Source organism: Biomphalaria glabrata, chromosome 15, assembly GCF_947242115.1.
Source record: "Biomphalaria glabrata chromosome 15, xgBioGlab47.1, whole genome shotgun sequence".
Lineage (NCBI taxonomy): Eukaryota > Metazoa > Mollusca > Gastropoda > Planorbidae > Biomphalaria > Biomphalaria glabrata.
Window position 1 is genome coordinate 20886240 of NC_074725.1, and position 66446 is coordinate 20952685.

General features: G+C 37.6%; 4 protein-coding genes across 5 annotated transcripts; 3 read left to right on the forward strand and 1 right to left on the reverse strand.

Moving 5' to 3' along the window:
• Positions 1 to 4432: 4432 nt before the first annotated feature.
• LOC106071696 (uncharacterized) lies at positions 4433 to 25995 on the forward strand. 2 transcript variants are annotated; one of them, XM_056012235.1, is made up of 8 exons: positions 4433 to 4898; positions 10505 to 10639; positions 13030 to 13255; positions 14890 to 15074; positions 16483 to 16592; positions 17914 to 18234; positions 20059 to 20162; positions 21670 to 25995. In XM_056012235.1, exons 3-8 carry the CDS (start codon positions 13069 to 13071, stop codon positions 22482 to 22484), a joined length of 1722 nt encoding a protein of 573 aa, XP_055868210.1. In that variant the 5' UTR covers positions 4433 to 4898; positions 10505 to 10639; positions 13030 to 13068; the 3' UTR covers positions 22485 to 25995. The 2 variants fall into 2 exon arrangements, with proteins under 2 accessions (XP_055868210.1, XP_013087306.2); XM_013231852.2 differs by lacking the exon at positions 10505 to 10639 and having other exon boundaries at positions 4435 to 4898.
• A 6974-nt stretch (positions 25996 to 32969) lies between these two features.
• Positions 32970 to 34025, forward strand: LOC106071676 (FMRFamide receptor-like). Its single transcript, XM_013231833.2, has one exon. It carries the CDS (start codon positions 32970 to 32972, stop codon positions 34023 to 34025), a length of 1056 nt encoding a protein of 351 aa, XP_013087287.2.
• A 4320-nt stretch (positions 34026 to 38345) lies between these two features.
• On the forward strand, positions 38346 to 48728 carry LOC106071695 (gamete and mating-type specific protein A-like). Its single transcript, XM_013231849.2, has 2 exons — positions 38346 to 38783; positions 47051 to 48728. The coding sequence occupies exon 2, from the start codon at positions 47275 to 47277 to the stop codon at positions 47911 to 47913; it is 639 nt and encodes a 212-aa protein (XP_013087303.2). The 5' UTR covers positions 38346 to 38783; positions 47051 to 47274; the 3' UTR covers positions 47914 to 48728.
• A 1131-nt stretch (positions 48729 to 49859) lies between these two features.
• LOC106071694 (uncharacterized) lies at positions 49860 to 58997 on the reverse strand. Its single transcript, XM_013231848.2, has 2 exons — positions 58637 to 58997; positions 49860 to 54583 (listed from the first exon to the last, which is right to left on the reverse strand). The coding sequence occupies exon 2, from the start codon at positions 54423 to 54425 to the stop codon at positions 52779 to 52781; it is 1647 nt and encodes a 548-aa protein (XP_013087302.2). The 5' UTR covers positions 54426 to 54583; positions 58637 to 58997; the 3' UTR covers positions 49860 to 52778.
• Between the last annotated feature and the right edge of the window lie 7449 nt (positions 58998 to 66446).

A 66446-nucleotide genomic window follows, 5' to 3' on the forward strand; every position in this document is an offset into this window, starting at 1 on the left:
AGATTATAGAAGTATGACACAAATGTACTTCCATAGATTATAGAAGTATGACACAAATGTACATCCATAGATTATAGAAGTATGACACAAATGTACATCCATAGATTATAGAAGTATGACAAAAATGTAAATTCATAGATTATAGAAGTATGACAAAAATGTAAATTCATAGACTATGTGTACAACTAACTAGAGGAAACTAAAGGGAGTTGATACGAAGATCAAATTGTACGCATTGAGATATTTGATTACAATTATAGATGGATTTTATTTTTATTTAGTTAGCGACCGTGACGTTCAATTGACCTCATTCACCAATCGTAAACAAACAAGATTTAGCCACGTGATAATATTGATAAAACATGTTTTTAAAATGTCACGTGACAGCCCTTTGTGTATTATGTAATTTGTTTAGAAGAGATAGAGAACCAGGTGGCTAAATGTTGTTTGTTTACGATTGGTGAACGAGGTCCATTAAGCGTTCTTTTCATCATTAAACTCCATTTGAGTGAGGGCTTGAGAGGTCCAAATCCTCTCTTGCAAAAGCCCTGGACAGAAACCTTGTTGTTTTGCGTAGTGCATACATGTTACCAAACAGGTCGAGAATTTGTGGTTCCCCAGACCTGTCGAGACTCGAGACGGAGATCAGCGGCAGTTAATTTAGCGTCTTTCATTTCATGTAGTGCTTTGTGAAAATTTCCAATAGTAATGAAATTATTGATTTTTTTTTCATTATAACTCCATGGTTACCAAAATTAGACTGCATAGCGTCAATGGTTTTAATCGTCAGCAAAAATACATTTACAATAGCCAATACGTTTTCACATTATTTAAAGCAATATTTCCGTGAAAATAGTTTTTGTCAAATAATTTACTTTGAATAATATGCACTCTTAAGAAAACTATAGAAATTGCAAGGTAGATTTAAATTACATTGCTTGTAATATATCTGATCCTGTTTTGAATGTCTCAGTTTCTCAGATGTGTTTTGTATGTCATATTCTATAATATTTGTGAACCTTGTACATTGTCTAAATTTATTCAAGGAATGATAGTCTTGTTTTTGTGAAGATGGGCGTGTTGTATTGTACCACATGCGGCTCAGCAGAGATGGCTGAGACCTTTATTTCTTTGAAAGGAATTGGACGTTTCTTCAGAAGGGAAGATTATTACGTCCAGATTGAAACCTCCTGCAAGACGTCAGGGATCAAAACTGGGACCATTGTAAAGTAAGTCTGCAGCATATACCACTCGCCAAGGCAACCACTCGACAAACATACTATAACAAACTGGGATAATGTCGACAACACCCGACGACCACTAAAAGTCACATACTGGAATCATTGTAACGAACGTCAGCAGCATAAACCACTTGTTTAGACAACCACCCGACTAACATACAGTGGCACACAGGGATCATGTAGACAGCCACCCGACTAACATACAGTGGCACACAGGGATCATGTAGACAACCACCCGACTAACATACAGTGGCACACAGGGATCATGTAGACAGCCACCCGACTAACATACAGTGGCACACAGGGATCATGTAGACAGCCACCCGACTAACATACAGTGGCACACAGGGATCATGTAGACAGCCACCCGACTAACATACAGTGGCACACAGGGATCATGTAGACAGCCACCCGACTAACATACAGTGGCACACAGGGATCATGTAGACAACCACCCGACTAACATACAGTGGCACACAGGGATCATGTAGACAGCCACCCGACTAACATACAGTGGCACACAGGGATCATGTAGACAACCACCCGACTAACATACAGTGGCACACAGGGATCATGTAGACAGCCACCCGACTAACATACAGTGGCACACAGGGATCATGTAGACAACCACCCGACTAACATACAGTGGCACACAGGGATCATGTAGACAACCACCCGACTAACATACAGTGGCACACAGGGATCATGTAGACAGCCACCCGACTAACATACAGTGGCACACAGGGATCATGTAGACAGCCACCCGACTAACATACAGTGGCACACAGGGATCATGTAGACAGCCACCCGACTAACATACAGTGGCACACAGGGATCATGTAGACAGCCACCCGACTAACATACAGTGGCACACAGGGATCATGTAGACAGCCACCCGACTAACATACAGTGGCACACAGGGATCATGTAGACAACCACCCGACTAACATACAGTGGCACACAGGGATCATGTAGACAGCCACCCGACTAACATACAGTGGCACACAGGGATCATGTAGACAACCACCCGACTAACATACAGTGGCACACAGGGATCATGTAGACAGCCACCCGACTAACATACAGTGGCACACAGGGATCATGTAGACAACCACCCGACTAACATACAGTGGCACACAGGGATCATGTAGACAACCACCCGACTAACATACAGTGGCACACAGGGATCATGTAGACAGCCACCCGACTAACATACAGTGGCACACAGGGATCATGTAGACAGCCACCCGACTAACATACAGTGGCACACAGGGATCATGTAGACAGCCACCCGACTAACATACAGTGGCACACAGGGATCATGTAGACAGCCACCCGACTAACATACAGTGGCACACAGGGATCATGTAGACAGCCACCCGACTAACATACAGTGGCACACAGGGATCATGTAGACAACCACCCGACTAACATACAGTGGCACACAGGGATCATGTCGGCAACCACCCAACGACCCTAAGAGTCGCATAAAGGGATAATTGTCTGCATCATTTACCACTCGTGTAACCACCCGACAAACTTACTGTCATACATTGGGATCATGCCGCCAACAAAGAAATCCATGGCCGAACAGGCAATCCTTAAAGAATTTGTTTTCTATGAGCGTCGCATGAGATTCATGAAGTATATCCTCTAACAAAATGGCGCATTTTCGAGATCTAAAAGGAAAAACAAAATTCAGATCCTACCCTCTACAACGTGGTGGCAGACTTTCGTGGAAGATTTAAAGCCGTGGATGGTATTTGGGATAAGGTAAAGGATAATGGATCAATCTGGATGGAGGCAGCTTGTCGCCCAAGAAGTCCAGCGAAGCGAGAGGATTTAAATAGCTCGTCATCTTTCTTATTTTATAGAAAGGGCAATTTAGTTTCAGGTTTTTCATCTTGAACTATCAGGCACACACACACACACACACGTCTTCCACGGAGACTTGTTATTGAAGACCCCAACACTGACCTGCAACGTCACGACCTGTGGGCCAGTGGAGACCAAAAGCTCGTTGCCACGTCGTACAGACCTGTGTCGTGACAACAAGTTATTGGTTTAAGCTGTGACGTGGCAACAAGCTATTAGTTTCCGCTGCCCACAGGTCGTGACGTTGCAGGTCAGTGTTCAAGGCGGCTATCACGATCGGTCTCGGTCTCTTCCACTATTTCAATAAACACAAATAATGAAATAAAAGTTTCTTTGTCATGGAAGCTCTCGCCACTGAGATTTTTTTTGTTCATCAGCAAATCAGGGATGAGTAATTCCAAAGCTTGGTACCTCTGCACAGGGCCGGATTTACGATAGGCAAAACTGCAGCTGCCCAGGGCTTCACCATGGGTCTTGGTGCACACCTTTGAGTCACAAATAAAAGCATCTGCCGAAGACGGGCGGAAACTATGAAAAGGTTACGTGAACTATTGTATTCTTCTTCTTCATTCTACTTATGTATATGATACCCCACCAAAAATCTGTAAAACTTTTGAAAACTGTACAATATTATTATGAATTAAAAAACAAACAAACAAACAGATGCTTTTTTCCTCAGATATGTGAAAAGCTTTAATTCTGTAATTCAATGTTTCCCAAACTGTGTTACGTGGAACCCTAGTGTTCCGCGAGGCCTGAAGAGGTGTTCCACGAACGACTGAAATAATTGACTAATTAGCCATCACGCGGATTATTCTCTCTAAATATAAACAAAGTGTTCCGCTAGATACTCAGAATTTGCGAAGTATTCAGTTAAGGAAAAAGTCTGGAAAACACCCGCTTTAATTATTATTATTCAATGTAATGGCTTGATGTCTTTGAAAGGGAGTAGGAAAAATCGCGACTAGGCCTCCACTTACTAAACAGTCAGCCTCCGCCTTTTCACATAAGTCCTACACTCCGCCCCTGTTGCGGCAGTGTGAACGGGGTGTCGCGAATACATATGTTGTAAACTCTAAAGGTTTGTGACCTGCCTGTGGTAGCGGACAGACGATAAAGGACAAACATTTGCAGGTGTCCCTCGCTGGGACTGACACACACACACACACACCCCGCAGTCACTAACATAGTAGCCTGAACCGTTCACACACTGCACACATACCCACACACACACGCATTTCTTTAAGGGATCGGTTGACGAGAGTTGAGGAAAGAAGAATAGGGGGGGGGGGTGATAGTCCCGTGCGTGTGTGCGTGTGTGCGCGTTAGGCGATAAGACCTGCTGGATATTTATGTTCCTCCCGACTCAGTCCCTGATAACACGTTATGTATTAAGAGTTAAGTCACGGAGTCCCTTAAACACTGTACAATCATTGTGCATGCCCCCCCACTCCCCTCCCTCCCAAACCTTATCTTAAAGCCCTCGACCTGGCTTACGTACCAGATCTATAATTACCTCTGTTCAAACTGCTGGCTTCTAGGATCCAGTGTTTTTAACCAGAAACTTTTATTTCCCTACTTGTTACTGTGTGTTCACACAAGGTGGTGATTATTTTATACCTGGCCTGTGCTGTGTGTGTTTGTGTTCTTTAAAGCTACATCTATCACGTTGGATAAAGAAGGATGTCCCAAGACAGTAGATCTACAGGAATGTAATTCAGTGTAAGTGAAGGGAGCTCGCTGTAAGACATAGAAAGGTTGGGAAAAAAACGCCAAGAAAAAGTAAGTCAACCTATGCATCTACATTTACTTTATCATATAAGTATGTGGTAGGAAGCGGGGTGGCTGAGCGGTAAAGCGCTTGGATCCCGAACTTGGGTTTCGGGTTCGAATCCTGGTAAAGAGTTGGATTTATAATTTCGGGATCTTTGGGCGATTCTGAGTCCACCCAGCTCAAACGGGTACCTGACATTAGTTGGGGAAAAGGAAAAGCGGTTGGTTGTTGTGCTGGCTACATGACACCCTTGTTAACCACAGAAACAAATGATCTTTACATCATCTGACCTATGGATCACAAGGTCTGAAAGGGAACTTTACTTTTTTTTTAAAAGTTTGTTCTACCACCTTAGATACTATGAGCCACTGTTAAGTTATAAAACAGATTTTGTTATAATGGTGAAGTTAAGTGTTACTATAGAATTACTTCTAAATGAGTTCAAGTAGAATACAAGTGGACCCAAAAGTAAGTAATGTCCATTTTGAGGCCTAGACGACATTGGGGCTGACGAAACTAATACTTAAGTCTGACGAAATAAAGTCAACCGTGGACTTTTCCTAGGCCCACGAACAAATATCCAAAAATATCCAATGAAACTTTTCAAGGGAAATATATGCAAGTTAAAAAAACAGAGAATTGCAAAAAAAAAAATTAAATCAAATATGTAAATTTCTTTTGTTTAAAATATAACTTTCTTCATAAACAAAATCAAAATAAATGAATAAAATAAATCGACACTGGAGAAATGTAAACCTATGACTCTTGAATTAAAAAATTAATACATAAAAATTAACTTCAAAAAAAATTACTTAAGAACACATAGTGAAGCGAGAAGTTTCCCTTTCAAACCTTGCAATCTATGGGACAGATGATGTTAATGTTATCTGTATCTATGGCCAACGGCCAACGAGCAGGGTGTCATGTGGCCAGCACAACGACCTAACCCCTTTAGTTTCTCAACTAAGTACGGTACACATTAGAGTTTGGTGGACTCAGGGGTGCCTAAAAATTCCGAAATTAAAATTCACAGTTTTTACTTAAATTCGAGCCCAGGAACACAGGCTTGGAAGCCGAGCGCTTAGGTAAGATGTAATCTTTTTTCAAGAAACGTTGGCAGTTCATAACAATATTTAACAATATTTACAACAAAACAGCACACGTGTTATGTACACGAGACTCCATTACTATTTGTTGTATGTATTTCCCTATAGCTAGTTTATAAGTGAGATGATTTCTGTTTTCCATAAGTGCCAAATATGTAATGATTTTATATTAATGATTGTTATTCAATACATTTGCTTATCTACACATAAGACAAAGTTCCACATGGAAGTCGAAGGATATGGATGTATGTAGAATGGCACAAACAGAATTATTTGCCGGGGAAATATAAAACGACTCAACTACACTGAAGAAACTTGCTCTACTTCTTTTTTCTTTCTTTTAATGAACTCCTTCAAAACATTAATTCAACTAATTCATAACACAGGATTAATTGAAATGTATTCTTAGAGAGCTGATGAACCTCACAACGTAATAACACTGCCAATATATTGATACAACAGAACATCTTCAGAATTTCTTTCACTTCACTTTCACTAATAATTCACTTTTAATATATAAAGTACTTTGGAGGCGCGTTAGCTTAGTGGTAAAGCGCTTGACTTCCGAACCAGGGGTCCCGGGTTCGAATCCTGGTTAAGATGGGATTTTTAATTTCGAGATCTTTGGGCGCCTCTGAGTCCACCCAGCTCTAATGGATACCTGACATTAGTTGGGGAAAAGTAAATACGGTTGGTCGTTGTGCTGGCCACATGACACCCTCGTAAACCGTAGGCCTCAGAAATAGATGACCTTTACATCATCTACCCTATAGACCCCTAGGTCTGAAAGGGGAACTTTACTTTTTTACTTTTTTATAAAGTACCTGACGACTTACAGCAACTTATGGACCCGCTACAAGCTCAAGGACACACAACTACAGAACCCTTTACTGCTCAAGACCCCGACCGACTCACTTTACCCCCCCCCCCCAACCCTTTTTAATAGTCTTTTCTAGAATCATAGAAACAAATATTTCTCCTATTTATACCTTCCAGAAATGTACCTTTTTCCTGACCTCTTTCTCTGATAGATTAATCATAATTAACACTGCGACTTCTTTGACCTGACCCCCATTTCTTGAAAATATAGAATGAGGTCACAATATCAATTCGACACAACAAGTTCATCCCGAGCTAACATTTGGATATCTCAAGACTTGTAATAATTTTGTATAGATGAGTTACAATAAACTAATGAAAAAGAAAGCTGATTACATAGAGCAGGTCACCTTGAGATCAACTTTCGAGAATAATTAGAATAATAATTGTATACCTTTAGCCCCGTTAACAAACATAATGAAGGCTCAAGTCGATTTGATAACAGAGCAGACATAAAACACGAGAGGGATTGACAAACTAATCTACAGAAGTTTTGAACAGATAGGTCATAATGTTCTTCTTGAAAGTAGAGAAGCAGACCACGACTAAGATGGCTTGATAATGTAGAGGCCGATATACGACAGCTCGGGCATAGAGACGGAAAGCTGAGAAGAGATTTCAAGGGAAGGATGTGTGAAAACATGTCAGGGAAACACAAGATCTGCTACTCCACTGTGACAGAAAGATGAATAGATGGTACATACTGGTGGAATAGTATCTACTGCGCAGTTGTAACATCAAATTTAATAGTTTTTTTTTTAAAAGAATGTTTGATATCAATCAATACAATTTCAATATATTTCTCAAAAACAAAATGGGCGACTAAAATATTCAGAACATTTTGCTGCAATGCTAAAAAAAAAAGTGCTTCGTTTATTCTTTGTCTTCTTTAATTAACCAAAGTTTTTGTTTGTTTTTAGAAATCTTATATTAATTCACTCCGTCTGTCTGTCCGTCTGTTGTGTGACTTCTTTCACACTTTTTGTTGTTAACCCACTTAAAATTCTTGGACTAAGCTGAAAGTTTGCACAAATATTTATTGTCCGTCACAACACGTGAATCATAATTAATTAGTGGTTATTAATTAATTTTGTTTTATATTGAAAAAGAAAGCTAACACCCGTTAGTAAATTCAATAAATTTAGAAACCCTTGAGGATAGAAGACTTAAAAGTAAAGTAGCAATTATACATTGGTGATTTCCTTCTCTACATTCAGGAAGATATAGAGATGTCATCACCTCCAGAGAACGCCCATGGAATGCAGGATTTCCCACTTTGCCAGTTACACATTCAGTACATTTCCTCTATACTCCTATGGATAACACATTCAGTACATTTCCTCTATACTCCTATGGATAACACATTCAGTACATTTCCTCTATACTCCTATGGCTAACACATTCAGTACATTTCCTCTATACTCCTATGGATAACACATTCAGTACATTTCCTCTATACTCCTATGGATAACACATTCAGTACATTTCCTCTATACTCCTATGGCTAACACATTCAGTACATTTCCTCTATACTCCTATGAAGTCGTCCCTTCTTTGTCTCCTTGTTCAACGTCATGTAATGTTTCAGGAGTTGACAACAAAAACACCGCGGCCTGATATTTATGTGTCTCGCAAGGAAATAGCGTTTCTTTGTTATCAAACTCAACGCTAGAGTACCTATTGGTTTGAACAGTGCCTGTGACTAGATCTAGTGGTGAAAGATGTTTGTGTAGCACAGGTAGAAGTAAGGTAGAGGTGACTAACAAATGTTTCCATACCAGCTCGGATCAGCCCAATAAAACCTCAATGCTCCCTTTAGTTTGATCTGGTTTCGCGAATGTTTGAGACGTATCCGACCATTCAGACTAATGTATTCTGTTCATACTCTCGGTGACAATCTCTGTATTCACTATCGAGAACATGACACCGTTCCGACTTGAGACGTCACTACTTTGACCTACTCTCTAAACCGCAAGGCAGCAGAGAACAAAGAGGTTTTAAAGGCTCTTTTCACTCAATGAAACAGTCACTAGGCGCGGACGTTAGATTGAAACAGCTGACGTGACAGGAACAAACAAAAACAACAGAAAAACTTTCAAGATTTTGTCTGAAGGCAAAATGTTTTTTTCTCTTTGAATGTAACTTCCATCACACCACTTGTCTTTTGGATTAGTCTGAACTAGTCGCCTGTGAATAGCCAAATCAGTTGACTATTTATACAGAATAGAAAATACAAAACGACATTTTCAGAACATTACTTTTACTCAGTGCTCTATGGTCCAATCTCTTTTGTGGACCTGTGTGGTGGGAGAGGAAGGTATCTTGGAGAACGTCTTAGTGCGCTCATCACGGGATTCAAACTCGAGTCCCCTTGATTTGTAGCTATGCGGTTTAAGCCTCTCTGCCAGACTTCCCACATTCAAGGCTGAAAATTAATGGGTTGACCCTGTAGGCCTGATACCAGAATGATACAATGTAGATCATCTGTGAAGAAGCATCTTGTGAATATGTTCACCTGAGCATCGTATAAGTGTTTAAATCAACAATTTCAATGTTTAATGTTGTCATTTTACAAGCTTAAACTTTCTAGCACAGGGTCTTTGTCTAAGCTAAAACCATCAAGAATGCAATACTAGCTCAGCAGTCAGAGGTGTCTACGTAGATCGTCCTCTTCCACTTCTTCTTCTGGGTCTTCTTTGTAATCGTTGGAAGAGTTCAGTCAGAAACTCTTGAAGCTCTAGCCACATGGAAGCACCCAACCTTCGGCCTGTCTAAACAACTTTTTTTTGTGTGTTTTATTTTCTTTGGTGGGGGGTAGGGGATCCAACCAGATGAAAATCTGTTACATCCCGTTTGCAGGTATATGCAGGATACTAATTACGTTGTCTAATAATGAACTTCTTTAACTTCTTTCTGTAATTAAACAATGGTCTGACTGACACATCATTTAAAGTTGTTGTTTTTAGAAGGATAGATCTCATTGCCAAAGAAAGTAATTTGGGTAGTAATCTCCAAACCAAAAGGGTAGATAGAATAAGAATGGATATACGATACGTTTAGAGACGCTAGATGTAGTGGCAATATGGACGCTTAGCGTAGAGGACGCCGCGACAATTTCCATTGTAAATAAATGTTTAAAGGTTCATTTAAGTGTTTTTAAGTTATCTAAAGGTCGTCTGAATACGCCGAGGAGATGTAAAAACTCGCATGAGATTGGATAACTTGGAGTACAAACTCCCTATTATCGATGGCTGGTATCCCAATACAGGTAAAAACCAAAAGGCAGGCAAACCAAAGGCAGACTTCCGAATGCGATGGATTGATGATGTGGAGGCAGATCTGCAACAGCTTGGGGTTAGGGCGTGGAGACGAAAGGCCCAGAAAAAATCTGAATGGAGGGATGTGTTGAAGCAAGCTAGAGCCCTCCTTGGGCTGTAGCGCCACTGGGTTGGATGGATGGATGGTATCCCAAAACGCTCGTGTTAGATGCGAGGCCAATTAAAGACAAACCTAGTCATTAATGGCTGTTTAGAAAACTAGAACAAATTGTGTTTCCCTGTAACTAACATCTTTCCTTTGCAAGAAAATAATGATGATTCATGATTCAATGATTCATTAATTATTAACAGATTCGTCGAATTTTGGACTATTTCAAGTACTACTTACCTCAGCGAACGGAAATGCTATAGAGACATTATTATATAAAGACTAAGCCGTGAACTTGTTACTCACTAACTAGCTGTTTATAACCCTGCTTTGCTCAGGTATTTCCGTTACGTCTTTACTTAATTTTGTTATATAATAAATCTCTGCTGTTCTCACATGTCAAGATGACCTATTGACCTAAATCCCAGGAAACCCTCTAGATGTCTATGACATCTCCTTAGATCTCCGCTTTTATGTATGGGACGTTCTTGCCAAGTTTCATTACAATTAGTTAAACCGTTTTCATTTCTATAAAGAACATACATACAAACATACTACTTACATTCTACTTCATATAGTAGATACATGCTTCATCATCTAATCATGAACTTCTTTGAACTTCTTTCTGTAATCCAACGTGGCTATGACTGACACAACAAATTTAAAGTGTTTTTGTTTTTAGAAAGATAGATCTCATTGCCCTATGGTCATAAAGTCTGCGTTTCGATGTTCATAATTCTGACCCAATCCTTCCTGCGCTCCTTTGGGCGCATTGTGTGGCAAACGGTCTTCATAGAAACCAGGTCCAGCAATGTCTGCAGCCTCTTTCTAACTGGTGTCTATAGCCCTGTTCAAAGTGATGCTGTGGCCCCATGGTATACAAAGACTTTCCTGTTTGCAATTCATTTTCTTCCTCTCGGTCTCCATGTTATGCTTACTTAGTCTACATAGACATGAACTGATGTAGACTTTCACAACGGACAAGTGGTCAGGCTGCTAGTAGTGTAGCTATGTATAACTGTGTCGCTAAGGAAGTATCTGAGGCATACTTTGAGAGCCACAAATCTAGCGTAAAATTGTCCGTGTTGCTTCAGTTCATTGAAAAAAATAACAAGTCTTTATTGCAAACAAAGTGCTATGTCTTCTGCTGGAGCAGTTTAATAGAGAAAGACGAAAAAACAGGGGAGAGAGAGAGACAGAAAGAGAGAGAAAGAGAGAGAGAAAAGAAACAGAGAGAGAGAGAGAAAGATAGACAGAGAGAAAAAAAGAGAGACAGAAACAAAAGAGAGAGAGACAAGAGACAGAAAGAGAGAGACAGAAGAGACAGAGAGAGAGACAAGACACAGACAGAGATGTAGAGAGAGACTGAGAAAGAGACAGAGAGAAAGACAGGGAGAAAGACAGAGAAAGAGAAGATACAAATAGAGAAAGAGCTAGAGAAGAGAGAGAGATAGAGAGAAAAGAGTGAAGAGAGAAGACAGAGAGACATAGAGGAGAGAAAGAGAGAGTGAAGAGAAAGAGAGATATAGAAAGAGAGGATAGAAGAGACAGAGAGAGAGAGAGAAGAGAGAGAGAGACAGAAAGAAACATGAGAGAGGCAGAAAGAGAAGAGAGAGAGAAGAAAAAGGGGGAGTATTACAGCAACAACAACAGCAAGTGGTAATAAAGTATGAATGCATGTCACGTCTGCTTGGAATGTCATACCACTCGACATCCCCTTCCCCCCCCCCCCTCCCACCTCTTTTTGTGAACAAAACATTTCCAGAAAAAAAAAAATTCACCTGTATGTTATTACCTAGATCTAAGTAGGACTTACTGACTACACGAACTGGGGCGATACCAGGAACTAGGCAACTTTTAGTTTGTTTCATTTCTAAGTAAACAACAAAAAACAGAAGAGGCTTTAATACTGGCTTGAAATAGAGGCGTCAGAGGAAGAGTTGTTAACAGGCAGTGTCGTAGCAACCATGTCGCGAAGGGGTTCATTGCGCTTTGGCCTGTGGCATAGAGGGGCCCACTCCATTGTCTATTGAGTTAAACTCGTTTTGCTACACAAAATATGCATATAAACACTACCAGTTTTATTTCTCAAAATAGTCCTAAACTACAATAACTTACTGATACATACTCTATGGAGCATAGACAGTGTCATACTCTCGTAAAACCAATAAGATGAATGGCGATATGCAGGGGCATGTAAAAGAGGTTACGTGCACAGTTTTTGGTCTCATTGGTTATCTTATAGATACCATCAACCTGTTATCCATAATGATGACGTGTAATTTGCTGTCGTAGACGCCCTTTAATACAGTGTGAGAGTCCCTTGGCTGAATTACCCTTGTATAGCAAATCTTTCATGCTCCTTTGTAGACATGTGGGGGAGGGAGTGGTATCTGGAACACGGTTTCATTGATACTCGTCATCGACAATGAATTATTGTGCAAAGTTTCTATCTGTCTGCCTGTCTGTCCGTTCGTTTGTCTCCCTATATCTAAACACTCATAAATTTCCTAAAACCAAATAATAAATACACTGAAAAAAAAAACTCAAAATAGTCATTCCTTGTGCAGCATAAGAATTCTCCAGAAGAAACAATTGTTTAAGATTTACACGTGCAAGCTTTGACTAGATTTTCCATTGACATATGACTATTTTTAGCGTTACATTTTCGCATAGAAATGTTTTTTTAACTGATTGAAGTTGCTTACAAACAATTTTTGTTTTACAGATTCTGAAAGTTACATTCAAGATAGCATTATGCTTTAGTATGTCACCTAAGTCAACTGTAGCTCAGACTAGAGGTCTGGAGTTCGCTTCCTGCCATGGATCCAACGTGCGATTGCATAGGAATAGGAATCTTGCTCTTGCCCACTACGAAAAGGCCCATGGTCAATTTATACTGAGCCATGAGTTGAGCCCTGGTCAATCCTTTGTCCTGAATATCTCTGGCACAGGTAGGTTCAGATCTGTAGCTTATCACTAGAGCATTGAATAACTGCCGAAGAAATGATAACAATCTCATTGTGTTTGTCCTTTTTCCATTGCTTGTAGCTAATATAGCCTGAACTTCCTGTGTTTTTAGTTTGGGTAATACCATTAGGCTTTCTTTTATATATTTCTATTGTATTTTTTAATACTAACAATTTCGCCCCAATTTCTGTCTCTAATAGTAAGATTTAGACAAAGACTGCAGTGGTAGAGCTCTTGGCTTCCGAAACGAGGGTCCCGGGTTTGAATCCTGGCGAAGACTGTTTTTCTTTTCTAATTTGGGGAGACTCTGAGTCCACCCAGCTCTAATGGGCACCTTGCATTAGTTTGGAAAAAGTGAAGACTGTTGGTCGATGTGCTGGCCACATGGCAATCTCGCTGACCGTGGACCTTTACGCAGTTCGCAAGATCTGAAAGGAGAACTTTACTTTAAGCTGCCCTTTAGGAAATGACAAGACTAGTTAGTTGACTGATTCCTTGTGTTTTTTTCTTTCGTGTGAATCTGATTCTAGTCGTCTTTCTTGGTGTCCTGGAATTTGTCCAGAGCGCCATACTATCATTTTGTTGAGGCTAGTTACGTAAAGCAGAGTTGTTGTATAATTAACCTGCATATGCCTGAGTTAATCATCAGTTAATCATCGGTTAATCATCGGTTAATCATCAGTTAATCATCATGCTGAAGTGCATGAATGTGTTCATTTCATTATAGCTGTTAATTTGACATGTCCCTTTTTATTTATTTGTACCAAGCTTATATCAGCTCACTTCGTCTGTCTGTCTGTCTGTTTGTCTGGTACAAATGTTGTACACGGTATTTTTCAAATTTAAAGTTTGCATAATTATTCATTGACCCTAACAAATAATAATAATTAAAAAAAAGTAATTATTAAGTGGTAATTAATTAATTTAATTTCATTTAGAAAGGAGAAAAACTATTCGTAAATATTGAGAGATATGGCTGTAAATATACTATTCTTTCCCTTATAGAATCTTTCTACTTTAAAAAAAATTATATTTCAAATTTGGCATGTGCGCAATTGGCGCCAGTAGAATACAGTCAGTGTCTATTACACTGCTATTTAAATAATATAAGCCTGACTTTTCTTGCGACTTTTGTTATGTTTTATTATAGAAAGAATGGTTACTGAGGTTAGGGCTCAGAATAAATCGTCTCTCCCCTCCCCGCATATTGGAAAAAGTTAGAATTTAGATCCGCACGCTTTGGACCACTTTGTGTACTAAGAAAATTAATGAGATGACGCTCTTCATGTAAGGTTGTATTCAGGAGAAGTTGTCATCAAAATTGATATATCTCTATCTATCTATCTATCTATCTATCTATCTATCTATCTATCTATCTATCTATCTATCTATCTATCTATCTATCTATCTATCTATCTATCTATCTATCTATCTATATCTCAACCTTTAAAGTCATTGTGATATAACATTTATCAGTTCGTTACCTCTTTAAAATATACATATATATATTAAAGATTATATTAATTAATCTTATACCACACCATTACTATGTATGCTTTTATTCATTCTGATTTCAATTCTATTTTACTTTGTCTCTATTGAAACAAACGCTGTCCAGGGTTGTTAAAAATTGGTGGTTTTAACACGAAAGCCCAAGCGGAAGACTGGGTTCGCTCCAAGAGGCAGTTGGCCGAGGGCAGCATACGAATACGTCTTGGGAAAGTGTTGACCTACAGAGTGAGTGTCCCCTTCGAGAGGGAGGAGATTCTCTTGTCCACTGTCACAACCAAAGAGGAAAGACAGGTGAGTGGAGAGAAGTCATACCAGCTCGGTGACATCGAATAAGTCGTGTTGTTGTTATTAGCTCTCCGTAATTATTTTTCCACGTTTTGAAAGCATTCTTTATTTTACTCATTACTATTTCACTACCCTCGTTATGATTGGGCTTCTATAGCTTTGTTGTTTGTGATCAGAAAATGTTGTATTTGGTATAGAATTAAAGGGAAATGCATTTTCTTTTTATATAATTCAAAGTCAAGTTTAAAAAATTAAACATGTTTTTAATTTAATGAGGTCAAAATCAACGATGGTATCGTCGATTAGGAGAGAAAGAGTTAACGCTTTTCTGTTTTTTTCTAGAGTTGGGCTCTCCGTTCATAACATTTAGTGTGGGGTAAAAAAAATATAACGACATTTATTGTGTTTAAAAATGACGACATTTATTGTGGTGGTAAAAAAAAAGACGCACAGTAAGTGGGCAAAACAAAACGACATTAAGTGTGGTGGGAAAAAAAGGACGACATTTGATGTGTTGAAATAAAAAAAAATTACATTTAGTGTTTTTAAAAATGACGACATTTAGTGTGTTGAAATAAAAAAAGGATGACATTTAGTACGCTCCAAAACAAAAAAAACAATGACATTTAGTGTGTTGAAATCATATTGACATTTAATGTAAAAAATGACGAATTTGAGTACTTTGTAAAAACACATTTTAGTATGTAAAAAATAACGATATTTAGTGTGTAAAAAATGACGACATTTAGTGTGTAAAAAATGACGACATTTAGTGTGTAAAAAATGACGACAACATTTAGTGTGTAAAAAATGACGACTTTTAGTGTGTAAAAAATGACATTTAGTGTGTAAAAAATGACGACATTTAGTGTGTAAAAATGACGACAACATTTAGTGTGTAAAAATGACGACATTTAGTGTGTAAAAATGACGACATTTAGTGTGTAAAAAATGACGACATTTATTACGTAAAAAATGACGACATTTACTGTGTTGACAAAATTAATACGTATAGAGAGACTCAAAACGTAATGTCATGCCTGATAGCAAAACGTGACTTATGTCAGATTTCTAGTTCATTCCTGACTTGGCGACTGGCAAAACTTTTCAGTCTTTTAATGTGACATAGGAAACTTAGTCCAGGTCATGTGTTTTCTCTCTCTACCTGGAAAAAAAGCAAAAAAAATGTCTTATCTTGTAGGCTAGATAAGTTTAATTTGTACTTGTTTAACTTCCTAGTAGAATATATAGGCATGGTCTAGATTCTAGATGGTCTAGCCTTGACCTCATACAAACTGTGACACGCTTGTGTATAGAAGCAGGCAAAGCATGTTTTGAAAAAAAAAGCTGAAATACATGTATAACTAGTTTAATCTTTCCAACACCATTTCTTGTTTATCTTTCTCCATATCAGGATAAACTCATCGGTAAAATTCTGGCGTTCGATATCGAGTATGGAGATCTGGTAGTCATAATTAGTGAACACAACACCGGAACGGTGGAACTCGACTCAACCTGCCACAGGTAAACCATTCAAGCGCAGTCCTTAAATTGGTCCTTATAAAGCTTTAGACCATTCTAAGAGAAACGAGGATTATTTAGTCCTAGCTCAATACGGACTGTGGTCAGACCATTCCTCATAGGAGGCCACAACACTGACCTGCAACGTCGCATCTGTGGGCAGTGAACACCAATAGATCTGTGATGTAGCAACGAGCTATTGGTCTTAACTGCCCACAGGTTGTGACGCTAACATGTCAGTGTTTCGACCTTCTAGGATGATTGGTCTCGATTGCAATTTGTTTTGATTGCGGGCCGTGCTGAAACTTGGGACCTTATTTTCAAGTTTGAGGTGCATATTACAAGACCGAGTGTGTGGTCTTTAAAGTATTTCCTTAATAAATAGCATCGTACCATTGTAGTTTTAGAAAGGTATTTTTTTTTTTACATTCATGAAGTTATAGATTTGCGAGATCAACATTTTTTTTAAAGCAGGAACAAATTGTCTTACTTAAAATAAAGTTAAAATTAAAAAAAAAGTAGCCCATATATTAAATTCTGAGTTTGAGTAGCACCAACCTAACTACTTTCTGAGATTGAGTGCGCACCAAACTAATTACTTTCTGAGATTGAGTGTGCACTAAACTAACTACTTTCTGAGATTGAGTGAGCACCAAACTAACTACTTTCTGAGATTGAATTCGCACCAAACTAACTACTTTCTGAGATTCAGTGCGCACCAAACTAACTACTTTCTGAGATTCAGTGCGCACCAAACTAACTACTTTCTGATATTGAGTGCGCACCAAACTAATTACTTTCTGAGATTGAGTGTGCACCAAACTAACTACTTTCGAACTTTTAAGTGTTATTATCTGCTATGTAATTAAAAAAAATAAAAATAGAAAGACTTTCCTAATTAGGGGATGTCGTGGCTGATTGTCGTGGCTGATTGTCGTGGCTGATTGGTAAAGCGTTTGGCTTTCTAGCTGAAGGGAGAAACAGAAATGTTAAATTTTAGGATTTTTAAAATGCTCCAGAGATAAGTTAACTCTAATGGTTATCTGACATTATCTGTGGAAAGTAAAGGTTGTTGGCCATTGTGCTGGGCACAACACACCATCGTTAGTTAACGTGGACAACAGAATCAGATAACATTTACATCATTGGCCCAATAGATCGAAAGGTCTGAAAGGGCTACTTTACTATTTATTTATTTTTATTTCTAAATCAAATTGTCATTTAAAAAAAAAAATCTTTTTGTAACGCTTAAAAAAAATAAATTTTGTGGACGATCATTTTGGTCTCAATTTTTTTTAAACTCACGTCTGCTCTTGCTTTTCAGCCCACACATCTACGTGAACAACAGCCCCAGACTTTCACATGCTAACCTGAACACTTACAACCCTACCTCTCTCTGCACGCTCGACAGCTGCGTGATCAAGGCGGGGGATGTTTACAAGCTCGAGGTGAACGGGCTAGTGGACAGCGAGGCTTACGTCCGGGTCTGTGTCTCCAAAAGATATAGTGAGTATATCAACGGGCCAGAGACTCTGGAAGGCGCCAAGAACTTGCCTGAGTTCCGCGGCAAGAGGTTTATGATTAAACCGTCGGCGCAAGAAGTTTTTATCCTTCGTGTGGAAGAAGACAACATTGCCATCCAAAGGTGAGATCTTTTTACACGACAACTAGACTTACAAATTGTTTGGTTAACACAAAATATTGACGTTTTTCATCCAAAAGTTTAAACACAGAAACCTATTCTTTGTTTAGTTTTCAATTTTTTTCTAAATTCTGTTTATGCCACTCGGTACAAAAACATAGAAAAAGAACAGAAAACGATATGGTGAAATGTTAGATAATAATAATAATAATAATCGCCGTTGGGCCTTGGAATGAGAGAACCCATCCGAAATTTAACCCCACCCATTGAACAAATCTCTAAAATAGAAACCCCTCAGAATCCTCCTTGGCTAATGAATAAACCCAAATTAAATTTGTTCCTCCTTAATTTCAAAAAAGAAAATACAGACCCAAGCATACTACAAGTCCACTTTAGGGAACTGCAGGAGAGCTACGAAGATTGTGGCACCATCTACACAGACGGATCCAAAATGGATGGAAAGGTCGCGTGTGCATGCTCCTTTCGAAACAAAACAATCTCCCGTAGACTCCCCGATGGCTGCTCCATCTTTACGGCCGAATTGCACGCAATATCGCTTGCACGTATGGCCGTCAAAGCATCAGAAAGGAGAAAATTTATAATCTGCTCCGACTCCAAATCTGCATTGTAAGCAAGCTTTGGGGCGGATGAAGACTGACATTCCATTGGTACATAAGAGCCTGAAGCTGTTGGACCAAATAACAGCCGACCATAGGGATGTCACCTTCATCTGGGTCCCCTCCCATGTGGGCATTGAGGGAAACGAAGCCGCAGACAGAGAAGCAAAGATAGCCCTAAATCATGCGGTGTCAGGAACCCAAATTCCCTGCTCGGACCTGAGACAAAGTATTGCTTCTGCCACCTATCGAGAGTGGCAGGACCGATGGGAGGCTGAGACTCACAATAAACTCAGGCAGATTGTGGCGGATGTCAGGTGGCGACCCACATCTAAGGGTCTGACAAGGCGTGGTGGCACGACCATGTCCAGACTTAGGATTGGCTACACATACATCACGCACTCTTTTGTGCTGAAGAGTTAGGAGCCCCCACTTTGTGAGTACTGTGACTCTCGCCTCACTATGGAACATATCCTCATTGATTGCCCCAGATACCAGGATGTCAGGGAGAAATGTTTTAGAACAGACACCTTGAAAACACTATTCGACAATGTCGACCCTGGGAAGGTACTGGGCTTTGTCCGGGAGGTGGGGTTGTCTACGAAGATTTGATTTTTGAACTGTGAACATATAATATTTACATAAGATTTTTACCAAATTATTAAATTTTTACTACCTTTACCTTTTTAACTGTGAATAGACCTTGTTTTTAATGATTTAACTGTATCGAATTTAGCCCTTGTAATGTAAAGGGAGATGATCCTTGAAGGATCACGGGCACGACATGGCCTAAATTGTGCCGATGTGCCTAAACTCAAAACTCAAACTCAATAATAATAATCTTTATTATCCATATGGAAATTTGTCTTACAATTTCTGCATTTCACAAAAAAAAACAAAAAAAAAACATGTTTTAGATATTTATTTTCAAAATATCTTAATATTTGTTTTCTGTTCTCAAATTGAAAAAGAAAAAATTCTAATGTGCTGCTAATTTTATCTTAATCGTTTGTTCACACTAGATATAATCAACTAATGAAAAAGAAATTGCCAATGGTTATTTCTAAAACAGTCTCAGACTTTCGCTTGCAGTTGACAGAATATGTCCAATGAGACCAAATGATTTGTAAGCAGTCCACTAAATTTTAAAGTGTAAATGTATTTGTCTTTTATAGAAAAGATTTAAAAAAAATTGTGTTTCCCTTTACAGAAACAACAAACAAATATGCTCTCTGAAGGCTCCATTGTCGAGAGGTCATTTCGGTCTGTGGTTTGAAATGCACGAAGTTGCCCTAAAGGTATCCAGTGTCCGAGGTAGGTCAGACACATTGTCTTTTATAATTTCACAAACTTTTACCAGTGGCGACTCACCCCCTCTCTAATGAAAAGAAATGTTCGTGCCTGACCCCCTCGGGGGTCTAGGGGAACTCTGTAGCTCCCACCACCGTGAGTTTTAAGGATGTACTTAAAACAAACTTACAGACATACAAACTTACAAACAAACTTACAGACATACAAACTTACAAACAAACTTACAGACATACAGACTTACAACCAAACTTTACAAACATACAATTACAACAAAGTTTTTCAGCTTTGTTTTTTTATATTTTATATTCAATATTTTAAGGGAGTCCAAATGTAGCCTACGTTATGAATGTTCAGTACTGTTTATTCTGTTAGTCGCCTTTAAAAAAAAAATCGGATAAAGTGTTTCGCAGTTAGTTCTTTGTTAAATACACAACATTCTGGATAGGATATGAGAGAGGCAGAAGGTTCCCACTTCATCCGACAAGGGAGAGCCCTAAGCTGTAGTGTCCCAACAGTCCAATAAACAAAGGGATAAGGGAAGGTGACTCGCACGGTAAAAGTGGTAAGGAAATTGCAGGCTCTCCCCGGAGTATCTTAGGACAAACGCCTTCGGAAAACCATTCAGTTTGATTACTTTCAAGTCGGTATAGGTGGCATTTCAATGACCAAGCCCTAGAGCAGTGCTTCTCAAATAGTGGGGCTATGAAAAGAAATGTCCTCTCAATGACTTAAATTCTGCCAAGTCACTGGTTTTCCTGGCTGACTCAGGCAACCCATTCCGTGCTCTAATTGGACTAGGGAAGAATATTGTACAAATTTGTCCTAGCATATGGAACGAGGAATGTATCCAGAAAATAACAATTTTAACAAGTTTAAGAAATGCTTAAAAATTATCTGCACAACACTATTTTCAACAACAACAAAAAAAGAAAGAGCTTTAATTAACACTCATTGCGTAAATTTGAATTGTAAACTGAGTTTAAAATATGAATGCAAAACCAAATTGAATTCATGTGATATAATTACATATTTTTATGTTTTGTTTCTTTCACATTACATTCCAGATCCCCCACTGGCTAATGGGGGGCACAAAGACATTTTTTTCCAATGGTGGGGGGGGGGGGCGCCAATGTTGAGAGTTCGAGAAACACTGGCCTAGCGGTTCTAAAAAAAAAAGTATCAGTAATGTCTTATAAAGAAACTTTTGAAATATTGCTTTGAATGGAGTAACAATTTAAATACCATTAGCTCAGGAATCCCATGTTTCTTAAAACTAAATCTCAATGACAATGTTTACTTTATCCCGAGGTGTAACTCTATTTAAAAGTTTGCCAATTCTCTCCAGTATACTGTGACTAATTATTTTTGCGTGGGTCGTGTTTCTTTGCGTTATGCTATTAGTCATGGTTCACTATGTTCTAAATTCTTAAATATATATAAACTTAAGATGTCTGGAAGATGCCTATGTCATTTTTTAATTTTAAATTTTCTTTTTTCTTTTTTTTTAAAGTGAAATGTAATTTGAAAAATCAAAATGACGCCAACAACGGACCGCCACCGCCTGCTTACCCCGCTCCACTTCCACCTCACTACAGAAGAATCCTCGACGGCAACAACAACAGCGGCGGCGTCGATTGGAATGATCCACTGGGCTCACTAGCCACCAGGCATCACTACTTGTCCCTGCACGATGAAGTGCGTATCTCAGCACCCTTGTTTGGGGCGGACAATTTTCAGCATCCCCCAAATCTTGTTACAGAAGAAACTGACTCCCAGTTGTCTCGCGAGACCAACAACGCTTACTACTCGTCCATCGAGACCAAAAACAATCTTTCCATGGCCTCTCCTTTTCAGACCTCGAGCCCGATAACTTTCAACTCTGCAAAATCCCATCCAATGTACAACATTTCAGCCTCAAACAGCGACATTCATAGTTTGGGCCATGAACAACTTGCTCATCAACATTTCTCAAGGAGGTCAGATGAAAGCGGAAGCAGCTTTTGGATTAGCTATAACCCTGGGAGTTGTTCCCACTTGCCATTGTCCTTATTCTCCACAATCCGTAACACGGAACAAATGAGCCCAGCCCCTTCCATGCTGTCAGAGGACACGTTTGGACTGGGGGAAAATCTTTTACGAAATTCTTCATTTCAGAGGAACGCGTTCAGTGATAGCGACGCCATGGGCGTTACAGGGTACCGCCCCACGCCCTGGAGAAGGATGAGCACAACTTCAGATGACAATTCAGATTCGGTCAGCCAGTATTCAGAGCTCACTATTGATGTCAATACGTCCGTAAAGCGTCTGGTGGTAAAATCAATGTAAACATCTGGCTGGATCATTAATTTATATACTGTTGTTCCCGACACGGTTGTAGTGTCTATAATTTTTTAATTTAACTTTTTATTTATTATTATTTTTAATATTCGTAAGTTGGGTTAAGGTGGTAGAGCATTTGACTGCTTAAAGTCCTACGTGTGTGTCCTGGTGAAGAACCATAATACTTAACTTGTCAAAAGAATTGGTGGGCAAGCAAGCTACAGTAATTTATTCTTGAGCCTGCCCATTCAATCCTTTTGTGTGGCTTTCAAAATAATAACCCGAGAAATGGTGGAACTTGACAACCCGTTTTAATGTGTACCTTGATCTTTATGACAATTAGTAACATTGTTATTTTCTCACGATAAATTTAATATATTTTTTTAAACTGTATTTGGTCATCTACGCAAAGATTTAAGACACAATTAGTTTAATTAAACGCTCATTTAATTGCAGGTTTTTTGTAAAGTAATTGTTTTGGTAATTGTATTTTTATTTATAGAATTCTATAGGTAAACCTATTAGTGTTTGTAAAGTTATAATCACATGTTGGCCTTCTGCAGTCCTTGAGTGACTCTGGTTCATCTTTAACACTTTTTCATGTGGCTGTGGAGCCCTATTTTGGAGAGACATTCCCGTCCACAAATATCGTAGGTTAAGATAGCTTTCTTGGTAGCGTTTCTTTCATTCTAATGCGGTCTAGAGTCCAGAGCTATGTTTTCCCAATGGTCAGTATCAATGTTCACTGTTTTGGGGTTCCGTTTCATTACATCCACTTAACGGAGATGGGAGCGGACAGTTTTTCTTGAGCCAGGCGAGTGGCCCCTAGAGAATGACTTTCGGGATGTGAAGTTATAATCAAATAAACATGTCTTTAAGTGTGTGAACTTTCATAATGTAACATCAACAAAGGTTTGTAAATTATTGAATTAATGACTTCAAATGAAGGATACTTAAACATTCAGTCTCACTTTTTAAGTTAGTTAGTGTTACCTGCTGATGGAGTCTCACTTTTTGAGTTAGTGTTGTTTCATGACGATGTCACAATGCCTTTTGACATTCAACATAATGACATGAGATAATGGCGTAATATTTAATATTTAATTTTAAAAAAATTGGAACATTCATTTGGGGGCACCCTTGAATGGGGTCCTAGGGGGTTTTTCAAATTCTCTCCCCCCCCCCCCCCCACCATAGCTACGCCACTGGAAACAGGCGAGATATAATAACACGTATGTATAGTCTGACTACTTTCTCTCAAATTATAATAAGCTCATGTAAAAAAATCTATCGAAAGAGCTTATTGCGATTACATAAGAGCAACACAGTAAATAAGAGCAACAGGGTAAATAATAGCAGAAGAGTAAATAATAGCAGAAGAGTAAATAAGAGCAGCAGAGCTATAGACTGTCTGATATGTCCTTTGACCTATTTTTAATATTAGAACGGCTACATTTGTGGAAGGTTCCAAACAAGTTTTGTGTTTTCTAAACGGAGTCAGTTTCTGGTACTATCCACACCTGTGTTGCACTTCCTTTGCTAGCGACCTTATTGCTTGGCTCCTTCTTGCTCTGATGTAAATATTTTGATATTTTTGTTTATTTTATATAATCAAGACCAATGAATTAAACAATCATAATGTCCTTAATGAAGATCATGTTGAACTGTAATATAATTAACAATCAAGTCTGATTGGATGGAAGAAATTGTGAGCAGTAACAAATAAACACTTTTTTATTTTATTTTTTTAAGTTTTAATTAATAACAAATAATGACACAGATCAGGAAGTTGTTATTATTTATTTCTGTTACATTTTAAAGAAAAATTTACAAAATCGTTGACAAAATTTCATACATACCCATACCAAAAAAAAAATCTTGATTTTTCATTTTATTTCAATGTGGGATTTCCCTTTTTTATTGGAGATTACAGATCATAATTGCATACAAGAATAGAATATACAAAATACAAAAGCACAGGTAATATTGATTTAGGGTTAGCTGATGAAGTTTAGAGTCTGTTGGCGATATATTCCTTTCGCGGACCCCTGACGACATGAATAAGAAATATGCTCGAATGTGATAGAACTGTATGTCTTCTTCATTTGAAGTTAAAAGTGCATTATTTTGTATAATTGTATCTGTACTAAATTGAAAGCTCTGACCATTTAAATATAATCCTTCCATGTTGAATACATACAATATAAACACGCTCATTTTGTATTGCGCGAATGTAACCTCAATATTAATAAGACTATTGTACTGTCAGTCGTTATTGCAAAGACTTTGACATAACGCAGCTAGATAGTTACTAAAGTACAACACTGGAATACTATTACAATGTAACAGTAACTTTTGTAAAACTACAATAACGATGCTCTTATGTTCAAATAATAACAAACTTATATGCCTATATTTTATTCAAAAATGTATCAGATATGTTATGTATTTTTACATTCTACATTTTACATTTGATTCTAATACTTATAATATAATACGTATAATGCAATATTTTAAAAAGTTAAAAAACTTTGTTTAGATATTTTACTGTGTTGTTAACAATATAAGATAAAAGCTGTTTGTTATGTTACTATGTTGTTATGTTATTATGTTGTTATGTTACTATGTTGTTATGTTACTATGTTGTTATCTTACTATAATGTTATGTTACTATGTTGTTATGTTACTATGTTGTTATGTTACTATAATGTTATCTTACTATGTTGTTATGTTACTATAATGTTATCTTACTATGTCGAGGATTATTTTGAAGAGACATTGGTCTCATTCCCGTCCGAATACAGCCCCTTAAAGTTGGCATTTGGTTGGGTGGTAGAGGAACCAGCCATTTTTCGTTTGGCTCCAGTGCTGAATTCATGGCTCTTGTTTTTGAATGTATATACTACAGAGCCTTCTTTGTTACCAACTCTTTACCTATATTAACTTACTATTTATGAATGAGATTGTAACGACAATTCAGACATGCAAAAAATAGGCCATGTAGATCCCGGAAAGGTCAGTTTTCCCAAAAAGGTCAGTGATATGACCAGTTTCAGAGTGACATGTATTATCGCAAGTGTAGTTCACTAAACTTACAGAAGTGCTCTTGTTAGTCTACTACCTACTTGCTATATGTAAACAGTTAGTCGATGTATGGGCAATGGCTTGCTGTGGGTTAAAACAAATTATGTTCTTCTATCTTCTAAACTGCCATTTTGTTATATGCTAACTTTTAAATGGCATGCATAATAATCTACAGCGAAATCAGACGGTGTTCAGCCAAATTGTGTTCTATCTTATATACTGCCATTTTGTTATATGCCAATTTTTAATTGATATGAACTACACACTCATAGTAATATCAGACGGTGTTCAGCCGAATTGTGTTCTTGTTTGTTTCCTGCCATATACAAACATTTTAATAAATTCTATTTTAATGTTTTCATTATTTCTGAATGATTTTTTTAACACTGTGATTAGATTTAGAATTGCAGTATAAATAAATATCTACATAGTATAGACTGTTTTTGTTTAGTTTTTTTAAACACATTTTATATATATTTTATACATTATAGATTATACAGTGCTGTCAGCACTGTGATAAGCTTTCTTTCTTGTAGTTATTGATGCCTGTCTGACTTCGACGGATTACTCTGGAGATGTCTGAGTGTCTTGCGCGGGCGTATTCAATGCGACTAACTAACAAGAACATAGACTCACTCAAAGTAACAAGTTAAGATGCTAAAACGTTAGACAATTCAGATGATGGTTTAATGCTTAAAATGCCACAGTCGAGTGTCTGTCTATAAATACGTGTTATCCCCAAGAAATCCTATCACCAACTGATTTTATGTCTATAGGTAGCCTCTAACCCACTAATTCATAATGTAACTAGTCGCGTTCAAAGTCCGTCAATTATGGTGCGTCTCTATACAAACTACTAATACTTTAACTGTCACACATCATACACACTCTGAATGTGGGAAAACGTTATTAAACAAGTAGGATATGAAATATTAAAAAAAAAAATATAAAAAAAAAAGCCTACACAAAGTCACATTGCATCAATCATTTGGAATAATTCATGAACATTTTTTTTAATAATTCTAGACTAACAATGATAAATGGGTGTGTGATTTGAATTAATTTTTGCCAGCGCAACTTTCACGCTTATAGTTTGCTTAGTGCGCTATGGGCCAATAACATTTGTGAACCAGTTGGGAGGTGTCTGTGTCTATGGAAGGATTCCGTGCTTCCTTTTCAAAAGCAATTTTTACACAAATTCTAACTGGAGCCTCAACGATGGAAGTCCGACGTTCTAGTCACTGACCTATTCCATTGCAGTAAACATTTTAAAGATATTATAGAGTTTTGTCTAGTAAAAAGTTTTTGGCAAACAAACTTATTCTCTGTATAAGGATTGGTAATTTTTTTATTAAAAGTAACATAAATTAATTACGACTAATTGATGAAGTACATGCTTCATCACTTAATTGATTCATTCGCTGTCATTGATCTTAGAAGGGGGAATGGGAAAAAAAAGGTGTAAAAATTTTGACCAGACAGAGCGAGAGTTTGTTACTATATTGAAATACACAATGAAGATTTTCAGTAGTATCACTATTGGGGAGTGGTTCAAACAACAGTTGGAGTAAGACAAGGCTGCCTACTTTCACCAACACTCTTCAATATCTTCCTTGAAAGGAAAATGGAAGATGCAGATGGAAGATGCAGATGACATTGATGGCCTAGCAGGGACAGAAGAAGAACTTGCTGACCTGGTGATGTGCATTGACAAGACTTCCGCAGCATGTGGCATGCAAATAAATACTGAAAAAAAATTATGACTAATAGCCAACAGGACTTTAAAATGGACATCATTATTGGAGGTGAAAAGCTGACAAGTGTTAGCTGCTTCAAATACCTCGGAGCTATTGTCTCAGATGAGGGAACGAAACCTGAATTACTGGCTCGAATACCACAGTCCACAGCAGCCCTTTCAAAAACTTATAATAATAGGGAAAGATAAAGGCTTAGCCCTCGGCACCAAAATCAGACTGATGGGCTCCCTGGTCATGGTCACATTTTTATATGCTTGTGAGTCTTGGGCGCTAACTGCAGAGCTAGAGAGGAGGATCCTAGCAATCGAATTGAGATGCTACAGAAGGATCCTAGGTATCCCATTGAAAGACCGCATCACAAACCAAGAGATCAGAGACGGTTACTGCAGCGATCGGACCCCATGATGACCTGCTAACTATCGTAAAAAAACGCAAGTTAAAAATCTATGGCCATATTACAAAATCTTCGGGGCTCTCAAAGACCTTCCTTCAGGTAACAGTACCAGGAAAAAGAAGAAGAGGCAGACAGAGAAAGCGATGGGAGGACAATATAAAAGAATGAAAGGGCCTGCCATTGAAAGAGGTTCTAACTAAGGCAAACAAACAGAGAGGAATGGAGAAAACAATCAATGAATCTTGCGTGGTGCCCCAACGGTCCAACAGACTAAGGGATAGGTAAAGGTAGGTAAAGGTAAATCACTATATACCCGATATTTAGATATCGTGATGTATACTTCTGTAATCGCTAGCAAGTGAAAAATTTATTTGCTTAAATCTGGCTTCTGCTTAAGAATATTTCCCGTTGGTCATTGTTCATAATTATAAAAATGTAAAAAAAAAGTAAACAACAGCATAAAAATGAACCGTAACACAAGTTTAGACCTAATTCAAGTTTGAGCCGTAGCAGGGTCGGTCTTAACAATTGCTGGGACCTATGCGAAAAGGATTGCGCGGGGCATAGTCTGGGTAGCGATAAGCATAATGTCAAAATTAATTAAGATTTTGTGTTAGAAAATGCATTTGTCTTTGCAATAATTTTTTTTGAAAAATGAAAGCTGACGATGGCGTTTTTTTTTTTATCATATGTAGGATTGGCACCCCAAAATGTCAATTTTGTCTATTTTTCAAGAGATTTTTATGTTTTCAGGAGATTTTAATAATCCAGGAGATTTCTAGGACTTTTTCGCATATTTATATTTGCAGGAGATTACAGAAGGCCCTGGAAAATCAGGGAGTCGCGGAAACCCTTTTATTTATATATGTTAAAATGGTTTCATTAAGTAGTTTACATTTAGAATTAGCGCGGGGCCTGTGAAAGTGCGGGTAAGTCCGGCCCAGAGCCGTAGCATAAATACAGACTTAACATAGACGTAAAAAAGGCAAGAAGAAATCTATTACTACTCATATATTAGTAAAAATATATTTGTTTCGCTAGAACTACTACTTTAAAAAAAAAAAAGTAAAGTTCCCCTTTAAGGCCTTGTGATCTATAGGGCAGATTACGTAAAGGTCATCTGTTTCTGTGGCCTACGGATAACGACGGTGTCATGTGGACAGCACAACGACCAACCGCCTTTACTTTTCCCCAACTAATGTCAGGTACCAATTAGAGCTGGGTGGACTCAGAGGCGCCTAAGGGTTCCGAAATAAAAATCCCAGTCTTCACCAGGATTTGAACCTGGTTTAGAAGCCAAGCGCTCTACCGCTCAGCCACCGCGCCGCACTACGAATGACAGACGCAAACTAGAAATATCTTCACATTTGGACTCATTTTGATGACACTTTGTATGAATGTTGTTAGATTATTGCGGACGTTGTATCTATGTTAAGTTGTACTCGCACATGCTGAGCGTATTTGCGTCCGACTGCCATCAAATAAAAAAAACAAAAAAAAAAAACAACTTCTATGAAAGTTTTTGAAAACCACAAATAGATATTTACAAAAAATATAAGATAGGGGACATTACCCGTAGCTCTAAAGGATAAACATTTGTAAGGCAATTTGTTTCCCTTGAAAATCAACCGAATATTCCGTTTTTCTTATTACCTATGTGAATTTATTTAACGTGTTTCTTTTTTTTTTTGTAAGCTTAGTCTGATTATAAAACAATGTGTGCATATTTAAAAGACACGATTATTTAAATTAGTATACTTATCAACCAGTAAGTACAAAAATTACTGCGATAATACTACACTTATAATGGAAACGAACCATTTATATCGTATACCATTTGATAGAGCCCATAACGGAAACCCAATACTAGCAGCAATCGAATAATTTGATCGAGGGCGTTTTTTACAAAGCTTATATTAACCATGTCGGTCTGTTTAAAATCTTGAACACATAATTTCTTTCTAACCCATTCTCGGATCAAACTGAAACTTTAAACAATTATTTATTTTACCAAAAAAGGCAGCGCCTCACGATGCCATCAATAAAAAAAAAAAAGCAAATAAAATAAAACAGCCAAAGACATTTTTTTTCGTAGAATGTGTATTTATTGTTCGAGTGTTACTAATGCGTAAAAAAAGAAATTATAAGAAGATACTAAAAATGAATATTACGTTGGCTTTTAAAGCTATCAACAATATTATCGAAATCAAGTGGGGTTTCGAACTCAAGCCCTTCATGAACCACACATTCCATTAAAACAGTTTAATGATTGAACATCTGGTTAAAAATGTTGCTTTGTCTTTAAAAATTTCTGGACAACTAAGACCTCTTCTTCAAGGCTGTAGATATCGACAACACGAATGTCTGCCCATTGTCCAGGGGGAAATGTGGGGATGCTATAATGAAACCTATAGAAAAAAAAAAGAAGAGAAAATAAACAATAGAATAGAAAGAGAGATTTGAATGTAGACACGACAAAATAGATCAAGGAAGCTCTGTTGAAAGATCACTGTGGATAAGCAATCCTGGACAACTATTAAACACAGACTCAAATAACGAAGCTTGTTTCATGCACTTTGTACTATTTTTAAAACTTATTCATGAAATCGTCCAGCTCATATTGAACAATGAACATTTTAATTACTAACTGTTAAAGATTAACACGTTATCTTCTACAACGCCGAAAGTACTAAACTGACCATAGATCCATTCCGCATAATCCTTACTAAGCTAAACTGTATTGCCACCTTGCTTTTAGTAAACTGTAAAAGAATATTATTATTATTATTTTATTTTAGAGAGTTTATATCAACTCACACTGACAGTCTGTCTGTATGGTAAAAAGTTTGTACACGTTATATCTTTCATACCCAATGTCTGATCAAGTTGAAATTGTGCACAATTATTTCTTTTACCTGACAACACAAGAAAAAATTAGTTAATTAACTCTTGATAATCAAATATTTTGTTTCGTATCTTAAACTCTTGAACAAAGAAAGAAATCACACTTGACAGATGTGGTGGTATAAATTGAATTAGTCCCCTTGAGGAATCTTGAGCCCCGAGTGAACGTTTTTTTATGTGTTTAAAAAACGATAATGTAAACATTCAGAACGGGCCCAGACACGTGATAGGATTACAGCGCTTTGAGAAAGCTAAAAGCTAAAGCAAAACAAATGATAAAAATATTTCTATCGCACAGATGTATACATCTATGTCAGTCTCACATATAATTGCATGAATGTTCCATATAAAGTCTCTCTTGTTTTTTGTTTTTCTAATATTACAATTGTATTGTGCTTGTTCAACTATCTCACAGCCCAAACCAATATTATAATAAGTAGAATGTAGTCGCCAAATCTGGGTCGTTTCCATCTCCTTGAAACTTCCGCCCACTTATGAAAAGGGTTTGGTTTGATATGACTTGACCATGATAGTCCAGTAGCGCGTCACGTGACATGTGTTTTGGAAATTGATTCGACCCAGAGACGAAAAAAAGTTGGACATTACTGATTACAACAAGTTGTGAGATATCTGTAACCTTTTGTTGTTGTTACATACATGTTAGACACATACAACAAATACAGCTACTAACAATCGTACATATCCTAAGGATAGAACGAAATAAAAAAAAGATAGATAGACAGACAAACAAATAGATAGATAGATAAATAGATAGATAGATAGATAGATAGATAGATAGATAGATAGATAGATAGATAGATAGATAGATAGATAGATAGATAGATAGATAGATAGATACATAGATAGATAGCAGAGATAACGTCTTTAGTATGTCTTACTAGATTGACACAAAGATACACTTAGGACGTAATCATCTTCTGTTAAGAAGGAACGTCTGGACGTCACGGAAGTTCACCTGTCTTGATTACTGTACTAAATGGAAAGTCTTCGTTAGGTACCCTGTATGGTCCCGTCAGATGTTACTGTGGTTTCGGTCCTTGCCGTAGGTTATCTTTGTTTCATACATATTTTACCAAGTATTGCTATTTTATACTGCATGGGATGTTCAGTTCAACTTCAAAAAAAAATTAAAAAAAATACTAAGTTAAAAATCCACCAACATGACCTTATATCTGTAATAGTAACTGTACAAAATGGTACTGCAGACTACGTCATTCCATAATGATATATAGACTTGAAATTCCCTAAGAAAAAAATATTGATTAATAATTAATAATGATTCTCTTGAGTCTTGACACTAGCATAAATTCAATTAAAACTGTATTTAAGATTTCCTTTAACACAGTAAAGTTCGTAAGATGTCATTGTGTCTTGTATTGTGAACGAATACCTTAACCAAGGAAACATCATTAGGTGCAGGAGTACCTTGCGGTCTTATTGATGTTGTAATTACAACCAACTAACTGTCTTCCACTAGCTCAACTAGCGTTATGATTATCTTAAATAACTATAATATCGAGACGGTTCAAATTGCCAATATTTCCTGCAAGGAAACCTAATGCTGACGATGAGAGGAAGTTGGACCCCCTGGCAGGTATTGTCACTAGTTTCCAGGTCATTGTCTCTGATGAGGTAAATGGGATCAATAAAGACTTATTAAACGAGCGTTTCCAGGTGGCACTGTTTAAACGTGATCCATTGGGAACATTGATCTTCTAATGTGCGTCTTCAACAATTTTAATTTCGTTTTGTTCTCTGATCATTTTCAAAGTAGTGAAAAAATCAAATGTATTCGTCAAAAATAGTAATTATAAATCTATTTAAGAGATTTGATAGGATGCCCTGCCTAAACTACAAGTATTTTAGCTGATACTTCTATTACAAATTTACAGAAAAATTATAAGTTTTTAAATTTGCATAGAAATGTCAGACTGACGCCCAATATTTTGTCTTTCATGTGCAAATAAGTCTTTTAGTATTTGCGCTCTTTATACTGGTAAGGTGAAAATATAACCCACAGTAACTAAGAATAATAGAAAGTGAAACTCGGAAGCAGTAAGCAAGGTAAAGCAATAGATTACAAGTCTTTACAAGACTCACAGAAATACATATATTGAGAAAGTTACTGGCTTCTATCAGAGCAAGCGTGCAACACTTAAAAAGTGTCAATGAGTTTTAACTAGGAAAGAAAAACACATTTTGGATCATAGCTCACCAGTAGAGAGATATTATAAATGATCCCTTCGGAGCTTAAAAGTATAACATTTAAAGATATTGATACTCTCTCAATGTGAGACATTGAAGTGATATGAATGTATTTATTGAAACACAATGAATACAACAGAACAAGGATTAGATGTGCTAAACGCACCTGGAGAGACAGAGGATTACATTGTAAACATGCATGTTTACAATTTCTTTTTAGTATTCAATTGTATCGTATGCGGAGAAATCATTGGCATTCTCGGCATAGTTGGCAACATTTGCAACATCTGGAACTTCTGCAAACAGGGACTCACAGACAGCATCACTGTCACTTTGACCGCACTGTCCCTCAGCGACCTGGGAGGTTTGGTCATTCAGCAGGGAAACAACATTCTGTTCTGTCCGTACCTCACTCAGATAGAGCTGAACTTTGTGCCGCTGGACCTCGCCTCGGTTTTCTTCTTTTACCCCCAGGGATACTTTATCCGAGTCAGTGGGTTGATAACTGCGTTTGCGACGTTCGAGCGGTGCATGTCGGTAACAATACCTCTCAGGGTGAAGTCCGTATTTACCAAGAGATTGGCGGTCAGCGTTAACATCTCCATCTTCCTAATCCTGTTACTCTACGTGTTTCCTATCAGCTTCGTGGTCGAGCTAGCGTTCGTCTGGATCCCCGAGACTAACAGGACCATGTTTACAGGATTGGGCCGAAGCAACACTGACCAGATCATGCACGTCAGCTATTTAATCACCGACCTGGCTCTGCCTTATTTCACATTCCTGGCCATCGTCGTCTGCAACGTCGTCATCACCGTGACCCTCAAGACCAAGGCCAAGTGGAGGACTTCCGTTTCCGGTGTCGGCAAGAGAGATGAGCATGCGTGGAGGCTACGAATGAAGGAGAGGAAGACGGTGGTCATGCTGGTCACCGTGTCCGTCATCTTCATCGCCTGCTTAATCCCGCACTCGGCCATGTTGACAGCGCTAAGTGTGTTCAGGGGGTTGAAGTTTGGCGGTCCCTACTTCCAGATCGCCTGTGTGGTGTATTCCTTCACGTTTTTAATGGAGACTATCAACTGCAGCGTGTCCTGCATCATCTACTATAAGATGAGTACCAAGTACAGAGTCGTAGCTCAGCAGATGTTCAGGTTTTGGAAGCCCAAACTAAAAACTTTAAAATGACACACACACACACACACACACACACACACAAGAAATAGAAAGCAATATTTATTTTTAAGAAATGTCTTATTTTTAATTTGTGGATCACTTGGCATTTTTACGAGGTCAGAAAATTATATTCCGTGTTTGATTCTTGATGTTTTGAACAAAACTTTCATTTATTGCGGAAACAAATAAAAATATCTAGCCTTTTGGTGAATCCAGTGTGCAGAATGAAAGACGTATTGAAAAGCTTTATTCTTTTAAAATATATGATACATTTTTTGCACATTTTAACACAACAGAATCCATTGTTCTAAGTTCTTCCGTTTGTTAAATAAATTAATCTTAACTATATACTATCCGGACATAACCCGCGGCCTGCTGGCCTTAGTTTGTGTTTACTAATCTAGTGGATTGGATTTAGATGTATGTTAAACTTAGCTAATGATCCTTTCAAGTTTTTCTCTTTCGCCACGAAAATAAAGGTAGTTTTGCTGAAAATGGGTTTACCAGTTAAGCCAATACATTCATATCTATTAAAAACGAAAGGGGCGAGAGACGATTAGGATATAAAGTACAACTAAAACGGGTTTACCCGATTTGTTAAATGAAGTACGCCAGGACGTCTAAATTTGCAGATGTAAAGAACGAATTTATGTAAAAATGCTTTTGAAACACAAATTTGAAGGTTAATTTTTATTAAACAAATATTGTACTTTCATGTGTCAAAAAACAACAACAAAAAACTATCTGTGCAAAGTGTAGTTTTAAAAATTATATCTGGATCTAGATCCTTTCGATCTAAACATGGTAAACATGGCCAAGATCCATGAAATAGTACCACTTTCATAGAGTTGGGCAACCTTTTATTTTGGAGGGTCTTAAGTTTGTTTTAGGGCTACAATACATACGTCACGGTTCTAGTTAGTACCCAAGGAACATTTATGCCAAGTTTTATCAAGATTGGTCAAACGGTTTTGATTTCTATGCAGGACACACATACTTGCTCTATGGCATTTTACGTCTCGAGAGACGATCTTTTCCTTTTTGCAACTTCTTGTGTGACTAACGAGGCCAACCCTTGATACGCAGCTGCGTTCACAGGTTGGGCATATGTAATCACCAGGCGCCGTTGCATTTTCACCCTTCTTGCTGCTGCTATTGTGTATGGCATCTGCAAACCGAGACCCTTCCTTTATGCTCTCTCTCCATGTGAATTTATCCACTGCTACTCTTTCCCAGCTGCTTGTGTCGATTTTGAAGATCTTCATGTCGCGTTTGCATTCATCCATATACCGTAAAAGTGGGCGACCAGCGGCTCTCCTGCCTTCTATTAGATCGTCATACAGAATGTCTTGTGGAGGTCAACCTACTGGCATTCTACAAACGTGACCAAGCCAGCCAAGGCGTCTGCTGCTGATAACAGAGCGGATGTCCTGGTAGCAGCTCTTCTTAACGCCATTAACATTGTTTAAAGATCTCCAATACCATATATCTAGATCCAGTTTTCTATTTTTTTAATGTGTCTGGATCTTTAACACGAAACAGAGGTTATTTAATATACTCTGAGTAGATTTATACATGCACATATGCTAACCACGTGACACCCTCGTTAACCGTCATCTTTCCTATTGATCGCAAGGTCTGAAAGAGGAACTTCGCTTTTTATTTATCTTTACATTGAAGTTCACGGGCTATCAACATATATATAAAAAATAAACATTAGCTTGAATTTTTCTTGTGCACTTATAACCTGTATCTGGTAATTACAGATGTCCAACCTGTGACCGCAGACAGTGCCATAGTCGATCAGGGCTCACAACGTCCCACCCCAACGCCATGGGCAGGGTCGGACTGGGTATCAAAATCGGCCCGGGCATTACCATATAAACCGGCCCACAAATGAATGGCATGTCTTATCATGGGCGTAGTCACGAGTTTTTTTTTTCGGTGGGAGCGAATTTTTCTACCCCTCTCTGCAATGTATAAGTATGTAATTAATCTTCATTACATTCTGACATTTCCTTCTTTCGGACGTTTTTTTTTAGCCTAGAATAGGTTCTTTTAATTAGTGGAAAGACAGTTCACACCACCAAGGACGGAGAGTCTGGGGGAGCGCTGTGAGCTCCCCCAGCTTGGTCCGGGGCGAAGACCCGGATCCAAGCATTATTTCCTTATTTATTTTCTTCTGCTAAAATATTGAAAAACCAAATCTACTATTCATTGCATTTACTTAATTGAGTCGAGCGGCTGGTAGAAAATGGTAACAAAAGTGTTGCTTTTGTTTTGATATGGGGCGGGGAGGGGTCGGGATAACCACAAAACCCATTTTGGCTACGCTTAGGAAATTCGGTGACTGTAGTTTGCTTAAGTTGGCTGCACTGTGGCATTAAGTAATTTTTTTTCAGACAATGAGGTCTGAGGCAAGTGATGATTTGAACCCCCATCCTTTCGGCTACGCCCTAGTGTCATATTAAAGGTGTAAGCCTAATTCTCTTCAAAATATATGCAGTCTCTTTATTTCTTCTAGATAGAGTGAAATATTTAATTGTGAGTTTGTTCTTCCACGTTTGGCGGGTGCGTCAGCCTTCTCATTTCCTTCTAGTTCTATATGTGCTGGTATCAATTGTATCCGTTAAAGAGATTGTCGCCCCTATTTTTTATTTCTGCGTTATATCAATGTTTTCTAACTTAACCTCTCTCACCCCTCTTTTTCGTTAAATGACAATGGAACCATCTAAAGACGGGTAGGGAAGGAACAAAAACAAAAGGGAGTGCCATCAAACGTACATGCCGATCAGCAAAATGATTAGGCCAAACACAACCTCGAAGACATCAAAGCAGTATTGAAGTTCATGCCGCTCGTGCGTAGCAAAAAGTACGGTGTAACGTTTTGCAAATGATAATAATTGGCTACAGTGTATATTGTAAATGTTGGACATTCTTGTTAAATTTCAAACAAAAAAATAATAAATAAAGCGTGTTCGGGCATTTGTGTCTAGCTGCTTCTCACTATTTTTTAAAAGTTGTCTGCATTGAAAAAAAAATTATTTGATCGCGACCGGACCGGCCCATTCGGTACCGGCCCACCGGACATTTTCCCGTTTGCCCATATAGCCAGTCCGCCCCTGGCCATGGGCAATAGTCAAATACCAAGTCTACAACTCAGACTCGACGACTCCAGCAGAGTCCCAAGCCTGCGTCTATGACACCAATATAGCGCATCCTTAGAAACTAAAACTAACAAAACCTTATGGTGCACAAAAGAATATACCAAGCAAGATGCGCACGACAACCATTAGAGTTTTGTGGACTCAAGGGCATTCTAAAAATCCCGAAATTCAAAATTTCAGTTTTCATCGAGATTTGAACTCGGGACCTCTTGGTTCGGAAGCCAAGCACTTTGCGTCCTCAAATGTAACTTTTGACAAACGTATCATTATCTTGTTTTATGAAAGGAGAAGGGTCTGTCTGTGGCTATTGTTATTGCCAATACCCTTCATGGGGCAGCATCATGCTATAACGTCGCCTGTGCTCTAGCCAGAGTTTAGATAAAATAAAGTAAAACTTTGACAAAGCTTGTATTAGCTCACCCCGTCTGTCTGTCTGTCTGTCTGTCTGTCTGTCAGGATTCTCTTTTCACCCACTTCCCATTCTCGGATCAAGTTAAAACTTTGTACTATTCATTGTCGATGACAAAACATGAATAAATAAAAAACATTTACCAATTAGTAAATTAATTAATTTTGGTGTTTTTAGAAAAAGGGAAAATAAATCTAGTAGTAGTAAGAGATACTTCCCTTATATAAGCTTTTCTTTTTTTTTTAAGTGTTAAAAAATATATATTTTGGTAGTTTTTAAATTTGTGTCCGATTTAATTCTGCCAAGTCCCACAAACTCATAATGCTAGTTTAAAGAATCTACTTGACAGAAAAGATGTTTCACTTATCATAGTGTAGCTTCGCATTAAATAGTAGGTATGAGGCCCAAAAGTGACATGATCCGTAAGGGGTTGGGCAGAGGCGTAGATATGGTGGGGGGAGGGAGGGGGAGAATTTGAAAATTCCCCCTGGCCCCCACTTGAAGCAGGCCCCCAAATGAGTGTTTTTTTACATTAAATATTTAATATTACTCCAAATTCCAGGGGCCTCAAAACAGGTCCCCGCATGATGAAAAATTCCTAGCTACGCCACTGAGAGGGGGCTTTATTGTGTAAGTCAACCTAAGAGTTGATATCGATCCCATAGGAGCATGAAGTCGCGCATGTCATTTTTTTTTTAAAATCTTTTATATTTCCTGTCAGGTATTTAAACAGGGGGTGCATGAGAAGCTATTTATAGCATTAATCTGGTTTGGAAATTTCGATGTATTAGTTTCCATTTCGTTTTAAAAGTAACTTTAATATTCAAAAAGGCCTAGACTTATTTTATGTTTGACGTTCTGTCAGACTTAGTAGGCTGGTCGGCACGCTTGTTATTGTTATAACAGAGGAGTCATTCTTCATATTCTATCTGTAATTAATGCGAAATGTACTTGAATTGTTAATTTCTCCTGGAAAATTCTTTGGCCTGTTTTTAACTGCTTTGTCTTATAAATAGATTTGGAGTATGTGTACTTGGGCTAAGCGTGCTCAATTTCCAAGTCGTCCTTTAGATACTTAAAACACTTAATGGTAATGACGTGTGGTGTCCGCCGATCATCAAACCGTTCACATTGACAATATTTCCCATGTGCTATAATCACAAAGAACAAGCTTCGTGCCGGATTTTTTAACTGGTAAGCATCTAAATACATAATGTTACGCACTTACAACACATGCCATTTAATTCTGGGGCACTGATGAGGATAAATGTTTATTCGTATCAAGGAAATTAAAAAACAAACAAACAACTTAAATATGGTCCATACTTAAAATGTGTTTGGTAAATTGAAAAGTTTGTGTACTTTATGCTGGTCACGTGGCACTTTTGTTTAACGTTGGCGACCGAAACTGTGATTCTATATTTATCATCCTGAAAGTCTACAAAAGAAGTATAGGCCTAAGTACTTAATTATCAAATATATTTATGACCGTTTATTTTTTGTCGCGATCCATAAGTGTATTTTGGTATAGATCTATAGAGCAATTCAGGCAGTAATGGGGCTTCTTCTTCCTTAAGGCCGTTTGGAATCGGTTGCCTGAATCAGTCTGGAAAACCACCGACTTAACAGAGTTTAAGGCACCGATTAATCTGCAAGATGTAAAGAACTTAGGGTAGTTCTTTGAGGGGCGTAATTTAATGCCCCAACTGTAGATCCTTACAAGCGTACATGTGTTATAAAGTACACTCAACGAAGGAGTAGAAAATTAGTATTTATTTACAGCCAACAATGGCACATATAATATGGAATACATAATCATCAATACTAAAAGTACTAAATGTGCCCAAATTAAATATTCTAGGACGCCTAGATGTAATAATAGATTACATAAGGGTATCATGACACAACATAGCATTACCCCAAATATTCAGTTTGGGTTTGAGTTTTGAGATTAGGCACATCGGCATAATTTAGGCCATGTCGTGCCTGTAATCCTTTAAGGATCGGTACGCACACATAGCAAGAATAGTAATAGAACATCTCCTTACTCTAGGCATAATAACCGATAAATCAATCACCAACACCCTACTCAGACCAGGTCAGCTCTCCAAATAACTAGACTGACCACAGGAAAAACCTTATTGTCCCGCCTTGAAAACCCCGTGCTCAAACAGTTCGCAACTCACTACTAATAAAAAAAATAAACACACATCCACACACACACACACACAATCTGACATCTTACACACTCCTGCTCTTGACACCAGACTCTAGATTGTTGCATGAAATGCGCACGACGCAATTATCTTCTCTTTTGAAGTAACGTCTGTAATTTTAAAGATAAATAGTCTGGACCATCTACATCAGGGGTTCCCACACTTTTTGTCTCGTAGACCCCTTGCCATGTTGTCCGGTATTCGGAAGACCCCCCGGCTTAGCTTATATTTCATTTTTGAACATTTATCAACGCCGTGGAGTGTATAGTCTAAATTTATTATCTTTTTTAAAGATTCAGCCATGTTATTATTAGTCACCTGTAGTGACGTGTATACCGAATTAAAGCACCCTTTTCCGATATTGTTTTGTGATCTCTGTTGAGGAAATGCCGAGAGATATTAGAAATAGTCTGAGATAGCAAGACGTCTGCAGACGAGGCTCAACAAATAATCCTTGCAAGGTTGTTGTTATTTCCTCACATTGTATCAAGATAACCTTCTCTGCCATTCAAAACGGAGCGTGTAATGTTTAGGATACTCAATGGTTTCATACGTGACGTTCTAAAGGCCATACAGTTTCTATATTGGCATGTTCATCAGGTGTAAACACGAATTACTAAGTCTTCTATGGCAGAGGTTCTCAAACTTTTTTGACCCTGTGACTTGTCCACGGACTCTTAAGTAAAAAAGCTACATAAATTTAGAAAATCTTTGTTTAATCAGAATTTGTAGTATGTTTAAACATTAATTTAGGTTCCTCATTTGTGGACATCACAAAAAGCTGCTCCTATTTAAGTTTGGATTCATCTGTGATTTAAATCTGACTTTGTCCACGCTCTGTAGGACTCAATAACCAGTCAGGAATATTCAAGTGAAAAATGTTTTCAAATGTTTGATCTAGGCCGTCATAGAATAGTACGTAATAGACATATTAAACAGCAGTGAGGGGAGAGTGGATTATTATTTAAATTATCCGATCGAATAAACTGGCTTTTAGCGAAGAAATTTTAATTGTATTCAATTTCGGCCCACCATTTGATATGCAAAAAAAAACGCAACGCATGTAAGCAAACATGGGATATAAATAGACTTAGGTGCTATAGGAAATCTCAATTTGTAAAATAAAAAAAATTATTAAAAAAAGACCTACAGTGCAGTCGTAATCTAATAGCTATTTTAAACATTATTTTGGTAGGTTCCCGGTCATTTCATCCCCTGGTCATTTCATCCCCTGGTCATTTCATCCCCTGGTCATTTCATCCCCTGGTCATTTCATCCCCTGGTCATTTCATCCCCTGGTCATTTCATCCCCTGGTCATTTCATCCCCTGGTCATTTCATCCCCTATTTTTTTCATCATCTGATCATTTTATTTAACAAATAGTTATTGTAAAAATTATGAAATGAGCAAAATTTAATATATTCATTTTTTTTATGACAAAACAAATGACTTTAACAATTTAACATGTATAAATATAGAGGTAATGTGAACAAAAGTCAGCCTTTATTAGAACAAAAAAATAAAACCTTATTTCAAGGCTAAAAATGACTCACCCAATATCAAGAAAGAGCGATTGAAAAATAAAATAAAGTGAAACGTGGTTGTACTTTCACTACACTTTGGCCTTTGATGATAAGTTATCAGCGGCACGGTCATAATTATTGTAATCGCACTTCTATCTCTCAAGGATTTCCACTACTTGCACCACACCTTGGCCTTTGATCATTACGTCATGCACTATAAACGCTTTAGTAACATGTCAAAAATATCAAAAAAGCATTCTACATAATCATATTTATTTAATAGATAAAATGAGGGATTAAAGTCAAAGCCTTACCAGCATAATTCAACAATCAAAAAAGAATAATATTTAATTGGGGATGAAGTGACCGGGGATGAAGTGACCGATCACCAATTTGGTATAACGTAAAGAGTAAAGCCTAACACTAGATGGCTGCCTGGTCGTGTGTTATGCGCTCTGGAGTATCGTCTCGATGGTCTCAGGTTTGAATTCTGCCTGCCTCCCACTCTTCCTCCCCCTGGTTTCCGTCTTTCCTGTGGGATGCATAGACTATATTGAAGTAACAACCAAACCAATGAAACCATGTAAAAACAATCATCATCATCACATCATCTCTGCATGTGATCCCTTCTGGGGCATAGATCACCAACCAGCTTCCTCCAGGCATCTCGGTTCTGGGCGAGTCTCTCCAACTGTCCTCACGTGTTGCCCATCTTCTTGGAATCTGCTTCCAAATAGCGGCGCCATGTATTCCTGGGCAGTCCCCTCTTCCTGCTTCCTTGGGGGTTCAAGGTTAAGAATTGCCCTGTTTTGTTGGATGCAGGCTTTTGAATGGTGTTGCCAATCCATCTCCAGCGTCTCTGAATGATATCTACTTCAATGGGCTGCTGTTTTGTTCTTTGCCACAATTCCTCATTCGAAATCTTGTCTGGCCAGCGGATCATAAGAATCTTCCTCAGGCAGGATTTTTTTCATGGTGGTGATGGTGGTTCTCCAGGTCTCTGCTCCATATAGTAGTATTGGCTTAACAATGGTGTTAAAGAGCCTAATCTTGGTGGTGGTGCTTTTTTCCTTAGATCCCCAGGTGTTCTTCAGCTGATGGAAGGCTGCTCGAGCTTTACCAATGCGGGTTCTAACATCTGCATCTGTTCCTCCATGGTGGTCTATAATACTGCCGAGATAGGTGTAGCTTTCCACCTCTTCCAGCTCCTCACCTTGGACTGTAATGGGTGTATTGTTGGATGCCATGTAAAAATAAAACAACCGGAAAATTTGAAACCGAAGCCACGTGAAACGTTCTTGTGACAGAGAAATGTCTTCAGCAGGAACTCTCGCTTTTTAGCATTTTCTTTATATGCAGAAACGTGGAGAAAACTTAGTTCACAAGTCAATTACGTATATTTCAGCGCTAGCACTAACTCACAAACTTAGTTGATGATTTCAAAATAATTGTACCCTCCATTCAGAACTAGCCATTGGGGCAGTTACTACAGGGCAGCACTCTTTGCTATCATCTCCATAAAACCATTTCCACAATAGACATCGTTCTTCAATTCCAAACCGTCATATTTTAATTCATCATTTCGTTACCTATAATTTGAATGCTTCTCGGGTAAATCAACGTCCAAAAATAATATTGTACTCTACGGTTCTGCTGATCGCATTTAGACATATTTGAAGTTGAAAGCGCATATGTATATCCATGAATTCGAGCGTTTAAGTCTGTAACTTTGTGGATAGGAGTTTGTGTATCTACGTGGTCTATAGTGACAGGATCTCCAGGAGCAAATGTTTGGAATGTCCCTTGGTGAACGTTGTCATGAGATTCAGCCACGTTCCTGAAGTGTTTGTGCGACTTGGGGAGGAAATCAAAGTCATTTGACTGCATCCTTTGGCAGAGGACTCCAGCAGTGTTTTGCTTTTTTTTTTTTTATCTCACAATTGTTTTCTTTACCTTTTCCTTTCGATTTCTATTTGTTTACATGTTTAACTGTTTTACTAATAATTGTGATTTGAAAATGATTTCATGGCTGAGAAATCATGTCGTCTAGCCGCGAGCTGACCAGTCCTATTATATAATGCACATTAGAGAGGACAATGTCTGAGTGAATTTTAGTAATACATAGGGTCAACAGACTGCTGTAAATATAACTACATCATAACATGAGAGAAAACTTCCTAATTTTAAGTTCAGGGTCCCGTTTTTTATTCCCACGAGTAAGTTCACACTAGTTCGACTTCTATAGGACTATAAAAACATAAGTCTTTATGTTGTTTGTTAATCTCTTAGTGTGGCACAAGAAAAACTGGTCGCCCCCACCTCCGTTACATAGATGTAATAAAACGTGACCTCAAATCAGTGAACATCAATGCTGACAATTGGGAAGACATAGCTCTAGACCGCAACAGACGGAGAGAGACAGTGACCAAGAAAGCTATGGACAGTGAAAATACATGGGTCTCAGTTCAGGAAGAAAAATGTACAATCCGAAAAACGGCCAGCTCCTCTACCACCGAAGCAAAAGCCACTTTAACCTGCGCTATCTGTGGACGAAAGTGTCTCTCCAAAATAGGTCTGCACAGCCACATGAGGAAGTGTGCTCTGAGATGAACCATAGTCGTTCTACGACTGAAGGAGGCCAATGAGAGTGTGTAAAGAGGATTATCACAGAAGCACGGCTAAACTACTATAAGCGAATTCATTATACCGGAATATGTGGCTTTAATACACAGTTAAGCATGTAACGGTATTTATGAAAGATAAGGCGAGAGAAATCAAGTTTACGGAAATTATTGACATTAAATGTGGACCATTCGGCGGCCCCTCCGGCCCATTTAAGCAAAGGCCCACCTGGCATTTGCCCAGTCCGCCCCTGCCCCAGAGGGTCTATATTGATCACTTTGAAAATCACGTATCAAAATCTTAGTAAATAAAACAGACAGATACTTAATCCCCATGATTATATCTGAAGAATACACTGCTGTTGACTATGTCTCTAAGCTTGATGTAAATGATTGTTTTTACAAAACAAACATATGTCTTTTCAACGATACCGAAACATTTTCTTATTTCGTGTATATAGAGAGAAACTAGAGAAATAAATGTAAATTTTCCCTAATGGTTTAAATATCAACCAAAAGACCTTAAAGTTATCAACTATAATAATGACTTATATCAAGAAAAACAAGATTACAAAGACAGTTTGTGTGGAAACACAAACTCAAAATCGGCCCCCGAAGTGGTCCACCCAGGCAGGCTTCAATATTTTCAGAAAGAATGCATATAATGCATATAAGATAAGATAAGATAAGAAAGAAGGTTGAGAGATCTTGAGTAGTGCCCCAACGGTCCAGCAGATGAAAGGATAGGTGCAAGGGAATGCAAAGCTAGATGTGAATCTGACCTAACTAGTTCCCCTGTTTTTGTGGCCTACGGTTAACGAGGGTGTCATGAAGCCAGCACAACGACCAACCGCCTTTACTTTTCCCCAACTAAAATCAGGTACCCATGTGTCATGCATTCAGTCATGCATATTAACCAATGACTTAAATTCTGCCAAGTCACTGGTTATCCTGGCTAGCTCAGGCAACCCAATCCATGCTCTAATAGCACTAGGGAAGAAGGAGTATTTGTACAAATTTGTCCTAGCATATGGGACGAGGAATGTGCCTTTATCTTTGTTTCTTTCAGAGTATTTTATTAAATTTTGTTTTTGTATTTGAAGATTATGGTTCAGTGTTTTATGTATAATTGCTACTTTACTTCTGTCCTGAAGGCTTTCTAAATTTAGTGATTTTACTAAAGGTGTTACTCTAGTTAAATGTGAATATTCGTTTGTTATGAATCTCACTACTCTATTTTGTGTCTGTTCCAGTTTCTTAATGTTTTCTTGAGTTGAGGGGTCCCAAACAGAGGATGCATATTCTATTATTGGCCTAACCAAGGTTAAAAAATTATTGTAGTTTTATGTTCTTATTTGATTTATAGAAATTTCTTCTAATAAACCCTAATGCGTTTGATTTTTTTGATAGTTTCATCGATATGCGGATTCCATGACATTTTTAAATTTATTATAACACCTAGGTATTTTGCGTTTTTAGTCTGTGTTACTGGTTTACCATGAACAAGATAAGTGGAATTAATTTGTTTTAGTTTTTTTTTGTTACATTTTTCTGGGTAGAAAGACATGCTCCAATTTGATTTCCATTTCTGTAATCATGTAATTCTCTATGTAAAATTTCTGTATCTTGTGTTGTTTTTATTTTTCTATATATTATGCAATAGTCTGCGAATAATCTGACTTTTGTTCCTAAACTAATGCAATTCGGTAAATCGTTTATATAAATTAAAAATAGTAATGGACCTAAGACTGTTCCTTGAGGTACACCTGAGTTTACTGTTATTGGTGTTGATTTAGAGCCATTTATTATTACAGTTTGTTCTCTCCCTATCAGAAAATCTTTAATCCACTGATGCAGTGAACCATTAATGCCAAAATATTTTAATTTTTTAAGCAAACTATGGTAGTGAATTTTGTCAAAAGCCTTAGGAAAATCTAGTAAGATAGCATCTATTTGCTCACTGTTATCTAAACCTTTTGAAAATCATCAATTATTCTTATTAGTTGTGTTTCACGTGATCTATATTTCCTAAACCCATGTAAGGACATTATGTTTGTCTAAGTGGTTTATGATGTTACTACCTATTATGTGTTCTAGGATTTTACATGTGATGCTGGTAAGTGATACTGGTCTGTAGTTTCCTGGGTCAGATTTTTCTGAAAGTATAAACTGTTAATATATCAATGCAAATAGTTTGAATTAGTGGTAGTTATAGCTAAATATGGTTCTAGGCAGAGAGAACAGTTTTCGGCACATAGAGTGTGACGAAGACGTTACAACACAGCAGTATTGCTGTGTTTTAGCTTCTGACATATGACCTTAAACTGACATTTGACATTTACGAGAGATTTCTTGTAGGCCTTTTTTCTAAAACCACCGTGTTGTTTGAGGTTGACTCAGTTGTTGTTCAGCTTTCAAAAATTAGACAATAGACGGTGTCTGTTTTTTTTTTATGGGGGGGAGGGGGTCGACTTCAACAGAAGAGTTGTGATAGATAAAACTAAGCGCGGTTAGGCGATCACAAGCAGCGTACCATCTCTTAGCTTTCAGTCTTTTACAATCATTGGCGCGTTTAATATGTGGAGGTTGGTAAATCAAAATGGCTAATGTTGGAGGTGGGGGGGGGGAGGTATACAAAAAATTACACAATTGGTCTAGTCATCTGTTTATAAAGTATGGGATTATGTCTTGGCCTCGGTCAAAAGTAGCGAAGCTACTTCGTTAGAGCAACAGATCTGATCTGCAAACAATCCTGCAGAGTTGTTCCTCTTGTTCATATCTTAATTGGTTGCTAGAGACCTAGGGATAAAACAATTGGATATCCACATTCGGAGATAACATTAAGAGAAAGAGATAGAGAGAAGGAGAAAGAAGGAAAAAGAAAAGCAGATGAAAAAAAAGGAAAAAAAAGAGATAACGAGAGTAAAAGAGAGAAAGAAGTGCAGAAGAGAGAATTAGAGACGGAGAGAGAATGAGAAAAAAAAAAGAGAGGAAGGAAGCATTATCTTTTGAACTTCATATTTTGTGAATTGAAAGTAAATCTGAGGAGCTATTCTTTTTTATTTCTATTTTTTAAATTTCTTTTTTTTTTTAAATTTCAGTTTCTTCTATACTCAAGTTTATTTCTAAAAAGAGTTTGATCTCAAAGCAAGTTGATCCATTACCACGTTGAACACCAAGTGAGTCGATCAATTACCACGTTGAAATCAAAACGGGTTGATCCATTACCACGTTGAACTCCAAGTGAGTTGATCCATCACCACGTTGAACTCCAAGTGAGTTGATCCATTACCACGTTGAACTCGAAGCAAGTCCACTTTAAGAAATGCATTATTTAACCAGCCAGCTTTTAACTTGTATTTCTTATGCAATGATCCTATTGCTGGGTCGCTTTAGTGAGACCAACTCTAGTGCTACACCAACGGCTCGTTTCAATGATTCAATGAATATTCTTATCGAAAAAAAGACACCACAGACAAACACATCGGCACCACAGACCAACAATCCGGCACCACAGGCCAACACTTTGACACCGCAGACCAACACTCCGACACCACAGACCAACACTCCGGCACCACAGACCAACACTCCGACACCACAGACCAACACTCCGACACCACAGACCAACACTCCGGCAGCACAGACCAACACTCCGACACCAATTACCAGCGATTTGGAACCAGCAGAAGACCCCGAGGTGATTCAGTGGCTAGAGGTTATGTCCTGGTCTTCTGATGAGTGCAAGCAGGCTGTCAGGGAGAGATATGCCACGACAGAGTTTTCAGAATTAAACTGTGGCTCCATCTACCTCTTCAACATTCACGCTGCTGACTATTTCAATTGTGCCGAGGATGAAAAATGCCAGATGTTAAAGCACTTTTGTAAGAAATCTCCGGAGGCACAGGATTTATTAATCAGAAATGAAATACAAAAGTGCTCTGGAAAACCTCAATCTAAATCATAGAGTAACCTAACGTTTGCATATATCATTCAACATTTTTGTTTTTCAAATTTTATTTTATTTTGTATGTAGAATTTAAAAATATTTTTTTTTATTGTTTTGCAATTTGTTTTCAAATTGTGTGTAAATTTTGAGTAGTGCAGTATCAAATTCTGTAGCTCCGTGATGACTTATGAACACTATACTGAATTTGTCTCATATCAAAGTATCATGCCTTGTTGTTTTTTTCTCAGCATTTTGTTCAAGACAATCTTAACAAAACTAAATGTAACTTTGCTTTTCATTTGTTCTTTAATATGTGAGCGATTATAGAGGCGGGAACTGATGTGTGGGCAACATCGTTCCGGCCATAAATTATGCCCAGGCTTTAAACTCGATTTCTACGAGATGTCGAGATGAATCACAGTCGTTCTGGGCTGAAAGAGGTCAACATTGTGACGTATTAATTGAAGACTTAGCCCATGTGACATTATAATTATTTTTTTTATAACCAGGCTTTGGCAAGAATGATTGAGAAGTCTAAGGGGAATGAATCGTTTATTTCTTATTTCATGCTTTATATTGAATGTATAGTTCATGGCGAGGGAACTCGTGTAAAATATTTTCCACGTATAGTTTATAATGAGTCTTTAGAAAATAGTCATTGCATTGTTTATTGTGAAAGTATAGCTTATAAAGAATGTACAGTTTATGTTGAGCTGTTTAAAACATGTATTGTGTAAAGACGGTTGTCTGATGCTTGTTGAAATATGTTAATGTTGACAAATGTTACTGTCATTTAAAGACGGCTTTTAATCAAATAAAACAACTCAAAGCAGCGCCATTCTATTTAGTTTCATTTTACTTTAACAACTGCAGCACTGGACACGGGACGTATCTTTGTACACATTTGTACACATCATATTTGTATCCTTTTTTTTTTATAGCAGCGACTTCCATTCCTAAGACTAGAGAGGAGTGCAGTATGTCACGTCTGATGCAGACAAAGTCGTTTGTTTAAGTTCTTTCTGCTTCGTCTGTGGCTATCGTCCGGCAATAACTTTTCTAAGGGTCTTAAATGTGTGTCCATCCACCAGAGAGCTAGCCTGTCTCTTTCAAATGTCATTTAAAGCCTTAATCTCATTTAACAAACAGAATATTATATATATAATAATATAATTTCAGGTCTGATGTCACGGCATGTGACGTAGCACCAAGCTATTGGTGTAAACTGACCATAGGTTGTGACGTCGCAGATCAGTGTTCAGGCCTTCTGTAACTATTGGTCTGGGATGAACAGACAGACAAACCTTACGAAAATATTAGCGTCTTTTGTTTTGACGCTCGGCCGCTAAAGATGAAAATACAAATGTGCCATGTAATAAAATCTCCACAGGTGAGGCAATTAAAACCCTACCTGTATTTACCTGAAGCAGTTGACGAAGAGTTAGTGCTAGGTCCAACCAACACAAAGTCAAACTCTTGTTGGATTTGGGGCGAACATTCTGGGTTTGATTATTGTATTTATTTGTAGCAGTGACACGTAGCTAGCGACTAGGATGTAATTGAAAAAAAACAAGGAGTCACAAAAGAAAGGAAACAAATATTAGTTGATTGAAAAGCGTCTTAATAGGCAATTGTATTGTAAGTGTGGGTAATATTGTGTGTTTTCATGTTACGACTGTGACGACAGTGAATAAGCTTTTTCCTTCTGACTTTTACGTATTCAAATGGAATCCAGTGTCAGTCAACACATTTTTGTTGTGGCCTATTGTTGTGTTGTATTGATTGTGCTAATTCGTAGTTCCCCGTTACCTCGACGTTAGCATAGTCAACACGGCGAAGGTTTATCAACACCCTAGCAAGCCTTCCTCAATCTTTTCCTTTTTTCTGGAGATCTGATTTCTATGTAATCTTTGTATGTACCGTGTGCACAAGTGGAGAGGCTATTATACACTATAAGGCAAGAGTTGCAGGACTTGCTTTGTTTATTATCAACATTTATTAAAGAATTGTGAAAAAGTAAAATGGAAAAGTATATTACATTTATGTAATTCAAATAATGATGATAATATGATAAACTATTCACCCTCCATCAACATCAATAAAACAATCACGTTATAAAAAAAATACTTCAATCCAAAACACAACTTATCCACATTTACAACCATATCTCTCAGTACTGTAAGATGAATTGTCATTTTTATATCAAACAACATTCATTAATTACACTTATTTAATTAAATAATTGGTTGATTCATAATTTGTTAATAACAATGAAAAGTTTGAACTTGATCCGAGAATGGGAAATGGGCAACTAACGTGTTAGAATGTGTATCAGGCAGACAGACACAGAGTCGATAGTAGTAATTGTAGTAATTGTCTGGGTTAGTCTGGGTATGAAATAGCTCTATTTCTAGTCAATTAAACATCCTATGTCATTGTAAAGGCAGGACACTGAACGTTGATTCTAAAGAAGAATCCAAACTTTTGAGGGTAGATACCAAGAAAATAAGACAACTGAGTTTTATACTTTTACAAGTCAACATTCGAGTTAGCAAAAAGGGATTAGAATCTCAATACTGTGACGAGACGAAAGCTGAGCTGGTTTGGTCCTATTGTAAGACATGACTCACCATCAAAAGTCTTTCTTCAAGGTACAGTGGTGGGAGCACGAAGAAAGGGCCGTCCAAAGAATAGCTGGATGGACAATGGAAAAGAATAGACCGGCCTGTCTCTTGATGTCCTGCTTTGAATAGCTGCTGACTGGGAAAAGTTGAGGGATTTGTTACACTGTTACAGCACCCCTAAGACGAAAGTCAAGAAACAGCTGAGAGAGTCAATTGCACATCATTTTTATACACTAAGTACATTCTGAAAATGTTCCGATCAATAAAATGTTTTCACAATTTGAGTCAAAAGCTTATTTTATTTGAATGTTTATTTAAAAAAAAAAAAAAGAAAACAAATAGAAACAATTGGCAAAAAAAAAAAAAAATAAATAAATTAATAACAAAAGAAAATATTTCTAAAACTAAAACACATATTTTTAATTGACATTGTTAAAGTCTTTCACAAAAAAAAAATAAAAAAATTTGCTAAATCCCTTTTTTTAAACCTTGTTGAAAATAGGTCAAAAGTTATGTTTACATATTAATATTTTAATAAAATAGCGAAGTGTCCATTTAAAAAAAATACACAATATATAACTATTGAAATTACAGATTTTACCTGGTCAAAATTGCTTTATTGGTGACAGTCTCTCATGCCCTTACTAACATGTAGTTTGTTTATGATTATGAAAATATCACAGTCCAACTTGGAAAAATTATGCAATTATATATTTTGCATTAATAACACCTAAATATTAATTCACATGTAGTGCGACATAGTAAATTTAGCAAATTGTTAAAACTATAATACACATTTTTAGATAAAACGTTTGATATACACAGTTTATTAAATAAAATAAATAATTGTACAAGCATGAAACAAACAAAAAAATCTTTAAAAAAGTTATTTCACTTTGATAGGCGTTTGACTTAGGTCTAAACATCATGGCACAAGACAAAAATGTATCATTTACAATGGTGGGATAAAATGACATCGACTATGTCAAGAAACATGGATGTTTTTAAATGTCACATTTAAGGTTACACGTAAGTGGCGTAGCTAGGGTGGGAGAGGGGGGAGAATTGGAACCTTCCCCCATCAGGGCTCCCAATTGAAGGAGGTCCCCAAATGACTGTTTACATTAAATATTGAACAATACGCAAAATACAGGGGTCCCCATAGAGGTACCCCCCGGGCCCTCAAATGATGACAAAGTTCTAGCTACGCCACTGAACAAATGAATTTCAAAAGCAGTATGCACCTAATGTGTGCTTCTCTTAACAAAATAAAGTTTATACTGTCATGGTACTGAGAGAGGGACATGTCTTGTGGCTATACCCAACCAAACCGTAGTGTGTGATAGTATGGTCAGCACAACCAAGAAGAAGATGTTTTGTTTTAATGTCTAGAGCCGTTAGGCAATAGCTCGAGACTCGAGAGAGTATAAATATTTTCTACTATGAATGAGATCACAAATTAAGCGACAGCAACCAAATGAACGAGAATTGGAGACAAACAAATATGCATAAAGTCTGCCTTGTTGTAGCTTTTCAGGGAGAAACGTGGCACCTCTAGAAGGGATAAGTCCATTGAGCGCCGGGTTCTCTGAGGGACTTATGGAGTGATCAATTGGCTACGGTACAAGGGTCTTTGTTGTAGATACACTGATGACAAAGTGTGGCCACCTTGTAGTCGATTCTCGCATTCACGGAAAGCCAATGGAGTGTGCACAAGAGCGTAATAGCATAATCTCATCTTGTTTTTTTCTTAGGATTTTTGTTGTTCTGATCTCGTTGATTGATTGTATGATTGTTCCGGGCTCAAACCCTGATTGTCGCCATCCTCCGCCGTCCTGCGGGAGATTTGGGATAGAATTTACTTCTAAAGGAGCTTCCGAAACATGTAAAACAAAAAAAGAGACTTGATGTTCTATTTTATAATGTGCTATTAGTAAGAGGATATATTGCTCTGACTTTATACTTGTCATTATCCGTAGTTTATGTACCAAATATTTAGTAATATTCAGATATTTTTTGGGGTACTGATCTCAGGTCAACAGTAATTGTGCCAAAGTGAACATTTTGGCTAAACCGACAGGTTAGTCAGTGGGTTTGAACGTAATAATATAATAAAATGACCTTAAGACTGTCAACTTTATGTCAACTGACTAGGCAGAATAAAAGACTGACTTACTATGAAGTCAATGTCAGCTTTTTTTAAAGTCTAGGCTCTGTTAAAAACATCTTGTATTTTTCATTTAGAAATATGTTTCCGATCTAGGTACTGCTTGGGTTTAAGTAGTTAATACTTGATAACAGAATACACAACATCAACACAATGATAGATATGGATGGTATCCATTGCCCTGAACACATGGTACTGATAAAAAGTTTTACGTCTGAGTCTGTACACTTGTTGTCTTTGAGAAGTTCAGTTTTTAAGTTTCTCATAAGCTCACACGCTTCTATTTCACTTGTGGCATTTACCATCTCAAGGTGGACGGTGGTGTTGCAAGAGTCGCTCGTCTTGTCAAGAACTTGGCTCAGGTTGTCCTCGAACTGAACGAGCTTTGGATCTTTGGGCTGGATGTAGCAGACGATGGGTTGCAGCTTATCGATGTCCGACTGCAAACAGAATCCCGCAGAAACGAGAGTGGACGCAGCAGTCGCCAAAAGATTGCATCCCATGGAGAGGCTTCCCTCGAAGATGACCACCTGCGGCCACATAATGTTGTGACATTTTGGCGACAGCTCGTTGGCCATGATGTCCATTGCCTGGGCTCTTCTTCCTTCCTCAGTGTCGGCCACTTTTCTCAAACCGGCGTGAAAGTCCAGACGACAAAATACTCCGGTCAACTTCATAACTTCGTCTGTTGAACAAATCTGATTATTGATCAGGGTGCTTCCTGACTGCTGAAACATCTTGCACACCCTCCTGAGATCGGTGATCTGGCGGGATATTCTGAGCCCCACAGACCATCTGCAGTTGCTGCTAATGTCATGGTCAACAAAGGACAGAATTTTCTCTCTCAGGGTTTCATTAATGATTCTCCTAGCGGGCAGGGTGGTGATTGGGGCGAAGCGGTGTGTGGTGTAATGTTGCGGACACATGGCTCTTGAAACCAAGTTTAATTCGTCTTGAGTGCAAACGTAATATTGATTGCCGAGACGCTCACTCTTTAATTGCTCCCACCACTGACACGGTTCTGTTTCATTTGTGGTTTTAGCCATCGCGATAAAGACATCTGCTCGGCACAAGTCGCTCGTTCTATTTAGTGCGTCGCTCAGCTTTTTCACTAACTGAATGACTTTGGGGTCCTTGGGATCTTCGTAGCAAATGACGGCATACAACTTATCCATGTCCGGCTGCAAACAGAAACTTTCATTAATGACAGAAGCGTTTTCAAGTAGACTGCAAGCGAGCTCCAGGCTACCCGTAAAATTTACCGCGTGAGGCCACATAAAGTCTTGACATTTTTCTGAAAGTTCCTTGTCTATGATATCCAGAGCCAATGTTCTTCTTTCTTCTTCTGTGCTATTGATTAGAGCAATGAAAGCTGCTGTCGCTGATGTCGTGCTGGCGTTCAAGCTGGTCTCATGAGACAAACAGTCCACATCTGTCCAGTTGTCTTGGCAAAGAAAATTGATCAATTCCCGGACATCGCTGTCAGTACAACTAGATTGTTCTAGGCTTACATTCAACATGCCCAGAGATCGACACTTATCGGTAACCCTCTGTTCGTCTCTGTACGTGATGGTAACAGCATTGCGACATTCTTGTGTAGACCAGCTGCTTTCATTGAGACATCTCAGCTTGTCGCCATGGGAAGATCTAGTGGTATTTACTGAGATCACCGAATGAATGGTCATCACTACCAGAAGAACTACAAAGGATAAGTAAGTGGCAGACGTGGCTGAAGACATGTTGTAAACTTGATTACTTGCTGAAACAAAGACGGGAGTTTGTGAATGAAATTTTTAAGTGTACTCTATGAAAAGAAAATGTTGCCAATCTCTAGTCAAACTCTGTAGAACTTGTGGTTTGTTTCCACTGTAGTCAGAATGTTCTTGTTCTCAAAGAGCTGAAATATAGTTTTAAAAATATTTATGTAAGTGTGTTGGGATAACATTTATAAAGAAATGGATATAATGTCAGACAGGGAAAAGCAAAAATGTCGGCGACACCAATGAATAAAAAGTCAGTGAACAAGACAGACAGACAAGGAGAGACAGGGTACAAAGGTCTACATTACAAGAATTATAATTTTCTGTTATTTATATTATTCCCCTAACAGCTATTTACCAAAGATTTATAGGTTAAATTGAAGCGGCCTTAATCAAGAGGTAAAAAAAGAAAGCTGCCCTGTCCGCTAGCTCTGAATCAGAGCCATACACATGTACTAATTGTGGCAGAGTCTGCCGCTCTAGAATTGGCTTGATTAGCCACACCAGATTCTGCCCCGTCTCAAGATTAAACCAAAACCAGTGACTCATCTGGGCGCATCCATTGCCTTTCGAGATAAAATGAGCCATATATATAGGTTAAATGGGGGCACGTTGGCTGAGTGGTTAAGCGCTTGGCTTCCGAACCATGGGGTCCTGGGTCTTGGGTTTCTATCTCGGTTAAGACTGGGATTTTGAATTTAGGGATTTTTAAGGCTCCCCTGAGTCCACCCAGCTCTAATGGGTACCTGACTTTAGTTGGTGAAAGTAAAGACGGTTGATCCATGTGCTGGCCACATGACACTCTTCTCAAAAACCGTGGGCCACAGAAACAGATAACCTTAACATAATCTGCCTTATAAATTGCAAGGTCTGAAAGGGGAACTTTCCTTTTTTTTATAGGTCAAATAATTTGTTGTCTAATTATTTTATTTTTTTTATCTTCTATTTTATATACTTTACTTTTAAGATATGATAATTTTTATTGATCCAATCAAATGGAAATTCAGTTTGACTACAATTGACAACCTCAGCGTAACTACTGTAACAATAACATTATAGATGCAAATACGAACAACATTCACACACGAAACACACTCACACTCATAACCAGCGCTTTATGAATAAGACTTGTATGAACTTCTCGATGATGACAGATGATCTTGTAACACTCTGACCGAAAGTGGGATGAAGGAGTTTTAAATCTTTCTGTTTTAGTTCTAATGGAAAGGAGACGACCACTTTGTTCAGTGGTTTAATGGGTGAAGGTTATCTTTAAGAATCGTGAGTGTTTTGGAAAGGCATATTTTATGGAAAAGCTTTTAAAGAGATGGTAGCTGTGTTTGAATGATATACGATGTTTTTTTAAAAATTAGTCTATTTGGTCTAAGTCTTTGTGCAAGAGAAGTATTACCAAACCAGCAGGGGATGGCAAAGTTAATTAGACTGCTGATGATTGCTGTATAAAAAAGTTTAATTATTGTTTTGTCGATGTTAAACTTCTTTGGCTTCCTAAGAAAGAAAAGTCGATGGTGAATTTTTGTGTAATGTTTTTGACAGTGTTCACTCCGTTTCAGTTTGTTGTTGATAGTTGTACCTAGGTATTTATAGTCTTGCACTTGTTCTACGGTTTGGTTATTTATCTGAATTTCTGCAAGATGGCCGCCTTTATGTTTCCTAAAGTCTATTATCATTTCTTTCGTTTTCTGAACATTTGAAATGAGAAAGTTATCTATACACCATTGTGTAAAAAGTGTTAATTGTTGAACGGTACAGATGTTCGTCTGAATGTCATTTGTGTATATGGTATACAATACTGGTGACAGGACGCACCCCTTCGGCGCTCCAGTGCTAAACTCTCTCGTGCTTGGCACATGGCCGTTCAATTTTACATATTGTGGGCGTTTGATAAAAAGTTTAGACTCCAAGTTTGTATGTTTTTGCTAACGTTCAGTTCAGAAAGTTTTTGTATCCTGCGATGTGGTTGGATGGGGTGTTGAATGCGGATGAAAAATCTACGAATAATACTCTGGCGTAGTGTCTCTGAGTATCAAGATGATGGTATAGACAATTCAGCATGAATAGTATTGCATCTTCTTGACGGTTTGTAAGCGAACTGGTGCGGGTCAAGACGTGTTTCGACTTCTTTCAGTAGATGTTTTAAAATCATTTTCTCCAGGCATTTCATTGGAATTGATGTAAGTGTTACGGGACGTAGGTCGTTGTTGGAAGCAATGATCTTTTTTTCGGGTACTGGAATTATTTCAGATGTCTTCCAAATGGAAGGTATTTTGTGCGTTTGCCAGGACTTGTTGAATATAGCACAAAAGATATACGCCAGTTGTTCCGCACATAGCTTTATAAGTTTTCTTCTTAATTTGTCGGGTCCCAAAGGTTTTGGCAGTGTTTACTTGTGTTACTTACTTTTCATGGCCAACACAGGAAGCTAGATGTTAATGTTGGGGGTCATTGAATCTCAAACCAGAAATGTTGGGGAGATAGAATTTTTGTATTGTGTAATCCCTAAGTCACCCTTACACACTCGCCCACACAGCCCCACATAGGGAGTCGATCGTACATATTAAAAGTAAAATTATGTTAAAAACTATTTTTAATACGTCACCGAAACAAAACTGATTTTTAAGTTTCCATTTGGTCATTTTTTCTTATAGCCGGCCTGTTCAAATTATTTAAAAATATATAAAAACAACATATACAAAAATAAGTAGAACGGTAAACAAAATAAATTTTAATTCAAGTATGTGACATTTAGTGGTGGCTCCCCCTCCTGTACGTCTGCCCATCCCGATATCGGGGGGGGGGGGGGGAAGTGTAGGCGATGCTACAATGGGGTTTTCAATAACACTTTAAGTTTGTTTTTTTTATATTTAAAAGTGACAGACGGACAGACAGCACACACATAATATCGGCTTCTCCTAAAATAAAAAAGAAGTAAAAAAAAACAACAAAAAAAAAAAAACAACTAGATTTAAGTGAAATAAATTCAGAAAAAAAAGAATTAAATAATACATAACATATCTAGATCTTTAAATTAACAATTCTTTTTTTAAATGTCTAAAATTTTAGGCAAAGAGACAAAAAAACAACAACAACAAAAATAAACAAGGTTACAAAGACAGTTTGTGTGGAAACATAAACTCAAAATCGGCCCCCGAAGTGGTCCACCCAGGCAGGCGTCAATATTTTCAGAAAGAACACCCAAATAAAATTATATCAAAGACAAATGAGAGATAAGAATGGAGAAAGAAGGTTGACAGATCTTGTGCAGTGCCCCAACGGTCCAGCAGATCAAAGGATAGGTGCAAGTGAATGCAAAGTTAGATGTGAATCTGGCCTAACTAGTTCCCCTTTCAGACCTTGTGGTCTATAGGGCAGATGATGTAAAGTTCATATGTTTTTGTGGCCTACTGTTAACGAGGGTGTCATGTAGCCAGCACAACGACCAACCACCTTTACTTTTCCCCAACTAATGTCAGGTACCCATTAGAGCTGGGTGGACTCAGAGGCGCCCAAGGATTCCGAAGTTGAAAATCCCAGTCTTCACCAGGATTCGAACCCGGGACCCCCGGTTCGGAAGCCAAGCGTTTTACCGCTCAGCTACCCGCCTCTCCTGGCCTTACTGAAGTCTTATAAATGATGTAATTGTTTTGAAAAGGCTCAATCTCTTATTCGAATGCTAATATAAAAAAAAAGAAAAAAAAAAAGTGATTTCACAACAAAAATAATTGTGCACGAAAATGAAATTTACAAGATTACTATTCGTTTTAATCTAGGTCTAACTTATAATGCATACTAATTAGCTTTTTCTCTTTAAAAAACTGCTTGCATAACTCATTTTAAAAATTAGATTTTTCGCTTTCAGAAAAAAAAGTAGCCGTTGCATCAGAAATTTGAATGGTCTAAAATATTGTGATGTCGGATTTTCAATATTTTTTCTAGTTTACGAGATCTAAACGGGACAGACGGACAGACATTTTGCACAAAACTAATAGCGTCTTTTCCTCTTTCGGGGGCCGCTAAAAAAACAGATTTAAGTCTAGCTGGAGAATCTTCTTTAAAGCCGGTACTATGTTTATTGGCTTTTTAAAAACGTATAACGGATAGCTTGTAATTGTATATACATAAATAAAGTAATATTTGGAGAATTTGAAGCAGTATATTTATCTACTTACAGTATGACCTGTAGAACTCTCCTTTACCCTGGGTCTTACAAACTGTGATTATTGCGTCACGGAGAAATTTTAATAGCGAATAGTCATAAATCTAATCCTTTCCACTATTTATTGCTCCGATCGCTTGTTTACCGAAACCTGGCATTGTTCTTGTTGAGTTTGAAATCACGAAAGCGATAAATTTGACATCTACGTAAACTGTATGGCCCCATATGCTTACGAGTGACTAACGAGGCTTGGATCACCCAGTGGACATGACGTCATAAATTGATATCTATATGTGGAATTGCCACTGCAAAGATATCAGCGAGTGATCGTAATACATTTTTTTACACCTACAGAGTTGAAACCAATGCTTAGAGACTATCACACCACACAATTCAAAAACAACAACCCATCGGACCACAGTTTTCCAGCCAATCAGAGAAGATATCGTTATCGTCTGCAAGATTCAAACCATTTCTTTTTTTATCTCGTTCCGTCCCTTTTTTTTTTTTTTTTTTGCTGGATTCTAACTTTGGTTTGTAGTTTAACTAGGGTTAAAGTTTGTATAGGTCATGAACTTAAAATGATAAACGACAGGGGAGGACTTCTTGGTACTTCGGTATCATATCTTAGTGTAGATCAAATATCAATATTAAGGTCAATGAAAACTTAAGAATAGTGGCACATTGTTATCGCAAGAGATATGGACTTGATGCAGGATTTACGTTTAAGTTATACAAGCTTTAGCTTATTGCCTATCTTAGTTAGCCCCCTCCCACCCCAAAAACAAAAAAAGTTTGTTATGAATAAAATGATTTTAAGTAAGAGATGTATTATCTCACTATCTAAATATTTCTTAATTGTGTATGACATTAACCCTCTATGTCAGTGTTTCCAAGCCACATGTGGTTAATTAACTCCTTTGCTTTGCGTCTTCCTCTTCCTCGTAAGGTTTAGTGTGGAATATCATTTACGAACTTGTAAGAAACGAGTTTAAAATATTCTAAGACGCAAACCTGTAGGGAAAGAGGCGCATTTTTAAAGACGGCACAAAGAGTCGCCCACTAAAATGTGCATTGTTTATCTCAGTCGAATAGCTTCGAGCCATAATACTTTAAACCAGGCAACATTTCGACAATGTAGCATTTCCCTTTTTTTTACCATTTTTCGGTCAGTTAAACGGGAACAACGCCAGCGAGATAGGAGGTTGTGAATGTCCCATTTGTTATTGATGTAAAGAGGAACTTTTGGGATTATTGCCTCTAAAAGGACGAACGCGTGGAGGAGATAGGTAATAGCTGTAATAAAGTGCTTTGAAAAAAACATCAAATTTCATTGTATCAAAATGTCTCAATTTGAATAGCGAAGCGAAGAGTATGACCTGTATAAGAAATGGGTCGTCGCTATTTCGAAAAAAAACAAAAAACAACACAAATCACCCGGAAGCACTATGTGCGCAAACATTCCCTTAATAAGGTTACAAATACAGTTTGAGTAGAAACATAAATTCAAAATCGGCCCTCGAAGTGTTCCACCCAGGCAGGTAAAAGGCAAGTTTCAATATTTTCAGAAAGAATATCAGAATGAGATTCCATCAAAGGCAAATGACAGAGAAGAAAGGAGAAAGAAGGTTGACAGATCTTGTGTGGCGTCCCAACGGTCCAGCAGACCAAGGTAAAGGTGAAAGTGAAGGTCGAGTTAAATGTGAACCTGGCATAACTAATGTCTTATAATGAGTATCTAATTGATCTAATTGTTTTGTAATGGTTAATCTCTTATTCAAAGTCTCAAGAACAAAACAATTCAGTAAAAAAAATGCTTTAGTAAAGTGTCCTATGTACTGCGTGCTACTGTGCAGATCACGTTATAATATGAAAAAACTACTTATGAATTGTTGTTTTAAATTATATTCCACTTATATACGTATTAAATAGTTTTTTTCTCTTTACAAATTCTTTTTTTCGTCAATGTAGTAGTTAATATGACAGAACTAACTTAACTTAGCAATACATTCGTAAAAAAAAAAAAAGGCAAAAAATCTAAATCCGTTTGCATAAATGGGTTACAAATATGGTAAATAGTCACCTTCCTTACTAAATAATAATAATAATAATAATAATAATTTTATTTATAAAGCGCTGTTAACAAACAAAATGTAGGCTCAAGGCGCTGTAACAACATTACAAACATAAACACAATTGCTAGAATAACAGTTAATCTAAAAAAGTTTTAAACAGATAGGTCTTAATGTTCTTCTTAAAAGTGGTATAGCATGTTGTCTGTCTGAGATCAATGGGGAGTGAGTTCCAAACCTTTGGTCCGTGAACTGAAAAAGCACGCAGACCGTAGCTTTTGAGGGAGAAACGTGGCACTACTAAAAGCGTTGAGTCCATTTAGCGCAGGGTCCTCTGGGGGACATATGGAGTAATCAGTTCGCTAAGGTACAAGGGCATCTCATTGTTATATATACACTGATGACAAAGTGTGGCGACCTTGTAATCGATTCTCGCTTTCACGGGAAGCCAATGGAGCGTGCGCAAGAGCGTAGTAGCAGAATCTTGTCTAGTTTTTTTAAGGACTATTCGAGCGGCGTTGTTCTGTATACGTTGCAGCTTGGCTATTTTGTCATCAGCTATACCTGCTAGCACGGCGTTGCAGTAGTCAAGGCGGGAGAGTATGAATGCCACAGCTAGCGTTTTTGTTGACTCCGTTGTTAAATATGGTCGGATCTGGCCTAATCTGCGCAGCTGCAGATAAAGACCTTTGCAGAGCTGATTTATGTGTGGGTCGAAAGATAGTGTTGAGTCGAAGAAAACTCCAAGATTCCGCACTACATGGACAAAAGGAACATGGCAGTTCGTGATAAAGAGAGAATCTGTGCTTTCAACTTTTGAGACATTGTTCCTAGTGCCAATCTTAATTATTTCTGTCTTGTCTTCGTTCATCTTGAGTTTATTTTCAACCATCCAATCGCTCACCCTTGCAACGGTACTACTGATTTTCTCTGCCAGATGCGACACCTCTGAGGGTACTGATGAATCGTATAACTGTGAGTCATCGGCAAAGAAATGGTATAAGATGCCGGTTGGCCGTATGACACCGCTGAGTGGATATGTGTACATAGTGAACAGTACTGGGCCTAGAACTGATCCTTGGGGTACTCCGTACTTCAAAAGTAAGCTTGTTGATTCCGTCCCGCTAACAACGACACTTTGGGTGCGTTCCGTCAGGTAGGATCCAAGCCACTTTAGGACGACTCCTGCTAAACCAAAAGTTGCAGAGAATCTGGCCATCATAATTTCATGGTCTAGCGTATCAAAGGCTGCGGACAAGTCCAGCATAGAAAGAATTGATATGTGGCCTTTGTCGGAATTGTGAAGTAAGTCGTTTAGTACCCTGACCACTGCTGTCTCTGTGCTACGGCACTTCCTATATGCAGATTGAAATTCTTCCAAGAGACAGTACTGTTCAAGATGAGAAAGAATTTGCACTAACACGATGCGCTCCAAAAGCTTTGACAGGAAGGGAAGATTTGAAACCGGGCGATAGTTTTTTAGACATTCCGGGTCAAGACTGGATTTCTTTAATAAGGGCCTGACAAGTGCATGCTTAAATTGCTGTGGTACAATGCCTGAAGTCAGTGAAGAGTTCACAATGTTGGTAATTGTAGGTACAAGCTCATCTAAACATTCAAGGAGCAAGGAGGTTGGAATGGGATCAAGGTCACATGACTTATTTGGCATCTTCAAAATAGTACTTTTGACATAATCTTCAGATACACGCTGAAACTCGCAAAAAGGAGTATTTTGAAAAATAGCCTCCTGTGTTTCACGTTGTTGGAAAAAGTACAGTGAAAATACAATGTATACAAATAGTCCTCACTCCATTTTATAATTATTGCTAATGATTGCATCTGACATTAATGAATAGGGGGCGACTAGATACAAGAATTAGATATACAGTGATAAAGTGTTTTGTAAACAAATGTGCAATTTCTTCACCAGATTACAAAAGAACAAGTACTGGTATGTCCTATTTCATCCTTCGCCCCTCCCACAGTGCCACGGTCCCTTCTTGTACCAACCATGATCTTTCATTTAATATTTACTAATGATTTAGTTTAAGATTAGAGTGTTGCGACATATATACACGGGGTCCAATATCAATAAGTAGCTGATTATACATATTCAACTAATTTTGTGCACAAACTATAATTTCTGTATATGAACCGCCCATCCCCACTCAAAGTCAAGGGGCTAGGGTGGGAATAGCAGTAGAAGCAGTGGCTTCCCCCCCCCCCTCCCCAGAATCGGCAAAAATAAAATTATATAGATATCAAACTAAATTTATCGACAAACCATAATTTCTACATAGAAATTGGACCGCCCTCCTTCCCCCTCAAAGGGTAGATGTAGAGGTAATCGCCTCCCCCCTACCAAATCGGCAAACATAACTGAACGGGGGTGACATTATGTAGAGATTGGTTAAAATATCAATAGGTTGCTTATATCATAAAGATATGTAAAAAAAAAAACTGATTATAAAAGAAAAAATTGGACAGCCCACCCCCACTTGGGAGGATGGATTAAATCGCGCCAACCCACCAAATGGGTCATCATACATCTGTGATTTCTCTACTAAAAATCGCCCCTACCCCAGATTCGCCAGTGCTCTTAGAGTTGCCTGTCTTAAATAAAGTAAAGGAGGTTTGTCATTATGCTTGCCACATGGCACCCTGCTCGTTGGTCAAGGATACGGATGACCAACACCATCTGCCTTATAGTCTGAAATGGAATTTTGTTTGTGTTACAGTCAGATTTTTTTTTAATCGAACCAGTAAAACAAGGGTTAGCAATGACAGGCAATCCTGTCATAATTCTCACTACGTTTAAAAAAAAAAAAAAAAATAATTAAGAAAAAAATAAAAAAAGGAACACTAACCGAATTTAGAATGCTACAGAGTCCAATAGTTGCATCCCTTTAATTGCATTAATCTATTGTTATTGTTCATTTATTTGGTGTGGGGGAGGCTGCCAATCTTTTAAAAATATTTGCATGTAGTAAGGTTTCAAATCTTTTCCTAGATGTGTTATGTATATCACACACTCGTCTTCAAGCTTAAATGGTACTGGCTAGAAGTGGGGCTACAAGTAGATTCAAAAAGTCAAGCTGGCTGTACTGAATCTCATGTGTTATTCCCTTCTTTTAACCCGAGTGATGGGAAATACAACTACTGTCTGTTTGCAGACATTTCATTTTATAATTATCTTTCTAGGTCGTTGAAAGGGTGCCGGAGTCCTTGCATAAATGTTAGTGCATGTCCAGGCCGCAAATGTTACATTTTGCATCAGATCAAATTCATATTTCCTCATACTTATGACTTATGACTTTGTATATTTCAAACGGTGAATAAATAAATAAACGTATTTTCTAGGAAAGATAACAGCGTTTGCATACCACCTTGGCTGTTTTTACAGTGCACAAGGCCCAATAAATATTTTGAAAAGTATATTTTTCTAAACCTTTTTTTTTTTTTTTTTATAATACAATATTATTGCTAGCTTCAATTAAGTCGGGTAAAAATTTGTAATTTATGAATTACTTCCCCTGGACTGGGCCAAGAACATTCAGCTATGGAACTGTACATGTTTATAATTATTGATAGAACTTGAATGATGTTACAGATAAGTACAATTAAATAGTAATAAATAGTAATAAAAACTACATACAGGACACAGCACAGCTTAAATACAAGTTCTTATAATGTGTTGACGCTGAACAAGTAGTTTACCCACGCTGCATATATGATGTATCAAAGTGATGTTCCAATTCTTGTTACTAATGTTCTATGAATGGTGTAATGATCCAGTAATTATGATGCCCGTCAGTTTCTGAACATATATTGACTTTGTAATTATTCATGTATTTTTTAAACGGTACTACTATGGCTGTTGGTAAATTTGTGTTCTAGTCTTTGGATACATCAAGTAGCCGCCGTTATTTAACAGTAGCAGACGGTAGCAGTGCTATTCAGATTTTATAACAGGAGATACGGAATTGAAAGAAAGCTTTAAAGAGAAACAGTTTGGAGAAAAAGAAAAACAATATATCTCTCATCGGTGGATTTGTGGATTACCAAGACTAAGACTAAGGCTGCTTTATTGATCCTTATGGAAATTTGTTGCGATTACAAGGACTCTTTTCTCATATAAAGACAACACAACATAAATATTCACATAAATAAAACAGACACTACATAAAGAGTTCATTCAGCGACTACTCAGGCATCTTGGTCCTTTTCATGTTTCTTATTCAAAGGGTGGTGTTGATATAGTCTGACCGAGTGAGGTACGAACAAGTTTTTGTACCGCTCTGTTCATGTCTTGATTGACAGTAGTCGCCCACTTCGATACGACTTGACGTAGTTATATTGCAGCGGATGGCTGTTGTCTTCCAATATTTTTTTCGATTTTTCTTAGACATATCTGTTCAAAAAGTTCCTTTAAATATGGTAATGTTGTGCGTATAACTTTTGATGCCTTGTTAATAATGTTTATAGGCGGCGCAACTGTTTAGATGAAGCGTTGCCTTGCGAACAAGTTATTTCGTATGTTAGCAGATTTTGTCCGTAAAAATTATTTAAGATCTTCTTGTTTAGTTTAATGAATATCTACTAAGAAAAGCCTGAAAATTTGCCTGTGTAACTAATAGTAAATATTTCATTATTTAAAACCATAACTGTATAATAAAAAATATATAATTAACTTAATTTGGTAAATTCTGACTGTAATGCAGAAAACTGTTGACATACAGAATGAGGTCTTCACTTCTTAAGACAAAATAAATAAACACGAATCAACCGGATTTGTTAGGGCTGCAGTTCATTTTACTATTGTTAAAGAGAGAATAGTTTGAAATACATTTGGGAAAGCTGTGGTCAGGGCACGAACACATACCTACCACTAGTAAACACCGCCCTAGCAGAAACACTGTAACTAGGTTGACATCTTACTCTGCTATCCCTCCCCCCCCCCCCCCAAAAAAAAAAAAAAAAAACAAAAAACAAAATTGTCATATCAGAATCAATATTAATTCGCTCAGACACCCCTACACATCCTTTTATTATCAACTGTTTCAAGACCAACATTCCTATGAATTCTAAGGATTTAGCTTTAAGAAAAAAAGAAGACACTGTCTAATTAGATTTCTTTCTACATCAGTTCAACAGAACAACAACTTAAATACAATAACGTATGGACTCTATTGGGGGGAGGGGGGTGATAATAGTTAGACTGTAAACCTCCTTCCAAATCAAATAGGTGATTCAGCTTCACGTTCCTAGTTACCTTTAGAGTGACATATAATAACAACTTCCAACTGTTAGGTTACAGAATAATATGCCCAATGTTGGAGTGAACAACATAATAGAGATACATGTTTACTAATTGAAATCGTATACTATTATCCGATCAAAATAGATATGTATATACACATTTTATTGTAAAAACGGCTTTAACGATTTTATTTTCCATTTCAAGGTAAATGTATAAAGTTAATAAAACAAATCAAAGCTCATTGGCTACAATGGGAAATCTCGAGGTCGACCGATATATAGGTTTGAAAATGTTTCATTTTCTGAAAATAATTTCAGCTTTAAATTTGTATTAAAAAAAGACACTTTTCATTTTTTCATGGCTTCAACGAAACTTCCTGCTTACGTCCATATAAATAAACTTAACACTAACGTTTCCAAAATGAGCTCAGGAAACAATGCATTTAATTGATTCGTCTTCGTGGGAACAAAATGTGCTCCATATATTTTTTC

Bases quoted from the DNA above. Each gene is read 5' to 3' on its own strand.
- LOC106071696 (XM_056012235.1), top strand. From the start codon at position 13,069: ATGTCACCTAAGTCAACTGTAGCTCAGACTAGAGGTCTGGAGTTCGCT. The intron at 13,256-14,889 runs GTAGGTTCAGAT...AACGCTGTCCAG, and splicing joins CCTGAATATCTCTGGCACAG to GGTTGTTAAAAATTGGTGGT. The intron at 18,235-20,058 runs GTGAGATCTTTT...TTCCCTTTACAG, and splicing joins GACAACATTGCCATCCAAAG to AAACAACAAACAAATATGCT.
- LOC106071676 (XM_013231833.2), top strand. From the start codon at position 32,970: ATGAATACAACAGAACAAGGATTAGATGTGCTAAACGCACCTGGAGAG.
- LOC106071695 (XM_013231849.2), top strand. From the start codon at position 47,275: ATGCATTATTTAACCAGCCAGCTTTTAACTTGTATTTCTTATGCAATG.
- LOC106071694 (XM_013231848.2), bottom strand. From the start codon at position 54,425: ATGTCTTCAGCCACGTCTGCCACTTACTTATCCTTTGTAGTTCTTCTG.